The sequence below is a fragment of the Diaphorina citri genome, unplaced genomic scaffold, assembly GCF_000475195.1.
Source record: "Diaphorina citri unplaced genomic scaffold, Diaci psyllid genome assembly version 1.1 scaffold4, whole genome shotgun sequence".
NCBI lineage: Eukaryota > Metazoa > Arthropoda > Insecta > Hemiptera > Psyllidae > Diaphorina > Diaphorina citri.
The window spans coordinates 728,757-780,235 of NW_007377443.1; the positions used below are offsets into that span (position 1 = coordinate 728,757).

The 51,479-nt window shown below is 35.7% G+C and overlaps 2 protein-coding genes across 2 annotated transcripts; both read right to left on the bottom strand.

Annotated features, from left to right (window-relative positions):
- Positions 1-11,776: 11,776 nt before the first annotated feature.
- On the bottom strand, positions 11,777-25,753 carry LOC103522717 (probable nuclear hormone receptor HR38). Its single transcript, XM_026830066.1, has 6 exons — positions 25,330-25,753; positions 19,734-19,906; positions 18,292-18,540; positions 18,059-18,111; positions 13,155-13,357; positions 11,777-11,993 (listed from the first exon to the last, which is right to left on the bottom strand). The coding sequence occupies exons 1-6, from the start codon at positions 25,746-25,748 to the stop codon at positions 11,777-11,779; spliced, it is 1,314 nt and encodes a 437-aa protein (XP_026685867.1). The 5' UTR covers positions 25,749-25,753.
- Positions 25,754-47,170: 21,417 nt separating this feature from the next.
- LOC103522810 lies at positions 47,171-50,102 on the bottom strand. Its single transcript, XM_008487930.2, has 5 exons — positions 49,893-50,102; positions 49,135-49,285; positions 48,501-48,826; positions 47,547-47,831; positions 47,171-47,460 (listed from the first exon to the last, which is right to left on the bottom strand). Exons 1-5 carry the CDS (start codon positions 50,038-50,040, stop codon positions 47,171-47,173), a joined length of 1,200 nt encoding a protein of 399 aa, XP_008486152.1. The 5' UTR covers positions 50,041-50,102.
- Positions 50,103-51,479: the final 1,377 nt, after the last annotated feature.

Below are 51,479 nucleotides of genomic sequence, written 5' to 3' on the forward strand. Positions count from 1 at the left end.
AAAAAAAAAAAAAAAAAAAAAAAAACATGAAGGCGCTGACTGCGAGTGTGACAAATTGCAGAATCATGACCATCTCCTGATCTGCAACTTGAGTCTTTTTTTTTATATAACCTAAGTAGTGTCATTTTAAGGGTGCGATTATCACATACCTGACGATGCTGTAGTAATACCCCGACCATTCCGTGTCGAGGGCGCAGATCGGCTGAACAGATTTGGTCTCCGCTCCGAGAACCGCAGCACGGCGGGTCGAAATCTCGCCAACTGGGAAATCGTATAGCGCGCGGGTCCCCTCTCCCTGCCTAGCTGGGAAAGCGTGTAGCGCGGGGGTAACCGCTCTCGCTCCCTTGCTAGCTGGGAGAGTTGCGATATCTGGTAGCGAGGGGGCACTCTCTCCCTATCCCTCGCTACTTGAGATAGTTGTGATATTTGGTAGCGAGGGGGGAGGGGGTGGTTGGATCGGAAGCGACGGATACTACGTCCCCCCACCCCTCCTACGCTTGGGGTGGAGGGGGAGGCTCTACGCCTACTGGATGAGGAAGGGGAGGGGTCTATGTCACCGAGAGCCCCGGAGGTGCTGCCTTCTGCCTGTTGATATAGAGAAAAAAAATACATTATGAGGCGTCAAACGCTAACGCAAAAACGGCCTCCTGCAAAAACAATGCAGGCATAAGACCGAAAAGTCCCTTTACTCCCAAAGTCTAAACAAGGTCTTATGTATTAGGTACAGAAAAGAATCCTGTAGAACTCACCATAGCCGGGACATTGTTCCCAGACCTGGCACGTATGAGTAGTCGGTATCTATGCACCAGTTGTTCATACTGCTGCACCATGAAGCGGTAACACACAATGATGCGCCGCTCATAGTCATTCTGGAAGGGTTCATCAGGCGGTGGGGGTGGGGGCGTGGGAGCAGGAGGGGCCGGGGTTCGATTCCATTGGGACTCGATGCGGTGGGGAGCGTTGGCGACACCCGTCAGCAGCTTGTGACCGAGTGGGTCGAAACCAACAAACCTGAGAAAGAAGAAAAAAAAATGTTACTGAGTCTTTGTGAATCATTTGTATTGAAGTTTAGAGAAGCCTGGCCAATTACAATTCGTTGATGACTAGTGTAAAAAAAAGGCACTTAGCAAGCTGTAATCTGTGATACTCACATCCTGTATTCCTTCAAAAATATCTTGTCAGTTACAGTTCCCTCTATCAAACCTCAGTAGATAATTATTTAGAAGCCACGACAATGAAAAAGAAAGCTTTTGTGTTCAACCTAACCCTGTAATAACACTGCTCAAATTGTGAAAGCTCCTTTTTGTGTTTAACCTAACCCTATAGTAACACTGGTCACTGCTCATTTGTATATGAGAGATATGCTGGACACGGAAAGTAAGTAAGTAGAATAGAATATACCCTGTTTATGCTGTCAGAATGAGACTGAAAGGTCCTTTTACTCCCGCAGTCTAAACAAGGTCTTACATAGATAAAGTGTACGAATATGCAAGTATAACCTTGTAAAGAAAAAAACTTAAAATAATAATAATAACAGTATGTTCTCACCTGACTTTCTCCTTCTCATTGATGGTGGTTGACTTGGCAAAGGGGGCAGGACAACTCCAGTCCCAGAATAGCACCTCATTATACGAGGCAATCACTAGTAGACGATCTGTAGGATGGAATGCCAGGGACGCTATGACAGTTTGACTCTCTGTCATCCAGATCTCACTGCCACCTACACCAGCTGAGTCTGGCTGGGGGACTAAACAGGGTAACCAGCCTGAAATTTCCCTTGCTAAAGAAATAGCAAAGGTTGAGTGCGAAGGATATCGGCTGAGTCTGGCTGGGGGACTAAACAGGGTAACCAGCCTGAAATTTCCCTTGCTAAAGAAATAGCAAAGGTTGAGTGCGAAGGATATCTATAGGGCTTTAGGAGGACTAAGTGTCTAGACCCGAAACAACAACCTTAAGGGGCATGGCGCAGCAGTGAAGGCACTCGCTTAGTAAACAGGTGGGCACGGCTTCCATCATTTATTTAAGACTTTAACCACATAATTCTCACAACTCTCTAAGTCCAAGGGTTAGAGTGTTAGACGGTAGAGAATGCCTCCAGGGTGGCGTAGGCCACGCCTAGTGGTTACCTTCCCCACAAGAGTTGTATTATGGTTATGGTTTTAAAAGATGAGTGTTCCACCGCCGTTTTTATTTCGTAGCAATGAAACAACTCCTACATTAGGCGCATCAGACGCATGTGGTCTGTGTCGTAGCATGCCCATCCCGTAGTATGCCTCTCATCAGATGAGCGAGAAGACACAATACTTGGACGATGGATGGAATGCAATACACCAGGGTGTCCTAGGGTGTCCACTCAGTGTGCGAACATTACGTTTGCTGGTCAGTTCTGTGACATAAACATTGTGGTTGCCATGAGTGGAGGCCACCTTGGTTCTGAAAGAAATAGATGTATTTTATTTTTCATGAGTACACACAAAAATAGATAAAAGGGAGGTAGAAAGAAACAATTAAGTAAATAAATCATGTATTTAACAAACTGCTCACACTCTCCCTCCTTTGATCAGGGACGTAACTTTAATGGGGACTCATCCAGTGCAATATTTTTAATTTTTTCCCCTCCTTGTTCTTTCTTCCTACTTAGTACTTGCTCTTTGAATAATGCCAACATGTACTTACCCATCTGGACTAAAGACCATGAGAAATGTGGACCTAGGTACATCAGGTAATTTACAGGGCTGCAAACAGATTAAAAATAATATGATTAGAAAAGCAACCATCTTTCCTCTCTCAAGGCTCAATTGGTACAACAGAACATAGTGTCTTCTAAACTGTCTAGGTACAAACCATAAGTAGGTACATATTAAATACACACCACTTATTTTGGTAATTATTATCTCCCAAATAAGTTATTGATTCAGCATTTTTACTTTTGAAAAGATTTTCTCACAACTTTGATTTCACAAGTTTATAATCCCTTCTGATGTCAATGAATACCTTAATAGAAAAACAAAAAGCTTACAAATTCCTTATGAGTCTTCATGATTAGGGCTTCTTCAGCCATGTATTGCAATTCTTTAGGGACATTCTTATAGTGGCCTGCACTTCTGTTGAACAAAGCCTGAGGAATGTTGCAACCAACTTTGAGGTCTGGTGGTTTTGTAAAATCTTGATTTAGTAATTTGTCCATCTGAAAAATAAATAAACCAATATTAGATAATGAAATAGTACACATGCCTGCAAAGGTGAAAAACTTTCCTGCCTTGTATTCAAGTTCACTACAATAGAAAAAAAAAATAATAAAAAAAAAATAAACCAATATTAGATAATGAAATAGTACACATGCCTGCAAAGGTGAAAAACTTTCCTGCCTTGTATTCAAGTTCACTACAATAGCTTCACACAATAAGTAGGTAGGTACCTACCTAGTGCAGCAGAATACCCTTACTAAATAAAGTCAAAGGTATGGGACACAAGTGCCCTTCACAGAGACAGGAGAAACAAAGAGCCTAGAATCACCTAAGTACCTAAAGTAAATGGAGTAATTGTAAAAAGAACTTTGGTTTTTTGGATACCTTCACCCTCCGTAAATCAGTGATTTTATTCTATCAGATATTTCCATTATAAACAATGTATGATATTGCCTTTGATAAACAAATAATATCTATTAGTATTAAAATAATATAAAAATAAAAGTAGGTAGGTACCTAGGTAATTTGTTCATTTGAATTCATCATTGCTTTAATTTATTTAATACAACTAGTGACAAAATCTTTTGACTATTGCACATTGCATATCTTGCAGAGTTTTTAGGCAACTATACAAAAGAGGGTGTTTTTCATTTTGTTTTGGCTTGAACTGATTTTTATTTTCCTACGACCTGCAGAATGCAGTTTTATTGAAATTTTTAAAGTTCCTAGATACCTCAAAGAGAATAATCTTGCAGAGTTTTTAGGCAACTATACAAAAGAGGGTGTTTTTCATTTTGTATTGGCTTGAACTGATTTTTATTTTCCTACGACCTGCAGAATGCAGTTTTATTGAAATTTTTAAAGTTCCTAGATACCTCAAAGAGAATATGAGTGTGATAGACAGATAGATGAACAGGGCTCTGTTACATCGTTCAGTAAACATTAATGGAAGTAGCCCATTTGGGAAAAATATCTAGAAACAATTTGAATTTCCTAAAACTAGGTACACATTTCACAAACATAGAAAAATAAATGTAGATACATCATACAAATTTATGCTAATCAAAACTTCATTGCTTACATGCTCTGCAGACCCCAAATGAGATGTAGGACCAATAGGTAAGTGTCTTAAGTTTATAGGTAGGACCTACATAGGTACGAGTATCTGTTGAAAGATAGATCTTTTGTTTTTGAAATACAAAGTTTCAGCCATTGGTCCGTGTGTCTGTCCTTCTGTCTATCTGTACACAAAATATCTCGAGAACGGTAAGAGCTAGAAAAACACGTTTTGAGGTCCCTAGAACCGAAATACAAAGTTTCAGCCATTGGTCCGTGTGTCTGTCCTTCTGTCTATCTGTACACAAAATATCTCGAGAACGGTAAGAGCTAGAGAAATACAAAGTTTCAGCCATTGGTCCCTGTGTCTGTCCTTCTGTCTATCTGTACACAAAATATCTCGAGAACGGTAAGAGCTAGAGACTTGAAATTTGGCATGCATATCACACACCGTGAGGACAATAATTAAGTCTCTGCTTTATTAGAGGTAAGTACCTACCTAATTTTTCTAACTAATCCTAATACCTACCTACTTACTTTGAAATGTTTATCCTCTAAAGGTGTGTCCACACATAGTCGATCGACGTCGAACTTTCTATTACCCTTACGTATAGGGAACCTATACAAGGTAATGAGAAAGTATTTTTCTAACTAATCCTAATACCTACCTACTTACTTTGAAATGTTTATCCTCTAAAGGTGTGTCCACACATAGTCGATCGACGTCGACTGAAACCATACACTGCCTCGACAACATAGATTCACCTCATCGATCAACGGCGTCGACTATGTGTGGACACAGCTCAAGAATTACCTACCTTATGTAGACACATCTACCTCAGGAAAATGAATTTAACATGTTTGTGATCTTTTTTTTTTTCAATAATAAATTTATTTTTAAAATAAAACACATTTATTTATATTTATACCACACATGAAACAATAATATAATTTATAGACCTAGAATTAATAAAATGATATATCTAATAATAAGTACATACCTATTTTCTAAATGTATACTTAGGTAGGAGCTATTGTGAAAGTAGGTACCTGCCTACTTCGGTACCTCACCTACTTAGTTACCTACACATCATTCTCTCCAAGTGGATTTTAATGAAATTTTAAGCATGAATCTGAGGTAGGTACTTAGCTAAAGTACCAATGAAGTCTTGAAAATACGACTTTTTCTTTTATTTTAATTATGCAAACCTGGTGATTTTATTTTTGTACCTAGTCGGTCTTTTTGTCCTACAAGTAGGTAGAAGGATTAGAAGGGAAACAAAGGTAGGTAGGTAGGTGGGTACACTAGAATAAAAACAATGTGAGACATAGCTATTGCCCAGTGTGTAAAACCAATGGCTCTAAAATTAAAGCATATCTACCAAAAACAAAATAGGTAGGTACCTGAGTACATGTCAATTTCAAGTGTGTACTTATTTTATTCGTGATTTGGAGAAAAAAAAATGAAGTAAGGATAGGAATAACTTTAGGTAGCAAATAAAAAAATAGATGTCAAACAGTAAAAAATAAACTTCTTGTATAGAAAGGGGGTATAAAAAACTGAAATTTCTAGGTAGCTAACGAAGCTAGTGTAAAAACTTATACTTACTAAGTATGTGGTCAATTGGTCAACTTTGATTTGCATCCTAACAAGGACACAAACTACCTATCTACATACTATAGAACTACATAGGTACTACTATACTTGTTTAAGTATTTATATTTACCTATACAGAATTCAAAAATAATATTTAAAACATTAGGTATATAGGTAGGTATATCTAATCATAATAATTTAAAAAAATATTGATAAAGGTACAAAAATAAATAATACAAAAATTAACTAGATAAAAAATACTGCAATAAAAAAGACAAGAATAATTGAAGGAGAAATTATAATAACCTAAAAAAGTGATGAAAATTGAGAGAGGAGGAAAAAAGAAAAACAAACAATAATGGTAACTTGTTTAAAAAATTATAATAAAGACAGTAAAAAAGTCAAAAACAAAATAAATAAAATGCTAACCAAATACGACAGACAAAAACTTTTAAAAATGTACAGAAATAGTTTACAAAAAGTATTTAAAATTTATATTGTTGTATATCTACAAATTCTACAAAAACATCGTTTCTTCTTAATAACATGTAGGTACCTACCACATGCAGAGAGGGTAATAGGCACCTAAGTACGGTATTTAAAGATATTATCTACAAATTCTACAAAAACATCGTTTCTTCTTAATAACATGTAGGTACCTACCACATGCAGAGAGGGTAATAGGCACCTAAGTACTTTCAAAAATATCTTGTCAGTTAAAATTCCCTCTATCAAACCTCAGTAGATAATTATTTAGAAGCCACGGCAATGAAAAAGAAAGCTCCTTTTGTGTTCAACCTAACCCTGTGATAACACTGCTCAAATTGTGAAAGCTCCTTTTTGTGTTTAACCTAACCCTATAGTAACACTGGTCACTGCTCATTTGTGACAGCAATTTTCCATGGATGTGACTTCTGAACAAGTACCCTATTAAGTATGTCTTCTCACCTGACTTTCTCCTTCTCATTGATAGTGGTTGACTTGGCAAAGGGGGCAGGACAACTCCAGTCCCAGAATAGCACCTCATTGTAGGAGGCAATCACTAGTAGACGATCTGTAGGATGGAATGCCAGGGACGCTATGACAGTTTGACTCTCTGTCATCCAGATCTCACTGCCACCCTTTATTGAAAAAAATGCAGTTTGATAATGAAGAGTTAAAAAAGGAATTAGTGAAAACTTTTTATTGCAGAAACCATTATTACCATGCTTCTTAGTTTTTGATTCAATTTTTTTTTTTATGTAAAAACTCAATTTTTCTTGAGAGGGGAAAAGGGCTTCAGAACAGGGGAAATAATGAAGAATGCAAAATTAGCTTCTCAATCAGCCCTGTGGGGCGATTGCTTTGAGCTGACATTTAGTTTTGGCTGCAAAAAATTTACAAGTGTTAAATTTTTTTTAATGTAAAAACTCAATTTTTCTTGAGAGGGGAAAAGGGCTTCAGAACAGGGGAAATAATGACGAATGCAAAATTAGCTTCTCAATCAGCCCTGTGGGGCGATTGCTTTGAGCTGACATTTAGTTTTGGCTGCAAAAAATTTACAAGTGATGACCTTTGCACTCAACCTTTGCTATTTTAACAAGTTAAATTTCAGGCTAGTATACTCTCTGTTCAAAGTCTCCCAGTCAGACTAGGCTGATCTCCTCCCTACTAATAGTCCCCAGCCAGAATCTTTTTAATTAGTCCTATATATATACAGTAATTATTCTCAGTGATAAGAGAACTCACATGCAAATCCCACACTCTGACTTGACCTCCAAGACATCCAGAAGCTAGAATCTGATTGGACGATGGACTATATATACAGTAATTACTAATTATACTCAGTGATAAGAGAACTCACATGCAAATCCCACACTCTGACTTGACCTCCAAGACATCCAGAAGCTAGAATCTGATTGGACGATGGATGGAATGCAATACACCAGGGTGTCCTAGGGTGTCCACTCAGTGTGCGAACATTACGTTTGCTGGTCAGTTCTGTGACATAAACATTGTGGTTGCCATGAGTGGAGGCCACCTTGGTTCTGAAAGAAATAGATGTATTTTATTTTTCATGAGTACACACAAAAATAGATAAAAGGGAGGTAGAAAGAAACAATTAAGTAAATAAATCATGTATTTAACAAACTGCTCACACTCTCCCTCCTTTGATCAGGGACGTAACTTTAATGGGGACTCATCCAGTGCAATATTTTTAATTTTTTCCCCTCCTTGTTCTTTCTTCCTACTTAGTACTTGCTCTTTGAATAATGCCAACATGTACTTACCCATCTGGACTAAAGACCATGAGAAATGTGGACCTAGGTACATCAGGTAATTTACAGGGCTGCAAACAGATTAAAAATAATATGATTAGAAAAGCAACCATCTTTCCTCTCTCAAGGCTCAATTGGTACAACAGAACATAGTGTCTTCTAAACTGTCTAGGTACAAACCATAAGTAGGTACATATTAAATACACACCACTTATTTTGGTAATTATTATCTCCCAAATAAGTTATTGATTCAGCATTTTTACTTTTGAAAAGATTTTCTCACAACTTTGATTTCACAAGTTTATAATCCCTTCTGATGTCAATGAATACCTTAATAGAAAAACAAAAAGCTTACAAATTCCTTATGAGTCTTCATGATTAGGGCTTCTTCAGCCATGTATTGCAATTCTTTAGGGACATTCTTATAGTGGCCTGCACTTCTGTTGAACAAAGCCTGAGGAATGTTGCAACCAACTTTGAGGTCTGGTGGTTTTGTAAAATCTTGATTTAGTAATTTGTCCATCTGAAAAATAAATAAACCAATATTAGATAATGAAATAGTACACATGCCTGCAAAGGTGAAAAACTTTCCTGCCTTGTATTCAAGTTCACTACAATAGCTTCACACAATAAGTAGGTAGGTACCTACCTAGTGCAGCAGAATACCCTTACTAAATAAAGTCAAAGGTATGGGACACAAGTGCCCTTCACAGAGACAGGAGAAACAAAGAGCCTAGAATAGAGAGGGGGAGACTTGGAAGAAAGGAAGCTGACCAAGGGCTATGAGAAAGAACTCTATGCCACTGTTCTAGAAGTCAACATGGAAACTAATATCATCAGATTAGTCCACAGTAGGTAACAACCGAAATTAGGCACTCTAATGTGAAGCTCATAGAGCACTTTTAGGTGTTAGCATACTTACAAGCAGCCTAAAACATGAGACAAAAGTGTCAATCAAATTTGAAGAATCTTCTTACCTTGACCAAATTCAAACTAGAAAGCAATGAGTTCTGCATGCATTAGATAGGTCTAAGCTGCCACAGGTGTTGTTTGACGAGAAATATAGGTACCCACATGCAAATTTATTGCAATTTATGAAATATGAAACTTAAATCTGGAGTAGGTAGCTATTTCACTTCGTAATCACTTTGACATTTTTCTCATTACCCAGAACCCCTTGATGCAGAAGCTTCAGTTCTACACAAATGAAAGCCTAACATTTCATAGATTGAGTTTTGCTCAATCCTACACATATTATGTTAGATTCAAAATTAAAAATCAAAGTGAGCTACAAATTACACCTTAAAACCTCAAAATTGTCCTTTCTTAACAAGAAATCTAGTTTCAACTTTAAAAAATTCGTATCAATTTCAAAAAATTGCACTGCACTTTGCACTTCCCCTACTTGCAGTTTTGCATTTTTTTTTGCACTTTAGATAGCGTAGTTTTAGAAATGCTCACTAGATGAGATGAGCGCTGCTGTCGATTTAGGGATGGGTAAATATTCTCTGAGTCGATTCAAAGAGTCGAATATTTCAAAAGAATCGTGAATCGCGATTCTTAAATTCAAAGAGCTGTCGATTCTGCTCCATGACCAATGAAAAGACAGTAAAATGTAAACAAATAATGTCATTGGTCCATCAATTTTGTTCTTTGATCACATCTCTGGATCAAATGATCACACGAAAAAAATCATCTTTGGTGTGAAGCTAGCAACTTTTCCACACATTGCATACACGAAAAATAGAAGGGGCGCAGTATTTTGAAATTTCCATATCCCCTCTCTTCTTCCCTTATCATAAGATTACCGTTACTTTTTTGCTAGTTTTTACTTTCCTTATCCTATAGGAAGGAAAGTAATGTAATCGGGTCAAGGAGAGGGGGAGACTCAGACTTGGAAGAAAGGAAGCTGACCAAGGGCTATGAGAAAGAACTCTATGCCACTGTTCTAGAAGTCAACATGGAAACTAATATCATCGGACGGTATAGTTAGAGAAAATGTATCCGAAAACCACGAAGAGATTTTCATATCATTTGCCAACTGATCGCCAAATTAAATATACTTTTAGTTAACAAAATAAATCTTTTAGGGCGAAGAAAACAAATAATTCTATGAAAACGTAATAAATACTTACCTAAGGATTAGAATAATGTATTATGCAGAGATATGACTAATAATATGATTCCTTTCAGAATTATTATAGAAAAACATCTACTTTTGGATCTTGTAAAGACTAGAGAGATAAAAGTAATTGGTTTTAAAATTATTCCAATAGGTATTAGCAAAACAATACCTATACTCGACGCACATACATGAATATTTATACGTATATCTAGACACCCATTCTTATAGTGTATAGTTATATCTTCAAAAACAGATCTAATACCAACAGAAATAAGAGTATAAAAATAACTTGTGTGTAAATAAATATCAGAAGCTTTTTCTCAAAAACATTCTATTCTACGTATATCTACAACTTCGAATAGCCTGAGTTTGTGTTATCTTAACACACACTCAACTTCAATAAAATTACACCTAAACAATAAATAAATTGATTTACCTTGGACCACAACAAAACAATTCACATTTTCAACGTATAGCAAATTTCAAACATCGTTCAGATTTAAACCGAAACACTCTGTGTTAACTTGAGAATAAGTACCTAAAGGAGGACCAGAAAAAAAAAAAAAAAAAAAAAATTTTCTAGATACCTCAAAGAGAATATGAGTGTGATAGACAGATAGATGAACAGGGCTCTGTTACATCGTTCAGTAAACATTAATGGAAGTAGCCCATTTGGGAAAAATATCTAGAAACAATTTGAATTTCCTAAAACTAGGTACACATTTCACAAACATAGAAAAATAAATGTAGATACATCATACAAATTTATGCTAATCAAAACTTCATTGCTTACATGCTCTGCAGACCCCAAATGAGATGTAGGACCAATAGGTAAGTGTCTTAAGTTTATAGGTAGGACCTACATAGGTACGAGTATCTGTTGAAAGATAGATCTTTTGTTTTTTCAACTTTAATTTAAGTACCTAGCTAGCTTCCTCTAAAAATATCAAGGTAGTAATAATTAAGTACTTATGTAGGTACTTTACTTAAAATGAAATTAAAGGGTAGAATACTCGTATTTCAAAAAATAAATGCTACCACGCTAATTAACACGTTTAGGTATAACTCTCCCACCATTCCCTCTCTCTCTCTTTCTTTCTTTCTTTTTCTTTCTCTTTCTCTCTATCTCTCTCTCTCAATTCCAACTAGGAACCGGGGATATAACGTGTTAAAATATTACAATAATAAGTGTGTTAAAATATAATTATGTAAATTAAATGCGGTAGACACTAGACAGGACATTAGGTATTAGGTATAGGTACGCATATTGTACCTATAATGGGGGTGAGGGATTCTAGAAGCTTCAAGATCTACCTACTTACTCTAATTAAATTTCAATTAAATTTCCATCGTCGTATAAAAATGAAGTAAGGATAGGAATAACTTAAGGTAGCAAATAAAAAAATAGATGTCAAACAGTAAAAAATAAACTTCTTGTATAGAAAGGGGGTATAAAAAACTGAAATTTCTAGGTACAAGATATGAGAGTTAGTTAATGAAATGTTTGACATTTGAGTCTGTAAATTAGATTCGTAGAAGCTTAACCCATCCTTTAGGGACTCTGTAAATTAACTAATGACCACTTACCTGTGATCAAGGTGAGAGCACAGAGACAGGCAAATGCCGAGATGTCGATTTCCATGAGGTGCAACGACTGGCAGAATTCCAAGATGGCGTTCAACCAATCATCACCGAAACTTCTCTGACATTGCTGCTTCTCGAGGACGACCCCATTGCAAAAGATTAACTTGGTATCTTCGGCTCTCGTTCTGAAAAATTAAAATAGTCTGATTAGATCTATTATACGGATAAAGCTTAACTTACCCAGACTCATTTTCTTAAGTAGGTACCTACTGAGATAAAGAAAATTGGAAATACATATCTACCTATGCCTAAAAAGAAGATTATAAAATCATGTTTACTTAATAATGAATCAAATTTCCAATATAAAAGAGACTTTATTGGTCCTCAGTTTAAAGCTTAACTTACTCAGACTCATTTTCTTAAGTAGGTACCTACTGAGATAAAGAAAATTGGAAATACATATCTACCTACCTATGCCTAAAAAGAAGATTATAAAATCATGTTTACTTAATAATGAATCAAATTTCCAATATAAAAGAGACTTTATTGGTCCTCCTGACAAAAAGAGATGCTTTAATCCCATGCGGGCAGCGGGCAATCTCAATAAAGGATTTGAAATGAAGTTCTAGTTCCAGAGTACCAATGATCTCACCTGTACGCCAGTCGTAGGACAAACAGTTCAAGAGACGCGGATTGGAACAGAAGCTCTTGGTCCTCTTTGCACAGGTCGGAAAAGCCGGGGATTTTGTCGGCGAAATGTCGAATGACGTCCACGGAGGTTGTCAGCAAGCTGTAGAACTGCTGAATCTTCTCCGGCTCGGCGATAGGCGGCTCGAGGGGGTTTGGTTCTCGATACTGAAACGAAATGATTTTTCTTATGAACGCCTGAAAATCTGGTCAAGTATGCAATGTGCGATATATGGTGTCTGCCTACAGTAGGTACGTGAAAATCGCGAAATGCATCAATTTCTAGCAAATAACTGAAGACAAGTGCTGCTGTGCTTTCGGAGTGCATATTTCAGTGAATGTGCACTCCAAAGCAGCTAGAATCACAGTTGAATTCTCTTTCTTATGAACGCCTGAAAATCTGGTCAAGTCTGCAATGTGCGATATATGGTGTCTGCCTACAGTACGTGAAAATCGGGAAATGCATCAATTTCTAGCAAATACCTAACTGAAGACAAGTGCTGCTGTGCTTTCGGAGTGCATATTTCAGTGAATGTGCACTCCAAAGCAGCTAGAATCACAGTTGAATTCTCGCTGACAAAAAGAGATGCTTTAATCCCATGCGGGCAGCGGGCTACAATAAAGGATTTGAAATGAAGTTCTAGTTCCAATGATCTCACCTGTACGCCAGTCGTAGGACAAACAGTTCGAGAGACGCGGATTGGAACAGAAGCTCTTGGTCCTCTTTGCACAGGTCGGAAAAGCCGGGGATTTTGTCGGCGAAATGTCGAATGACGTCCACGGAGGTTGTCAGCAAGCTGTAGAACTGCTGAATCTTCTCCGGCTCGGCGATAGGCGGCTCGAGGGGGTTTGGTTCTCGATACTGAAACGAAATGTTTCTTATGAACGCCTGAAAATCTGGTCAAGTCTGCAATGTGCGATATATGGTGTCTGCCTACAGTACGTGAAAATCGGGAAATGCATCAATTTCTAGCAAATACCTAACTGAAGACAAGTGCTGCTGTGCTTTCGGAGTGCATATTTCAGTGAATGTGCACTCCAAAGCAGCTAGAATCACAGTTGAATTCTCACATATCTATGTATAATCGTTTTCCATTCTTTCCTTGACTGAAGTGAACACTTTAAACAAGTGTTTGAAAAATTAAATAGCATACTTTATTCGTATGTGCTTATACCTGGGTATGTACATAATATTTTATAACATCTACCTACCTTATGATCGTTAAAAAAAAAAACAAAAAAAAAAACAAACAAACAAACTGAATATGCCAGGTGTTAGAGACCTATGCACCTCTCCTGTTGGAGTTAGTAGTTACTACCTATGAGTAAACAGGGTCATTTAGATCTATAAGCTATAAAGTTTACCTGCTGATATTTCTATACCGCAGTGAAAAATCAATCTCACTATGAGTAAACAGGGTCATTTAGATCTATAAGCTATAAAGTTTACCTGCTGATATTTCTATACCGCAGTGAAAAATCAATCTCAGTAAACACTCTATTAAAATAATAAGGAAACCATAAAATATCTACACAGACCACAACAGTACGGTTCTGTTAAGTACGTCAATGAAGAACTTCACTCGATTGCAAATGGTTAAATGGATTTGTAATATTTGTTTGTATTTGGTTATCGTACAACACCCAAAATACACATTGTTACGTTTGATTTATACCCCCATATCTATCTGATGAGTGAATTCAGGATGACACAAATGATATAATGTGAGTTCCTATTGATAAGCTATGTAGAGTAAGCTCAGTAAAACTAAAAATCCCATCAACCTTAAAACTGCATTTTTTAGGTACCGCGTATCGGACCATTCTAAAGTTGAAGTACATACCAATGCTAGAGGTACTTTCATATCGAGCAAAGTTTTGATGACTGTAGTGGGTCATTGTGTCATTCGAATGACTCACATCATCTTAATCATCTTTACTCTAATGTAAAAATCCTCAAGGTGTGGTGTTCTTATGTAAAACGAAGATACATTGGGTTATGCGTACGTATTGCTATGTAATTTACACGTCTCACAATACGTACATACCTAGTTATTATTAGATTAAAAAACATCCATTCTCAAAAAACAGTCATAAATCTAGGCCAAGCTTTTGGTAACATGTGACTCAGATTGAGTGAGTTCACCGTTTACTCTGATACTGGATCAAACAATATAGGTATCTTTCTCTGTTGTATTTATTGTCTTTTGTTCGCATATTCTGAAGTAACGAACATAAAACTAACAGAGAAAAAGGAAAATCTGTGACGTTCTTTAAGGATAGTTTATTTTCCCATATTTTATAAAAGAAAGGTATTTTCATACTCAACCAAGCCGTGACTGTCAATTTAAATCAGGTAACTAAAAAGTCGAGTCTTACTAGAATATGTATGTAATTATATTCATGCAAGAACTTACGGAGGTAAAGTTCAGTTCACGAGTACATAACGTCTCACAATACGTACATACCTAGTTATTATTAGATTAAAAAACATCCATTCTCAAAAAACAGTCATAAATCTAGGCCAAGCTTTTGGTAACATGTGACTCAGATTGAGTGAGTTCACCGTTTACTCTGATACTGGATCAAACAATATAGGTATCTTTCTCTGTTGTATTTATTGTTCGTATAAAATAATCTATATGATCATAAAAAATTAAAAATATCTTTTCAATCTACCAAGTACAAATGTTGAGTCCCATGAATTCTCATTAACCTAGTCAGGAGGGAAAAAGATTTAAAGCTTGCGATTTTTTACTTGACACTTTCAAGTTAAATTTTAAATCTGCCTCTGTTAGTTTCAAGTTACAAAATCGCAAGCTTTAAAGAAATACCTACAGAAAGAATGTTACTTTACAAACACACACATCGAAAAAATCAATACAATAAGATATGATATGTCAAAACTTTTTACATTTAGAAGTCTCGATAATTTTACAAGTCATAACTTGAGCTTTGTTGTCCAAAAAAGTGGTAGATTTAAAATCTTAAACGCAGGGATAATCTTAAACGATCTTTTATCTCGAATGGATATAAAACAGACTAGAAGTAGGGGCAGTTGCAAAAAAAAAAAAAAAAAAAAAAAAATCGTAGGTACAACACCCAAAATACACATTGTTACGTTTGATTTATACCCCCATATCTATCTGATGAGTGAATTCAGGATGACACAAATGATATAATGTGAGTTCCTATTGATAAGCTATGTAGAGTAAGCTCAGTAAAACTAAAAATCCCATCAACCTTAAAACTGCATTTTTTAGGTACCGCGTATCGGACCATTCTAAAGTTGAAGTACATACCAATGCTAGAGGTACTTTCATATCGAGCAAAGTTTTGATGACTGTAGTGGGTCATTGTGTCATTCGAATGACTCACATCATCTTAATCATCTTTACTCTAATGTAAAAATCCTCAAGGTGTGGTGTTCTTATGTAAAACGAAGATACATTGGGTTATGCGTACGTATTGCTATGTAATTTACATGTCTCACAATACGTACATAGTTATTATTAGATTAAAAAACATCCATTCTCAAAAAATAGTCATAGATCTAGGCCAAGCTTTTATAACATGTGACTCAGATTGAGTGAGTTCACCGTTTACTCTGATACTGGATCAAACAATATAGGTATCTTTCTCTGTTGTATTTATTGTCTTTTGTTCGCATATTCTGAAGTAGGTAACGAAAATAAAACTAACAGAGAAAAAGGAAAATCTGTGACGTTCTTTAAGGATAGTTTATTTTCCCATATTTTATAAAACAAAGGTATTTTCATACTCAACCAAGCCGTGACTGTCAATTTAAATCAGGTAACTAAAAAGTCGAGTCTTACTAGAATATGTATGTAATTATATTCATGCAAGAACTTACGGAGGTAAAGTTCAGTTCACGAGTACATAAAGTTCTAATTTTACAAATTTTGTCTAATTAATCAATTGTATAGTCATTTGTAAATTGTATAGTCACGTCATTTATGTGCAAGGCTCTTTAAGAGAACCGAATAAGTAGATTGTGATGCAATCTAATTAAATCTCAATTATACGTATGTCCTACGAAGCAAACGAACTCATCTTCTCATTCAACAAAGTACTAATTTGTTATTAATTCTTTCTGCCCTGGTTTGGTAGTAGCAATAGTTCAATCAGACGGGGATATATTAGAGGTTATTTAATTCAAAAGAGACTAGAAGTCCTAATCAATAATCACATGCATTTAATGCAGAGGAACGTCATTCTCATAACAGAAGATATTATATCTGATAATGGTCGGGATATAAACAAAGAAAGTTCTTCGTCTTGTCAGACATTGAGGGTTATAAATTTATCACTGGTAGTAAGTACTCCCCCTCATTACAATTTACAATTTCAAATGTCAAGTTGGTAAACTTCATATTATTTTCAGGTGTTGTAACATACGTGTACATGTACAACCTTCGCCACTGTTGTGTAAGTACTTAATTATTGGTACCATCTGCAATTATGTCGGAGTAGAAACCGGTGCAATCCCAATAATTAAACAATTAAACTGTTGCCAAATCTAATGAAGAGTCTGAAATGTCGATGATTTCACCTTGTACTGATACTGCTGGAGCATTAAGCATATGTGTTTATAGCTTTATCAAGATGTATGCTTTAAAGAATCTACTTTAAACTGAAGCTAAGGCAATAGCCTATACTGTTTGATAATAGGTATTGCCTATCCAATGTTAAGTACCTACTAGAACCTTTTTAAGTCGACGTAAAGATTGTGCTGTATCAAAGCTTCAATCAAATGATAACATCAATAGATTGGCATGTATGTTGTATGTTTCTAGTAAATAACTGATTTTGTGCTGCTGGAGCATTAAGCATATGTGTTTATAGCTTTATCAAGATGTATGCTTTACAGAATCTACTTTAAACTGAAGCTAAGGCAATAGCCTATACTGTTTGATAATAGGTATTGCCTATCCAATGTTAAGTACTAGAACCTTTTTAAGTCGACGTAAGGATTGTGCTGTATCAAAGCTTCAATCAAATGATAACATCAATAGATTGGCATGTATGTTGTATGTTTCTAGTAAATAACTGATTTTGTATGGGTGTTACGTTATGTACATACGAGTATAGGTTCGAATCTGTGTAGAACCTTCACTGTAGGTATAGGGTACAATTATTTTGTGCTTTTCACCTAATTTAGGTAAATAAGTAGATAGAAACACGGAAATTATGTGTTTTTACTTTTTTTCAACATAGATTGTAGATTATTTTCTTAGGTAATTGTCTGATGACTCCCACAAATAGGGTCCAAGTCTCAACTCACATGTGTGAAAAGTCGAATACATATAGTTTAACAATATTATTAGTAATGAGATCTTACCTGTGAATAGTCGAGTGACGCAATGTCAGGTGTGGTGTCCACATGAGCTCTGAGTGTGTTTTTACTTTTTTCAACATAGATTGTAGATTATTTTCTTAGGTAATTGTCTGATGACTCCCACAAAGAGGGTCCAAGTCTCAACTCAAATGTGTGAAAAGTCGAATACATAGTTTAACAATATTATTAGTAATGAGATCTTACCTGTGAATAGTCGAGTGACGCAATGTCAGGTGTGGTGTCCACATGAGCTCTGATGACGGTATAGTTAGAGAAAATGTATCCGAAAACCATGAAGAGATTTTCATATCATTTGCCAACTGATCGCCAAATTATATGTACTTTTAGTTAACAAAATAAATCTTTTAGGGCGAAGAAAACAAATAATTCTATGAAAACGTAATAAATACTTACCTAAGGATTAGAATGAGCTCTGACCAAGGCTGTTATAAGTGAAACAGGCGGACTGGGCGGTGACTCTTGCGGTGATTTTGGTTTCGATGGCAATCGACCCCGGCGACCTTTCAGCGAGTCTGTTCTGACCACTTCCTTCACCATACCGACTTGGAGACACTTTTGAAAGCGACAGAATTGACATCGATTCCGTCTCCGCTTGTCTACTGGACACGCCTTGTCTGCTAGACACACATACTTTGATCCCTTCTGTACCGTCCGCTTGAAGAATCCTGGAGCCACGAGAAATTCAAAATCGGTTTAGTACACGATCGTTTTAGGACATTTATTGCCTACGATATCATTAATTACACAAAACAGTGTGTTTATTCTGTTTATTAATAAACATTGCATGATAGCGCCTCTAGTGAAGTGATCGATTTTACAGGACTTTCTATTATTTAGCAATAATTCTGTCAAAAAATTGATTATTTCCCCAGATAAAAATAGTCCACGGTAATTACAACCTGTACCATATGGAACGATAAATCAATTTAACGCTACAGGGTGCTAGCTGCTAGGCTTAAAACTCAAGGTCTATAGACTCTAGAATCTATGGAACCTCATCTGAAAACCGCGAGATTATTTTCGCAGTAAATCCCATAAAAACTCGCCTCTGTTGAACGTGTTAATTAATAGTCAGGTAGGAGGTTAATTAATTTCATTAGTCACTCAAGCGCGGATAATTTATTTGTATTTTTGACTACTGACCACACGGAAGCAACGTGTAAAATATATCTTCTATCTGATAGGTAACTTTATCTTGTACATGACGGAATAATACCCTGTGGTGAGGAGACATATGAGCTACAAGGGAATTTTTGACCACTGACCACACGGAAGCAACGTATAAAATATATCTTCTATCTGATAGGTAACTTTATCTTGTACATGACGGAATAATACCCTGTGGTGAGGAGACATATGAGCTACAAGGGAATCTTCATATTCCTCTTTGATATAACACCTTAAAGTCCTGAAGCATCCCTAGGCTGACCATACGTCCCGCTTTCGGCGGGACAGTCCCGCTTTGGAGCCTCTGGTCCCGCTGTCCCGAGAAAAGACATATGAGCTACAAGGGTCTGGCGATACTCTTCAGTTGCCATAAGGATAATATTCGAGGTAGATACTTTTCACTCGGTGAGATTTTCAAAACCCGACTTGATTAAAAATAATGGCAGTATTCCTAAGTTTGCAAATTCAGTTTGGTCAGTTGGTCACAATTTGCTCAGTTGTTTCCGAACCTCAGAGGGCAAAAGTAATGTTCCTAGTAGAACTTTTGCGGTAACAGCATCGAGCGTTGCCCTGATGGAGAGGCTGACGATACTGACGAAAAACGCCGACCCCGACTGTACAGGGGAAAAGGGCGAAGAAGAAGAAGAAGAAGGAGGAGGAGAAGAAGAAGACCATCGAGCGTCGCGCTTACCTTTGCATCCCTCACAGGTCCGCACGCCATAGTGTTGGCATGCAGCGATGTCCCCACACACGGCACACAGTTGTGACGGGGAAGGAGGGGTAGGACGTGACGTGTCACAGCCAGGGGAGGAGGAGGCTGAGGAGAGGGGGGCACTGTGCCTCAACTTGGGCGACTCGCTACTGCTGCTGAAACAAAGCCGAGATCCGGATTAGAATGTTCCAATGGGCGTCTTTTAGCCTCCTTTTTTCCAAGCCCAATTTAGCAAATGAAACAAGATTGATTATTTTGGCGATAAAATACTATGAGAGTTCATACATCTCCACTAATTTTAGCAAATGTAGGTAATTGGTTCTTTTATAGTGAAGAAATATGGGAGTTCTATCTCCACTAATTTTAACAAAATAAACGTGATAAGATTGGTTCTTTGAGTGAAGAAATACTGTGAGAGTTCCGACATCTCCACTAATTTTGGCAAATGTAATTGGTTCTTTTAGAGTGGCATCTCCACTTGAACATGATTGAAATATAAAATTGAAAATTATAAATTTACTGGTCCTAAAAATTCATAGTTAAGGTAATAATGTACATGTCCAAATAAATATGAGCACAAAAAAATTTGTCTAAAAAATATTTGATCAGTAGAATTTCCTGAAGTGTTTCACTGCATTAGGAACATAAATGACAGTGTGTTTTACCTTATTATACTTTTACTTTATTAATATTGCTGAAGATAGAACTCAGGTAGGTATGCCAATTAGAATTGATGACACTGTCCAAAGTTTCATTTTAACTTGTCTAATTAGTTAAAAGAAATAAAGAGATATAGGTTTCCAATTCCTACATTCCAGCTGCTATTTGACAAGGTAAACATACATAATTTGAATGGCCAAATCACATAATATATGCAATTCAAATAAATGGTCGAAGAAAACATTATCATTTTTTGTTCGTTAATGTGAAGAAATAAAGAGATATAGGTTTCCAATACCTACATTCCAGCTGCTATTTGACAAGGTAAATACATAATTTGAATGGCCAAATCACATAATATATGCAATTCAAATAAATGGTCGAAGAAAACATTATCATTTTTTGTTCGTTAATGTCTAAAAAATGTAGCTCATTATATTTTCATATACAGTTGATAGGTATCTATTAGTACGAGTAACAGGCATGGAATAGTGACGGCTACTAAATGATGGTGTTCCATCAAGGATTCGAGTATAAAATTAGTTGTTTTTTTTAGAATCAAAATCATGTTTTTCTAATTGAGATGTGGAAAACCCTCAAAACTTCCGGCTGTAGGTAACTTGCGTACTATTTCAATTTTAACCTTCTACCTAGTTGCGTACTAAAATGAAAAAAAAAAAAAAAAAAAAAAAAAAGATGTCATTGGGTCTTTTTTTTTTTTTTTTCAAAAGTTTTGGGGTTTTTTTTAAAAGATGTCCGACTTGCGTACTGGGTCTTTTTTATTTATTTTTCAAAAGTTTGAGGGATTTTTTTCATTACATGGGACAAAAACATTCCCCTGTTTTCCTAATTTTGTTCAAATGAAGTCCTTTTTATAATTATGTTTCCTAACCCTATACTAAAACCAATAACACCAAAAAAGTTGATCATTTGTGAAAGATCTTGTTGTGTACTACCTAACACTATTATTCCCAGAAAGTTGATCATTTGTGAAGTTCTTTTCGTGTGCTACCTAACCCTATCATTCCCAGGAAGTTGATCATTAAATTTGTGAAGTTCTTTTTACGAGCTACCTAACCCATGTCAAAGGCTTTATGCCACCTAACCTTCTTCGATTGTTCTCAAAATTTTGATGGCACTGTGAAAGCTACTGTAAAAGTACGAGGTTTTATCCTTTAAATATTCTAGCTATTAGTGGAAACCAAACGTTTGATTTTAACTTATTACACCAAACATCATAAAAAATTACTCCACGGATTACGTCCCATTCGGCTTTCTAACTATCCCATTATTTGTCAGATTTATAATATAAACTATGTTTTATTGAAAATCCAAACAAAATCTAGTGAGCTAATAAACGAAGCTAATGTTGCAAGAGTTTCATCTCCTTAATGATGATCAATGTATCAATGTTGCTGCATTTTTAAGCTCAAAGAAACCTAATCTGTATTTAATATCTCTAATACCATTCCGAAATCGAATAATAATACCAAATCTGAATCCTTGTATTGTGAGAATAATATCGATATTTATGATTAGCCACGATCAGGGTCGACAAATTAAAGACTTTTTTTAATACTGGAACACAGAATTCGTTCAGTGATAGTCATGAATTCGAAAATGAACATCATGAACATGAATAAAACAAAAGTGGGAAACTTATCTTTAAGATATCGAAGCCGTGTTGTTATACACACAAGTTACACGGAGCTACCAAATCACAACCAAAAAATTGCGATTGAACTATTCTACCCCGCCAGGAAGCGAACCTGGACCTTTATCATCCCAAGTCATGTCAAAGGCTTTATGCCACCTAACCTTCTTCGATTGTTCTCAAAATTTTGATGGCACTGTGAAAGCTACTGTAAAAGTACGAGGTTTTATCCTTTAAATATTCTAGCTATTAGTGGAAACCAAACGTTTGATTACACCAAACATCATAAAAAATTACTCTACGGATTACGTCCCAGTAGGCTTTCTAACTATCCCATTATTTGTCAGATTTATAATAAGTATAAACTATGTTTTATTGAAAATCCAAACAAAATCTAGTGAGCTAATAAACGAAGCTAATATTGCAAGAGTTTCATCTCCTTAATGATGATCAATGTATCAATGTTGCTGCATTTTTAAGCTCAAAGAAACCTAATCTGTATATTTAATATCTCTAATACCATTCCGAAATCGAATAATAATAATACCAAATCTGAATCCTTGTATTGTGAGAATAATATCGATATTTCATGATTAGCCACGATCAGGGTCGACAAATTAAAGACTTTTTTTAATACTGGAACACACAATTCGTTCAGTGATAGTCATGAATTTGAAAATGAACATCATGAACATGAATAAAACAAAAGTGGGAAACTTATCTTTAAGATATCGAAGCCGTGTTGTTACACACGAGTTACACGGAGCTACCAAATCACAACCAAAAAATTGCGATTGAACTATTCTACCCCGCCAGGAAGCGAACCTGGACCTTTTGTATGGTAGTACTGCTACTAGATCAGTGTGCCGCTCACTATGTTATTGCTATGGATGTTGAGACATTTCGAAAGAACGAGGGAGTCTGAAGAATCTCATAGCAAAGAACATGGTCAAATGAGATATAGTGAAGAAGATAGAGAGAATGTAAAGACATTGATGTGTCCATAAGCCCTGTGTATTGGCCTTACATCATTTAAATCATTTGTTTTCACTTCTACTACAGTACTACCTGATGATACTTGATAGCGGTCCTAAATATGGCTAATCAATGTACATAATATATGCGGCTAATCAATATCTATATAAGGATGGTCATTATTTTTGAAGAGCCTCAGGACGAAGTCGATTTGGAAATTTGAATCCTAATGGATCTGATACGTCTAATCGTAAAACATAATGAGATATAGTGAAGAAGATAGAGAGAATGTAAAGACATTGATGTGTCCATAAGCCCTGTGTATTGGCCTTACATTTAAATCATTTGTTTTCGCTTCTACTACCTGATGATACTTGATAGCGGTCCTAAATATGGCTAATCAATGTACATAATAAATATATGCGGCTAATCAATATCTATATGAGGATGGTCATTATTTTTGAAGAGCCTCAGGACGAAGTCGATTTGGAAATTTGAATCCTAATGGATCTGATACGTCTAATCGTAAAACACTAAACAGCAAGATATCATTTGACGAATTTGACCCGCTGCTGCCCAAGAGCAACTTTGTTTTAGTTTCTTGCTCATTTTTTAAACTGATTTTTTTTTTTTTTTTTTAATCCATTTACTTCTTATATGACCTATCTCTTTAACATGAATATGTATAAAATTGTGTTTTATTCACTTTTAATTGTTTTTATTCAAAGTCTATTTTTCTTTCGTTATCACCGCATTTCTCATCGCTCTCTTATTTATCCCTTCTTTGATTGTTTTCACTATTTTTAACAAACAAATTAGATAACATAATTTTTCCTAAATTGATTACAATGTAGATTCCAGATGATAGGTTAAGATAATGTCCACGTTTGGGACAAGAAAATTTATTAATCAGTAATAACAATTCATCATAGGTTGTAGTAAATGTATGTATATAACTGTATTACTTGGATGATTCAGTGACTAGAATGACTAGTGACTGTGTGGTCTATCCAGTTTCCTACCAACAACTAAGGTAGTCTTCAGTTAATAATAAAATATTGGAAACGGAAATGTTTGTGAAGCTTGTTATAAATAAATTTAAAAATAACTTGTGATAATAATCGTACAGGTGATAATCTTTTGATTTCATCTAATGATGATATGAAAATTACCTACATGTTTTATCACTTGTCTTATGCCAGGATTATGTAGAATTGAAAAAAGTTTTGTAAAACGCGAATAACAGAAAACGAGTATGATACCTATAGGTACATTGAAAATGTTAGAATCGGAAATAACCTGGGACGACAAACGAAAAAAAGGCGAAAAACATAAAATACCTTGATGTTATAACTAAAATTATCTAACCACATGTTACAAATGAATGCTTCAGTCTCGGAGAGAGGAAGCAACGGATGTGTGAGGTAAAAACCCAAAGAAAATCACTGGCAGGGAAAACTAACATCCTTCACGGTGATATCATTAACATGAAAACTACTCCAGACACACTAATACAAATTGATGATTGGATGAAAGAGAGAACATGCGCTATTGAATGCACCTTGCGCCACGCCTCCTTATAACCCAAGTGTATTGTACTTGATGTTACTCAGCCTGAATATAAATTAAGGGGATAAACGCGGCGGCTCTTGACAAGAAGCACACAACACACTATTCATTTCCTGAATTCCTAAATAGAGAAAACCTGTATACTATGTAGAATTGAATGAAGCTTAATCGAAGCCGCACAGGATTAATTTTTAATCTAAGTGATAATTTAAAATGCAAATCTGATCTGGCTTGGAGAATCTAGTATCTAATTCAGAAACTGGAATAGGAGGAGGTATTTCTAGTATTCTAGAATGGGCATACCTACATTGAGATACACGTTTTCCCATAAAACATTCATTCAGCAATATCTATGCAAAACTTAAAAAATTGCACTAAGTCACTAACAAAGTTTCGTATCCTTTTTATTACAGAAGATGCTGATCGTAGTTTCCTCAGAAGACCATGGTCAAGAATTCTTTGATTTATGAAGGAGCAAAGTGAGGATTCTAGTGGGGTAAGTAACAATAAGTACTTCTTTTGGTATTCTCTAAACTCTAAGGAATTAGAAATATTAGGATCCTACAAAGGATTTGACATATGCACTTGAATGTAAAAATCACATGAAGATTTCCACTCACCTTGTCGACTCTGACCTGGAATTAGGAATATTAGGATCCTACAAAGGATTTGACATATGCACTTGAATGTAAAAATCACATGAAGATTTCCACTCACCTTGTCGACTCTGACCTTTGGAGAGGTAACGAGGCTCGCCTCGGCTTCACAGTGGGCAAGGTAGTATTGATATGTAGCTCGGACGTGGGCGAGGGAAAGTGAGGGAGGGAGTATGAATCCTGTTGACTGGGTGGGAGGGGGGCGCTCGGCTCCAGCTGGGGATGATATGGGTTGTACGTGCTCTGGGGGAAATGAGGCGGATGGTGGGTGGGAGGGAACTCATAGTGGCTGTGTGGAGGGGAATGGTATTGCCTATGGTGATGCGGATGGTGGTGGTGGTGTGCGTTGTTATTGTTATTGTTGTAGGGGAGCTCCGTGTAGCTGATGTCTTCTTCTAGTTTGAACCCGAGACTGGCGGCGTATGCGTCTTGTTTGCGTAGATTTTCTATAAAGCTCGGATGGTGACAGTCTTCTTCCATTTTGACGCCGGATATAGCTCCGTGTAGCTGATGTCTTCTTCTAGTTTGAAGCCGAGACTGGCGGCGTATGCGTCTTGTTTGCGTAGATTTTCTATAAAGCTCGGATGGTGACAGTCTTCTTCCATTTTGACGCCGGATATGTTGGAGGTGGTGGTGGTTGGGGGTGCAGGGCCTGGAATTAAACAATAGCATATTAAACTAATGAAATTACTCATGACACGATTTTTTAAAGACGTCACGTAATTGTAAACGTATGTAGTTTAGAAATAGGTAACTCCCTTAGAACATTAGGTTTCCAATGCCTTAGGTCAGCCACTCACTATCAGGTAGACCTGACAGGTACACCTGATCAGGTCCGCCTGCATGCTGCATGGTCTACCTGATACCTGATGAGCACACCCACTATCAGGTAGACCTGATCAGGTGTACCTGTGGTCAGGTTTACCTGATAGTGAGTGGCTAGCCTTAGACGTTTCTAATAATGAGCTTTCTAATTATTTATCTTACCTGGAAGTTTATGATTCATGAATATTGCGTGATGTGTTCTGATGAGGAGCTTTGGTGTTATAGAGTCTTCAACGTGTTAAAGATTTCGAAATTTTAAACATTGTCGGTTCAGATGAGTAGCAATTAAGTTAGTATTATTAGCACCTGTTAAACAAGTAGTAAGTGGAAGAGATATTGGATTGATGATCATATTGCTACAGGTATTGCTAATTGGATAATACTTTTATGAATTTTTTTATATTTGCCCAATGTGTTGGCTAATCGAGTTTTGCTGATGTACCTAAATAAAATACCTTCCTTAATATGTTGTTTTTATCGTTCTTGTGTCATAATCATAATTCCACTACATTTTTGAGGTAAGAATTGGGAATATGTCATCCATCTACTGTCTACTCATCTCACAAATTCTACAAGATTTGTGTACGGATTTGAGAGTGTCATCTATCACAGAATTCTACATTTGCGATCGCTGCAGGATTGAGTTCAACAAGAAGCTGGAAAGTAGATCTAGCATGCGTGAAATCTTATTAGGCCGCTGCGCCGTGAGCTCTGCGGTATAATCCACTACCGATAAGTCTGCTGGGATGATGAGCAGAGAATTTAAAACCATAACTGGAATGCGGGGATAGAGATGCGGTAGTGACGATGACTAGTGACAGTAGGTATAGTAAAGTGACAGCTAGCATTGCGGTAGTCTTGTGGAGACTAGGCGGCATGAACAATTAATTAACTGCCAGTCCCGTGGCTAGGTATATGATTCTGAGGGATGACCAATCCTATTCAATCATAGTTCAAATTTACTCTCAGTAAAGGCTGCTGAGTCACTTTGTGTTTGTGCTACGGAATTATTTGGGGAAGAGCAAAACACTGCAAAATTTAGTGGAGGCGCCATGAGCCCTAATATTATAGGAGACCTAAAAAGATATGTAATGTAGATATGGCCTACAAAGAGAGGTATCTTCTTTAAGTAGATTCTAAATTTTACTAGGATCAACAATGAACTTTGAATTTCACTCAATGCCGAGAGATTTTGTAATAGCATTGCGTATTTTACCTACTGTAACAAAGTACTACCTACCTTTCTGACTTTTTCTCACAACCAAACAAATGATTCTTTATTCTTTCACCTAATTAAAACTTTTTAGCAACCATCCCATTTCCCCTAAGCGTTCACAACAAACTCAGCACACATAAACATAGATCTTAAAGCTTTTGTCCTTCACCCACTTTCGACTTAAGAAGATTCGATTTTTATTTAAACTTGCAACTTGCAAACTTTTTTTTCAGAAGAAGTCAGTTAGTCATATTCCATGATAATAATAATAAATATTGACTTCAGGCCAAACATTAATTATTTTTAATGCTTGAAAAAAACTCTTGGTGCTAACCCGATCTCAAGTCTATTTATCGTGAAGCAGCCTCCATGTAGATATAGATTTTGGTGTTAGTTCTCGGCCTCGCCTCGTGAGGACAAATGACGAGTATCCCCTTTTAGGTGACTCCGAGTAGTGACCAGTAGGTAATCAAAACAAGTCTACTTCGCACAAGCCGATTGTAACTGTATTTTCCTTTTAAATTTACATAGAGGTATGTGATAGTGTAATAATTTGTTAAAGGAGGACAAGAAAAACTAAAGGAAAAAGTACGTTGGATTAGGTGGTTTTAACCTGTGTAAAATTATTGGTGATAATATAATTGCTTACAAAATGGATTGAAACAAAAATCAAAGTTTTACGAGTTGTTTTATTAGAGAACTTAAATTTTACGAGTCCCAAATAAAATAACAAATCGTTCATTTTATTTTGCACAAATTATAATAAAATTGAAATGACCAACTTCTGTTAGATGGAACAACTCACTGTTTGGTTTTTATTGATTTCAATGGAAGCTTACGAGCATAAATCAAATAAAATGTATCTATCAGCCGTCAATCACTTAATGTGGTATAATGGTTTTACACATCAACCTAGTGGTTTTTATGTAGACATAGGTAGGTACGTATGTGTAAGAGTATGAGTGCGATTCTTTGAAACTCGTATGCAAATCCTCGCACCTCCAAAAACATGCTTGGGAAATTAGAAACTAGAAAAGTGTTACTCCGAGTAAGATTTACAAAGAATAATTCTGCAAAAGTCCATTTAAGGTAGTACTCAGAGAGTGCACAAGACGCGTTGACAAATTGTCAGCTTATAAAACGAAATTGTAAGTAATTCAGATGCATCACAAAGTATCTCTTGATGCAATTTTGATGATGCTGAGCGACCACAAGAGCCATCTGATGAGTAGCCCCTAGCATCAAGGCCTAGCCGCGTCGGTACATAACTCAACAAACATAATTAGCCTCTCTTTATCTTACCAGCACTTTATTGGAAACAGGCACAGAACTGTGGGAGGAAGATTTACTTGATAATAACTTGATACGGACTCTTTAGGAAAAGGAAACAAAGAAAACAATCCTCCAGAAAGGAAAAATAAACCACCTTCAGAGATTGCTGAAATCCTTCCTTTTCGATCATTTGGACCTGACTCATTTTTGGACCAAATTAAGTGCCCACTAACCTGCTCAGAATGTGGCTTTTCGATTCAGCCTGGGTCCTGGCTATACCTTTTTCAAGTTATGGTTTTTGTCTAAATGATAATGGAAAAAATTTGAGAATAAAAGGGAAAATAATATTTACTTAGAATTTATCGAGGAAACAGACGGACAACATTATTTTTTTATGTAAACATAGATAGAGAATATGTACCTACAGAATATTCGTTACTCACGTGTTGAAAGCTTATAAGGATTTTTAACACACAATTTTTTTATTCATAATAAGTATGATAAATACTTAATTATAAAAAATAAAATAATCTAAATAAGAATTTGAAAAAAAAAAAAAAAATGGCGGAAAAATGCAAGAGATGCAGAAATTTCATATTTGTAAATAACTCACTACATCCAATACTTTTTTTAATCCTTTTTTTTTCCTCATCCGTCTTGATACTTACATAAGTTTCCCAAGCACAGTGGACTTACTCCTATTGAAGAATACTTAGTTATACCTTACTTGCACGTAATACACTAGACTTCTCATCACAACACAAACAAGCAATTAAGTGAGAAGTTGAGAAGGTATGACAGAATTGAGATCGGATTTTTTTTAATAATTCAATGTTTTAGCATAAACTTCACTTAGTAAGAAAGTAACCCCCGTTCACTTTTGATACCCCTATCAAATAATTGCACCTTCACAAGCAATTAAGTGAGAAGTTGAGAAGGTATGACAGAATTGAGATCGGATTTTTTTTAAATAATTCAATGTTTTAGCATAAACTTCACTTAGTAAGAAAGTAACCCCCGTTCACTTTTGATACCCCTATCAAATAATTGCACCTTCCCAGGAACCCAGACCAAAATCCAAGTATGGAAATATGTATATTTATGTAGATATATCAACGTGTTAGTGAAGATGCAAAGCAATATTAGTGGAGATGACAAATTGCCATTCAGCAAGTTAGCTCTATTGGTGGAGATGACTCAATCACAAAACACAGGAGATAAGAGGATTAGTGGAGATGATAAAATTCTATTCAGAGAAAATCCAGAATTTGCAACTGAATCTTATCGTTCAAATACACTATTAAAACAATTTAGAAGAAAAAAGAAAAAAATAGTACTTTTAGCCTGTTCGAAAGAATCAAAAGGAAAACAATTTTATATTTACCTACACATGACTTTGAAATTCCCAGATCAGTTTCACTACTATTCAGAGAAAATCCAGAAATTGCAACTGAATCTTATCGTTCAAATACACTATTAAAACAATTTAGAAGAAAAAAGAAAAAAAAATGTACTTTTAGCCTGTTCGAAAGAATCAAAAGGAAAACAATTTTATATTTACCTACACATGACTTTGAAATTCCCAGATCAGTTTCACTCTATGCCATGAAGAAATTTTCAAATCACTTTGTAGACTGAATATTAATTTATACACCGAGAAAACAGTACATCCTGTTACAACACTGATCCAAAATCAAGTGTGCTAAAAATATTTGGGCTGAATAAAAAGGGCGAAACATATTCCAGCTGTAGGGCGGGGAGAATTCCTGTAGGATTTTGTATCCATTCAATATTTATCTCCTTATCTAAAGATCTGGAATTGCTTGAGGACCCTCCTAATCCTCAATCATCGCAGCCCGATTTTCGTATATGCGGCACAAATTTGTTTTTTCAAAGAAAATAAGTAAAAAATGAAAATTGAAACAATCACTTTTAAAGAGGAGTGTAAAATATTCTGCGAAATGAACTCAGCCTTCAGCACTTGAAATACCTGGTGATTATTTCGCGGACGAGTAGAGAGTGATAAGTGATGACACAATTATTGATGTTAATGCTAATGAAAATGTTACCAATAACATTGACATTGAAACCATTCTGAAGAGATTACAGGAAATTCTTGCATGAAACTCTCTTTCATGTAGTGTTTAGTAGCATACGATTTGTACAAAAAAAAAGAAAAAAAAAAAAAAAATACCTTCAATATTTTATTTTTTAACATTGAATACTAATTTGCAAGAGCATAGGAAATCAATTAACATAAATTAAATTTATGCAACTTGCATCACACCCAAAGCATTTTCAATATTCAACTTATTTGTTTCATCATGGATTACCGATACCGATACCGAGAGTAGTTATTTGTTCACCGTATCCTTGTACATTGTAAATATTACAATTATGTTTGGAAATGTGAAGTTATATTTTCTACATTCTACAATAATTATAAATTGTTTTTTTTTTTTTTTTTTTTTTTTTTTTTTTTAAGAGGTTTTTTCCTGTGGCCATGCAGTTGCAATGACGTCTGTTTTAACCATTTTTCAATTTCTTAGTTTTCTCATTTCGACTTGATTTCTTGGTATTTCCTGTGGCCATGCAGTTGCAATGACGTCTGTTTTAACCATTTTTCAATTTCTTAGTTTTCTCATTTCGACTTGATTTCTTAAGCTTGCTGATTAGACGGAAGAATTGCACAAGTACTGATTAGGTCTGGTAGGTATACCTTGAGGCTTGAGGGTGAAGTGTTTAAAAACATGTTTCTCCTCATGTGGTCACAATTCATTCATTTATCTTTGAGATCTTTGAAGATGCATCAGATTGTGTGTCTCCTCCAATATTTTAACCATGGTCATCAAGATTATAGATAAAATATGAGGATCTCCCAAAATATATTTTGCAAGTTTTATGTCCCTGTTTCTAGTTTGCTGCATTCTACGTGGTCGACATTCATTTTATGGACTCTTTATGTGATTTTTTTTTTTTTTACTTTTATCAAATCTTGTCTGAATTGTCCAATCGTTATTAATTCAGAGGGAGATAAAATCTATCGACTTATTTAACTTTTGCACTTTCCTAATTGATGCGTTTGAACAGAAAATTTTGCCAGGGCGCTTACATAGTCTATTTTTTCAGCTTTATAGCAATTTTGCAATGAAATTACATTTCTTTCGAAAATCACTAGATTTTGACCTCAAATCACTAAGTCACTAGATTTGCCAACAATTCACTAAATTTAGTGAAAAATCACTTGTCAGTACAGGCGCTTACAATATTCTCAGTTTGCCAGCCTAGTTAGCTTAGTTGGTAGCGCGTCTGCCTTGTAAGCGCTAGGCCGCGGGTTCGATTCCCGCCCGGGGCAGATTTTGCAGTGAACTCTAATGGTAGAGTTCACTGGTGGTCAGTAGAAGAATTTTAGCCTAAGGTTATGTAATTGGTCTTATTGGGCCCAGTTTCATTGACTTCCTGGACTTGTGGCTGGTAATAAAACACTTCTCTGTCTACTTATTATTTCTTGTTGATCATTTCATCAAGTTGCTTTTAATTTCATTTCTTTTATTTTCAAGAGATCCCAAATGACCATGTCATTATACGAAACAACGCTTTCAAGAACAGCCATGCTTTCACGCCATCTTCAGTCATCAATGTTTGTTGTACGATTATGTACTTTGCTGGTGCAATGAGACTACCCAGTTCTACTATGTATAATAAATAATAAAACACATCTAATTCCAAACTAAGTTTTCGAAAGACTTTCAATTTAATCAGTTTTACATGTGATGGTGTAGCATTTTGATTAATTTTCTTCAAACTTCCTTAGTCCTTAACATAAGTATTTAAACACATTTGAACTGGATCGAGTTTTTATCCAAAACCCTTGTGGCACAGTGTACAGCATGATGTTGGAAATGGAAAGTGCTGAACCGGTAGAGAATGACTATTGTGTTAGTTATGACTCAATCACTTCGTCACTTCTAACAACATAGCTTGCAATTACAAGCTCACGAGATGGCACACGTACATATATGGTACAAATATGTCGTTAATACGATGGGTATAAGTGTTGAGCATTATACATATTACATGATAGGAACCTGATGTATTGGCAAGAGACGTATATGATGGTACAAATATGTCGTTAATACGATGGGTATAAGTGTTGAGCATTATACATATTACATGATAGGAACCTGATGTATTGGCAAGAGAGGATATGAACTAGGACTGCGTCGTATTGAATACTGAAGTGTTGGTCATCATGGGGGGAATACTGTCTCTAGTTCTGGAACCTGGGACAGTGGGATGTTGTTAAAACGAGAAATTGACAACGTTGCAAGCATGAAGCTTAAGACCTATCAAATTATTGACGCAGAAAAGATCCAAGGAGAAGGATTTATTCAAATAGGAATGTCAAAATGGACGTGTGAAATGCTAATACGCACGAGTATAGGTAATATACTTTAATAATGTGAGGCATCTAAAACCCAAATGAATTTTTGACAGAAAAAATTCATGTACATTTTTGACAGAAAAAATTCATGTAGGAGCAGTTATACATAATGGTCTCACTTGGCTGTTAAGTGCCTCAAATTTATATAAATCAGACTTCTTTTCCATGGAAGAAAAATCCAGACGAATAGTTTTCATACAAACAAAAGATCTGAGCAGGAGATAGGTAAGTAAGCATACAATCCATGGTAAATGATTGGATACCTATCAATAACACACAAACGGAGAGAAAAACAGTAATTTTATAGGCAAGCCGTTTTTATGGCACTACAATAATAATTAACACTTTAATAATGTGAGGCATCTAAAACCCAAATGAATTTTTGACAGAAAAAATTCATGTACGAGCAGTTATACATAATGGTCTCACTTGACTGCTAAGTGCCTCAAATTTATATAAATCAGACTTCTTTTCCATGGAAGAAAAATCCAGACGAATAGTTTTCATTTTTCATACAAACAAAAGATCTGAGCAGGAGATAGGTAAGTAAGCATACAATCCATGGTAAATGATTGGATATGGATACCTATCAATAACACACAAACGGAGAGAAAAACAGTAATTTTATAGGCAAGCCGTTTTTATGGCACTACAATAATAATTAAAAAATCGATGTTTTTTTCCATTTTCATTATTATTGTTGATAGTGAATAAATCCATCTCACAAGTTAAGAGTGTTAAGACACAATCATAATTTATGAAGTAGAAGTAAAATGATTTAATATTAATCATTTTAAAACATAAATAGCAACAATCCATCTCATGGAACATTGCTCTGTATACACGAGACCCTTATTGAGAACTTCAACATCAGTAATGCATTTCCATTTTCATTATTATTGTTGATAGTGAATAAATCCATCTCACAAGTTAAGAGTGTTAAGACACGGTCATAATTTATGAAGTTAGAAGTAAAATGATTTAATATTAATCATTTCAAAACATAAATAGCAACAATCCATCTCATGGAACATTGCTCTGTATACACGAGACCCTTATTGAGAACTTCAACATCAGTAATGCATTAGAAGTATTAGAACAAAAATGGAAATGGGCAAATGGGAAATAAAACATAGATCCAATATGAGGATTAGCACACAAAGGGTGTTTTAATGACGAATAATTTAATTTCCCATGTGTTGCATAACATACCTAATTGCTCATAAAGGAAAACATCGGAGGAAAGGAACACACATAAATGTATTGTATGTAGGAGTATGAAATGCACAGAAACTAACATAGCTAAAGAGTTCATCATAGCAGGATAAATAAAACATAGATCCAATATGAGGATTAGCAGATTAGCACACAAAGGGTGTTTTAATGACGAATAATTTAATTTCCCATGTGTTGCATAACATAATTGCTCTTAAAGGAAAACATCTGAGGAAAGGAACACACATAAATGTATTGTATGTAGGAGTATGAAATGCACAGAAACTAACATAGCTAAAGAGTTCATCATAGCAGGATTAATTGAAAATGTTCTAAAATTAAAATCTCATTTGGAAGAAAAAACATCAAAAAGTTCATCTTGCAAAAGAGTAGGGTATGACAGAATAATTATTTTGAAGAAACTCAGGGTCGTACGTGATGACAGCATACATTACACTTTACACATCCTTCAATAAACGTTTCTCAAATCCAAAAACCCTCTAACCCTCATGATCGATCAAAACACTTTCCATGCCAATTTAAAATCCGAGTAGAACGAATATATTTTTGACACCATCAAGGATGAAGCCCCAACACCAAACCGATTGAATGAGAGAAGCCCGGAAGCTAGGCAATATGTATGAGAAGAGGGCACACCAAAAAGTTCATCTTGCAAAAGAGTAGGGTATGACAGAACAATTATTTTGAAGAAACTCAGGGTCGTACGTGATGACAGCATACATTACACTTTACACATCCTTCAATAAACGTTTCTCAAATCTAAAAAACCCTCTAACCCTCATGATCGATCAAAACACTTTCCATGCCAATTTAAAATCCGAGTAGAACGAATATATTTTGACACCATCAAGGATGAAGCCCCAACACCAAACCGATTGAATGAGAGAAGCCCGGAAGCTAGGCAATATGTATGAGAAGAGGGCGTTGAAGATGAAGATGCTATTAGACCTGACGAGATGCACTCACCTCGAGTACAAGTTATACTAGACAGGTACATTAGTACGTACAGGGTGAACCATTTGACACCCGTCTGGTGAATCTCACTTTGCAGTCCTTGTTCTATATTTGGATTTGGGAGTTTAAAAGTTGAACAAACAACAGGAATTACAGTCACTGGAAACACACAGCTTTTGGAGTAACAAGAGGACACGAAAAGTACGTAGATTAAGTAGATTGATTTACATTTTAAATTGATTTATTTTGCGGGTACTTAATCTTTCTACTATTGATGTTTCGTTTAAACCCTGAAACTCGAACAGACGCAAAGGCGCTGAAAAGTGAAAATGTAGCAATATTAACCGTTATGTACTTATACGTTCTACCTACAATAAACAATATGATCCTGCTATTACCATCGTATAAATATCGACATGTATTCTTTTATTTTCACTGTTTAATGAGGTTATCACGGATCACGCAAAACCATTTATTGCTACCAAAAAAGCAAGGTAGTTGAGATTTATTTATGTAGGTACGTATCACTAAAAACGAACTTCTTAATTTACCTTTTTTTCTAATGTTATATGTATTGAGTTTGATCATGAGATGAGCGATTTCTTATCAACAAGGTTATGATCTTATGAGAAACTCTGGGAACTTGTATGTAGCAAGATGTGAGTTTGATCATGAGATGAGCGATTTCTTATCAACAAGGTTATGATCTTATGAGAAACTCTGGGAACTTGTATGTAGCAAGATGTTTGGTACCTAAGAAGACAGTTTATGTATACATATTGTAACATGGGATGGAAACCATGTTGAACTATTACAGGTATATTCAATCTTGAATATTGACCATTCCATTTTACTTTGCCGTCAGCAATATGTATGCCTTCCTACTGCTAAAAGAAATTCAAAGTTACAAAGACCAAGTAGTCATAATGTGATCATCGGATCATCTTAACATGTAATATGTAGATAAATTAGCTGGTTTCTTAATTCCAGTTGACATTTCATATCGACAAACTTGATTTGTTATCTGCATTAGTGCATTTTCTTTTATCTTTATTGGTAAATTCCATTTTCTTATTCCATATTTTGAAATAAAAGTACTTTTCATGAGTGATTAATTTGACTGGAAGATGGTAATATTTCCTTCAGAGCAAGGTTTTGTAAATGTGTGTAGATTAGTAATTTGTATGGTATCCTGTATGGCATGTTCTGATGACTAAGCTACCAAAGCACCCAGTAGTCGGTTATAATAGAATCACAGCTCTTAAAGTTATGTAATGATGGTAATATTTCCTTCAGAGCAAGGTTTTGTAAATGTGTGTAGATTAGTAATTTGTATTGTATCCTGTATGGCATGTTCTGATGACTAAGCTACCAAAGCACCCAGTAGTCGGTTATAATAGAATCACAGCTCTTAAAGTTATGTAAGAAAAACACTGACCAGCTCAGATCAGATGCTAATGTTACACTGATCTAGTGAACTGATCTCATCGCCGCGTTACATACTTGCGCATTCATCCAATCGATCTGGATCAATCCACCTCATGTTACCAGCGAGCTAATCTTTTTCACCTGATTTTTAATATCATTCTTCTTCTTTTTCTTCTTCAACTCATCTCCGATTCATTGATTCATTCTGGTTGTTGAACTGCGGAGTGCGGACAGGAGTAAGGTATTGTGGTGATTCAAGTTATCAAGGATAATGGCACAGATGTGGTTTATTCAATTTTGATTTAATCGGGATAGGGTTAACATCTCTGACTTCTGTTTTTCATATTTCAACAGTTTTATCGTTCGTGATGGGTGCAATCGGGTATGCAGATGGTTACCAATTCTATGGATACCTACTATCAGACTGTTCAATACTACATTATTGCTCAAATATTGTTTGTTTCAAAGCTCCACTGGAAATCAGAGTAATGATATATTTTCCACCCAGACTGAGGTCTAGGTCAAATCTGAGTAGTATACTTTTGACTATTCTGCAAGTTCAACAAGCAGCAACACTGGAGCAAGTTTACCAGGAATGTTGTTCTTGGACATTTAAACATCCTAGACTCAACATGGGTACAGACCTGGGTGCTGCCATATTAATGTAATGACATATTATAATATGGGATTATATTATTTTCATGTTTGCTAGAATTCAATGTAGATAATATTGCCGATGTATTTATTATATTCAAACATGATACAACTAGTAAACTGTAATGTATTTATTAATAGTCATATAGTGAACACTAAACTTATCTGAAATCACTAGGAGATAACTGGAAGAATAAAATATTGCATTTTTTCAATTATATCTTTGGTGGAGGCGACATTCCGAGCACCATGTCTACTCTCTCTCTCTCTCACTCACTCTCTCTCTCTCTCTCTCTCTCTCTCTCTCTCTTGCGGAACATTCAAATTGTAGGAGTCAAACTAATAGTCAAGTCAGAGGAAATGAAATTACAAGGGAACAAAGTCTTTAGAGATCTCAAATAACACAAGTCTAACTGTACAATGTACAAGAGTAGAGAACTCATCTAGTCGCCAGAAAGGCAATTAAAAAAGATAAATTAATACAAATTGTAACTGATAGAGCTTTGATCGCGATCCTTTAAAAATGCTTTTGCTTCTAGTTGTCCGTCAGAAAATTCTAAAGAGAAATATTTCATCCAGGGGGATTAAGATAATCTAGGATGGTCAGTTGGTCACTGTAGAGTAGAGAACTCATCTAGTCGCCAGAAAGGCAATTAAAAAGATAAATTAATACAAATTGTAACTGATAAAGCTTTGATCGCGATCCTTTAAAAATGCTTTCGCTTCTAGTTGTCCGTCAGAAAATTCTAAAGAGAAATATTTCATCCAGGGGGATTAAGATAATCTAGGATGGTCAGTTGGTCACTTTTAAGCAGATTAATAGTATTTCATGTTATGTTCCAAACTATTTGAAGTTATCTATCTCACTCCGTAGCAAGCAGTTTAGTGAAATTATCCTAAGATTTTAAAAGTGGATCGCACTGATTTAATTATTATATTATTTATTGGCGTATTTATTAAATTACATATTAAATGGTATATTAATCCTTTTTTTGAAAGGCTGCGACTGAAATAAAAAAACATAACTCATACCGAATTCTGGAAACTTCGACCTCTGGTCCATTACCATTACGTAGGTGAGAAGGTGACATAATTCTTCTCTCCTTCTATAGTTCTGAATTGAATAAAAATAAATAAATTGTAGGTACGGTTTTTCTTGATTTATTTGATTATTTAAGCGCGCGGTGAACTACAGAAAGTATTTTTTTATTTATGAGAGATAAAATGATTCAGTTTGTGAGATATTTATTACAAGTGTGAAGTGTGGCGTTATTTATACTCTCATGGTGGAGTAATGCGAACCTCCTTGAGGGGGACATTCTGCTTCTGCTCTAGATGGTTCATAAAATAGTTTTTATTATTCTTATTAAATTACCTGATGGTAAAAAGTATAACAAATAATGGTTAGGAAATTCCAACACCTCCAAAGAAATGATGGTGCTAAAATTTTATCTCACCTCAAGTAGTAGGTACTTGTTGAAGAAACAGTTTATCCCCTGAGCCTGAGTATTTATAAGTTACTCTAGAATGTAGCAGTCACATTAACATTGATTGATATTGGCATGATATCTCATTGAACTCGAGATCAAGGAGATCTTTATAACGGAAATTTGAATTTGGCGCGAGTATAACATGAGTAAGGTCAGTTTTTTGTGTCAGAAAATGAAAAAGAGTAAAATCAACAAGTTTACAAGTTGCTCATGATTCTTCGTAAAACGACCTGGGTACCTAACTACCAATATTATTGAGAGATACTCCTGAGAAGTGAGCCAATATTAAGAGATAGGCAAACGTGGGAAGAAATCGATTAAGAGATAGCTGATAGTCAATGAGTAAGTAAAACATGGCAGAGTATAGCAAGTACAACTTACGGTATGAAGACGCTTTCAAAATCAAAAGTGTTAAATGAATGTGTTTCATTCATTCAACGGAGTTTGTGAATTAATAACGCAACCCATCAACACTTACCTGGAACAGAAGAAACAAGGAAAAGGTTAATTTATAAGAATGAAAACAAACGGAGTTTGTTTTCATTCTTCATTCATTCAACGGAGTTTGTGAATTAATAACGCAACCCATCAACACTTACCTGGAACAGAAGAAACAAGGAAAAGGTTAATTTATTGGGCAACATGACATTGTACTTACATATACTCGTAAACTGACTTAAATATACACGTATGTGATTCAAAGTTTCAGGTGAAAACTTGACAGTGAAAACTCTAAATAACACTGTCATCCACCAGTTAAAAATGGAACATTCGTATTGAAAGTGATTCAAAGTTTCAGGTGAAAACTTGACAGTGAAAACTCTAAATAACACTGTCATCCACCAGTTAAAAATGGAACATTCGTATTGAAGAAAAATAAACTGCTCCCATTGATAAACACATAAATAACGTGATGAGAATTTCACACAAACTTATTGTAATTTTAATCAAGATTCATCACACAATTCATACACGAGAGGCTAAAAGCTGATCGAATATTGTGACCATCTGTGTTTTGAGTACTTATAGCTGGCTTTTTTTTTATCACTACTCGAAAGTTCATGCAAAAAATCGACACAGCAACATACATACAAATATGTACTACATTATGCTACTGAGTGCCGAGACAGTAAAGGTATTGTCAACAACCAGGAGTAGATAAAAACACGATTTCATTTATTGTTTCATGTTTTATTAATAAACTAGCTGCTAGAGTGATGTTCTTCACATTGTCTTTAGTAGGTTCCTTATCCTTAGGATAAAAATCAACTTGAGGTACTTTCCATTACAACAACAATAACAACAACAACAACAACAACAACAACAACAACAACAACAACAACAACAACAACAACAACAACAACATCAACTTGAAGTACTTTCCATTACAACAACAACTTTTTTATTAGGGCGCGCAACAACTTATGTTCTGATTTGAGAGAGGTATTTGATTAAATTGACCTAACAACAAGGATATAGTAAACTGTAATGTATTTATTAATAGTCATATAGTGAACACTAAACTTATCTTTTACTGAACACATCTGTATCAAATAACGTGTGTCCACAAAGTTATGGTACGTCTAAGAAAAACATCAAACACATGAAATATGGAAATACCTAGCTACATATTAGGTACCTGTATGATCCTATACGTTACAAGCGGTATTTTATAAGTAATGTAAATTGTAAAATTATCCCACCTAAAATAGATACTTTTAATACCTAGTTCTATAGGCAGGTAACTACTCTTTCCAATTTGGACATTGAATACCTATGTCCTATGTAAGTAGCACAGGGGAAAAAATATAACTACCTACATATGTATTCCAAATATTGCTAATGCTTGATGACGTAGCTGTGCAACGGAACTAGTGTTACTCGTATGTTGCAGAGCTTTTGAAGCATCAGAGAACATTAAGTGCATACTGCATATACATATAGCATTATAGCTGTACGAAGCCATTTATTTAAATCGCGTTGTACTATGATAAATTATTTTATTTTACACTTGAACTGCCATACATTTTATTTTAGAGAGAGTGAGAGAGAGAGAAAGGGATAGAGAGAGTACTTGACAAAATTTATTACCAGTTCAATTACTATTAGATTCAAAATACTTACTAGCATCTGGACAAGAGTATGTAGGTAGGCACTAAAGTATACTTAATACGAGTACTTTATAAGTATATATGCCCTATTGTACTCGTATAGTATACACTTAATACAGGTAGGTAGGTATACATACACTGAGCAAATAATAAACATAGGTACAGAGTAAATAACTATGTTCAGCTATTTACCTTCCTATATGGGTGCAATTGGTGCCTAACATCTTGTACACACTGTACAAGTTGGTTTTTGGAAAAAAAACACCCTGCAATAGGGTTTAAGTTGGGAAACACAAAATGATTGATACATATTTTAACCCAGAACAAAAAGTCTATGCTCTCATTTAAGAAATAAGGAAATTCGCTATTTATTTATTTTTTGTGTGTGCCCTGAGCAAAAAAAAAAAAAAAAACTGCTCAGCTAGAATTCAATGTAGATAATATTGCCGATGTATTTATTATATTCAAACATGATACAACTAATAGTAAACTGTAATGTATTTATTAATAGTCATATAGTGAACACTAAACTTATCTTTTACTGAACACATCTGTATCAAATAACTTGTGTCCACAAAGTTATGGTACGTCTAAGAAAAACATCAAACACATGAAATATGGAAATACCTAGCTACATATTAGGTACCTGTATGATCCTATACGTTACAAGCGGTATTTTATAAGTAATGTAAATTGTAAAATTATCCCACCTAAAATAGATACTTTTAATACCTAGTTCTATAGGCAGGTAACTACTCTTTCCAATTTGGACATTGAATACCTATGTCCTATGACTCCTATGTATAAGTAGCACAGGGGAAAAAATATAACTACCTACAACCTACATATGTATTCCAAATATTGCTAATGCTTGATGGCGTAGCTGTGCAACGGAACTAGTATTACTCGTATGTTGCAGAGCTTTTGAAGCATCAGAGAACATTAAGTGCATACTGCATACCTACATATAGCTGTACGAAGCCATTTATTTAAATCGCGTTGTACTATGATAAATTATTTTATTTTACACTTGAACTGCCATACATTTTATTTTATTGAATGAAGAAAATGAAGAATTAATTTTACTATAATTTATTAGAATTTTATTAGGGGAAAAGTAAAAGTACCTATGCGGCGATGAAAGAAATCTTATTTATGATTTATGACTAATATGAATCTTATAAAAATCTCTAGGCTAGCTTTCAAATTGTGATATTGAAAATGCTGCTCGGTTTTATCATTTGATTCAGGGAGCTATTTATGATTAATATGAATCTTATAAAAATCTCTAGGCTAGCTTTCAAATTGTGATATTGAAAATGCTGCTCGGTTTTATCATTTGATTCAGGGAGCATATTGAACGACACTGATGCATATTAAAAATCTATATAATAACAACATAGGTAATTATAGGTGTCTAATACCTGATATTCTAATACCTAATTACCTACCTACTTTACTGACAATTATTTTGGATAGTATAAAATCCATCACTTGATTCGTCTGTGGCAGCGCGATAAAACACAGCCAACTCAATTACTTATTTATGCTGATTCCGTCACGCCTTGTTTCATTTATGATGAAATTTTCTTAGGTCTGACGATTGGTCTGCTCAGTTTATTGCATACAAAACTGCTGCTATCCGCTATTTGATTGGCTGATTCAGATCTGGGACTCTATTAGTTTTCTTTGCTAGAATGGAGCAAGGTGGAAACAGGAAGAAGGAGGGCCCGAAAACACATCCTTGTTGTTAGGTCAATTTAATCAAATACCTCTCTCAAATCAGAACATAAGTTGTTGCGCGCCCTAATAAAAAAGTTGTTGTTGTTGTTGTTGTTGTTGTTGTTGTTGTTGTTGTTGTTGTTGTTGTTGTTGTTGTTGTTGTTGTTAACGGACCCTTGACTTTATCTCAATTGGTTCTTCATATTATGTTATGTTCTCATACGTCTTGTAGCTTGGAGTTCTCATTTCCTCTCAAATGCTAGCTACCTCTATTTCTGCAATGCAAAGTCAACTTCTGACTCATGGGCGCTTTTTTCTCATTTCACATATGCACCTCATAATAACACATCTATAACATAATGGACTAAGAGCTAGAGCAACAGAATCAAATGAACACAATAATTATTTCGCATCGTACGGTGAGCATCCGTAATGTATTCTCATTTGATTAGATAAACACAATATAAATTGGTACTGGTATAGTCTGAGAACATTGATGAATTAACTTTTATCCATATAGTCGTACGAGCATTGTATAATGCACAATAGATCTGCTCTAGTGCAGGCAATATTAATGCATCGAGATTATCAGTAAAGATATAGAAGCAATGCAAAAGCATATACCTACTAACAAACAGGTTGTTTGAATTCAATTGATACTCAAGCTTAACGTTACATTTTATTGTGCTTCGTCCAGAGATTAACACATACCTGATACCTCTGATACTCAATCCTTTTCAATGCTGTACTGTTTAAGTATTTATATCCACCTGCATTTGTGTGAAAAGGGACTTGAATCTAGATGAAATAAATTGTTGTGTCATTGAAATTTCATGATTATCTCAGCAAAAGACGAATTTCATATGGATATTTTTTTATTTTTTTTCTTTACGACTTATTTTAACTTTGCACATTCACGTTACTTTGACGATCTGATTTTCTGGACAAACCTTTCTTGTTGATATCTGACTTTCCCGACACGAAATTTCGCAATTAAATGATATTTTTGCAGTGTTTGAAGAAAAAAAAAACAACCTTCGGAATACTTTGGACTACATGAAAATTTTATCTATTGATATTGCCTGACAAGTTACTATCAATAATATCGAGCAGATAAATGTCTTTAAACTAAACGTTCTTGGATATCTAACAAATTAAAATTCTGAATTTCTAGCACACAAACTGCTTTTCGAATTTACATGTTGTGGTCTAATCATGGATCTGACCAAATTAGAGCACAATAGACTAACAAATAATTATTCCCATGCAGACCGAATGCCTAAAATCAAATTTATATTTGCAAAAAGTTGGACAAAAATAATTTCACGTTCCATGACAACCGGTCATGTGATGGTAAAACACGCGGGCATGAAAAATTCTTCCAAGCAAGTCCATAAAGAATCAGGTTACAAGATACGACCATATGCAACAAAATTAAAAATGATAATGTTATTATTTTAAAAAAACCAATAAACAATATGGAATTCATTTGAGAGAAGGAACAATAGAATATCCTGAGCGAAGCAAATAAACAAGTTGTGTCAAAACAAGAGGACAATCCAATAAATCAAACTTGTAACAATGAGTGTTGGGATGATGAGATGATAGGAGGGGGTTAACCTCTTAACCCTTTTTAGCCGTATTAAACCCCACCACTTTACCTTGTCACTATCTCCATCTTTTACACTAACACAGCGCTAGTTTGTCTACAAATTGACTTGGTTTTGAAAATACACTTTAGTTCATTTACCTTGTCACTATCTCCATCTTTTACACTAACACAGCGCTAGTTTGTCTACAAATTGACTTGGTTTTGAAAATACACTTTAGTTCAATCAAGTTGAACACACATTTTTTTAATAATAAAATAAATGTTATAATAAAATTGGTTAATAATGTAAATTGGTTTTACAATGTCAGAATAAGGATACGATTGAAAATAAGAGAAGGGTTAACTGCATCATTATAATAAAATTGGTTAATAATGTAAATTGGTTTTACAATGTCAGAATAAGGATACGATTGAAAATAAGAGAAGGGTTAACTGCATCAGCTCATTACCGCTCATCAGCCTCACGCCACCAACACAACAAAATATTAAAATCCTGCTATAACGACGTAACCTGATACCTTTTCAAACTCAAAGGCGCAAGAATATTGAATGGATACAAAATCCTACAGGAATTCTCCCCGCCCTACAGCTGGAATATGTTTCGCCCTTTTTATTCAGCCCAAATATTTAGCACACTTGATTTTGGATCAGTGTTGTAACAGGATGTACTGTTTTCTCGGTGTATAAATTAATATTCAGTCTACAAAGTGATTTAAAAATTTCTTCATGGCATAGAGTGAAACTGATCTGGGAATTTCAAAGTCATGTGTAGGTAAATATAAAATTGTTTTCCTTTTGATTCTGAATCACACTCGAAATCCAGTTTTCACAAAATCGGAATCAAGTTTCTAGACGATAAGGAGAGTTGCTGGGTTCGTTATCGGGACCGCACCTCGAAATTAAGCTGATTTGAGTCTTCTGCTTTTTTTACCATGCTCATCTTCAGCATAAGCAGGATACCTAGTGATATAGTGACCACATTAGAATAGAAAACCGGTTCCAAACTATACATGTTATATGGAGCTTTGAACATTGGTGAAAAAAAAGTACATGACTTGATCAATCTGTGAACTTATAATACAAAATACTTGTGTCTCTCGTTTTTTACCCATAAACATGATGGGGGTTTCCTAATGATGGTTGAAAACTTCACAATGCTTTGAATGTTCTTGTTTATAGGTTAGTATTGAGAGCTTAAAAGTTAGTGAGTTTCCGGTGTCCGGTCTGAGATAATATCATAAAAAAAATGCTTTCGCACCTTTCCCTTTCTCAGTAGTTGTCAGACTTCGCACTCCATGTTTAGCACCAACTTATTTTTTCAAGCAATTGTTTTTCTTTTCTAACGTGTTGCATTGGATGTTTCTAATCTGTTTCAGCGGAGAGAGACGAACGTCTGAGATAATATCATAAAAAAATGCTTTCGCATCTTTCCCTTTCTCAGTAGTTGTCAGACTTCGCACTCCATGTTTAATGTGTTGCACCAACTTATTTTTTCAAGCAATTGTTTTTCTTTTCTAACGTGTTGCATTGGATGTTTCTAATCTGTTTCAGCGGAGAGAGACGAAGCACTCAGTAGCAGGTCTCCTCTGAGCTCAACGTCCCCCTTCTCTGCGCCCTCAAGTATGCTTCTCCTGCACACACAGGTAGGTCCTATATTTGGTTCATTACCTTATGTATATTATAGCCATAGGTCCTATCTTTGGTTCATTACCCCAACTGCATTTAGATAAGCCAGAAATAATGGAACACGATAGTTTCTACATGAGCGTAAATTGTGCCGCATATACGAAAATCGGGCTGCGATGATTGAGGATTAGGAGGGTCCTCAAGCAATTCCAGATCTTTAGATAAGGAGATATAAGTATCCAATCAAAATGAGGGCTGAGAAGACACAATACCGAATTACCGACTACTATCACATTTGACATTGCCTACCCTGACGGATGAAGATGCGAAGCTGGGATAGACGAGGAAAAAAAACATTTCTCTCTTTTTACTTTCCTTATCCTATAGGATGGAAAGTAATGTAATCGGGTCAAATTTTCGATGGTCAGATTTTAGTGCCAAAACACGTTTTGAAAGATGCGAAGCTGGGATAGACGAGGAAAAAAAACATTTCTCTCTTTTTTTATGTCAATTGATGAAATTGGACATTGATTTTGATTTTGGATTTAATTAGAAATGTAAATTTTAATTAACGAAATTAACATTAACTTTGGCGTAGTAAGTTAAAAAAACATGAGAATCAATGTGATGCCTTGTACGAAGCACACTCTTGCACCTCAAACCCGTCTATTAACACTTATAGCATTACAGCCAATCTGTCTGTCTGTAAACAAAATATCTCGAGAACGGTAAGAGCTAGAGACTTGAAATTTTGTATGTAGCTGTCAAATGTTCTTGCACCTCAAACCCGTCTATTAACACTTATAGCATTACAGCCAACATTTCAGTTTGATGATGATTACTAGCTTGCATCACATGTCATATGCATACACATGAAGTAATGATTGGCAAAATATACTCCCAGACTCCCACCGTAGATTTGGCTATATAGATACTTTGTACTTAATTACACGTACAGGGTAGCTAAGATGAAAGTTCAATTGTTAAAATGTCAGACAAAACTTTTGATCATACAATTTTAACTAATTAGTTGTCACAGATATCCAGTTATCTCCGACTGTCACTGATTGATGGAATAGCAAATACAATCGCTGCTCCGCTTCTTCATAAAACTCACTGTTGGTAAGTCTTTTCTCTCTCCATAAAAAAAATTGTCGGTACCTTTTGGTGTATTAGTGCCTACTTGTGTAAATTACGTACTGTGCGAAAGGGAGAGTAGTAACCTAACTTTTGAAACCCTTTACTTTTAAACAAAATAACACGAAGTCTCTTCTGTATCCAAATTTCACAATTTTAAATACTAATAAACCCATCATTTGAGTTTCATTTCCTCAGGAGGTTTGTTCGTGTTTGTGTCTCCACAAGGACTGGGTGTTAGTTTGGTTTTGGAGATGGTCATGTTTTTGAATTTCTTCCATAACCCCGGGGTCGGTGCGGTATGCTTGGGTTTCTTCTCTGGTTTTTCATTGGTAGAGCGGCCGATAGCTCTCAGTCGTAGAGCCTCATGATAAATAGCTTGCAGGTCATTGACCCGATGGTCCATGTAGTCACTTGTCCGATGTGAGCGTTGTGCTATCCAGAACAGAGGACGTGGTGTACTTCCTCCCATCGAATGGGAGAGGTTGAGCTGTGAAATATTCCCTGCAATCTGTTGCTTAGGGAGGGGAAGCTGAAACTCCTCATCTCACTTCCTCCCATCGAATGGGAGAGGTTGAGCTGTGAAATATTCCCTGCAATCTGTTGCTTAGGGAGGGGAAGCTGAAACTCCTCATCTACCCTATCCAGGGCAAGCAATGACTTGTGTTTCCTTACAAACAGGAGATGTTTCTCTTGGCGCTTGACGTGCACGCCCCACCCGTACGAAAAGTGAGCGTGAGGCAAACATTTCCTGGTACGTGGCGTGTGTTTTCTACCGCGCGAGTTTGATGCGTTCTCCCAAACAGATACAGCGTCTTCCACTAGTCTGTAGAATTCTGAAAAGAAATATACCTACCTAGTGTTAGTTATTCAAGTCCTTTCTAATCCTACAGATGCCGTTTAAACTATCATCGTGTTGAAAGATTGCCAAACACCTTCATTATGTGGTTAAATTCTTAAAGAAAAGTAGGAAAATATTTCATGCCTTGACTCAGATTGGACCCCCCATCCTCCTGTTTACCAGGCGAGCTAATCCTACCGATGCCGTTTAAACTATCATCGTGTTGAAAGATTGCCAAACACCTTCTATGTGGTTAAATTCTTAAAGAAAAGTAGGAAAATATTTCATGCCTTGACTCAGATTGGACCCCCCATCCTCCTGTTTACCAGGCGAGTTCCTTGACCACTACGTCACCAAGGCAGGCAATGGTGTCTATTCCGTAATTTCAACTTACTAACCAGAGTTGTTATAATATCTCTCCACACTATTCAAATAATGTACATGTCCCGAGTATAATCCTACCGATGCCGTTTAAACTATCATCGTGTTGAAAGATTGCCAAACACCTTTATTATGTGGTTAAATTCTTAAAGAAAAGGAGGAAAATATTTCATGCCTTGACTCAGATTGGACCCCCCATCCTCCTGTTTACCAGGCGAGTTCCTTGACCACTACGTCACCAAGGCAGGTAATGGTGTCTATTCCGTAATTTCAACTTACTAACCAGAGTTGTTATAATATCTCTCCACACTATTCAGATAATGTACATGTCCCGAGTCACACAACACTTCCTGACTACAGGATGCACCCAAAGTTCTACCCGCTCGCCTCGTTGACATAATATACAGGGGGGTCGTACTTTTGGTGACGCTGGTACCCACACTGGTCTCAGAGCGGCAGGATAGGGCGCTATCTAGTGACGTCATGGATTTGATACGCTCCTGCCATAGCGTCCAATGTACTGCCCGGTAACCATGGAAACCACAGCCCCCTAGTTCAAAATAGCGCGCCCTGTCGGAACTCAGATGAAGCTTGAGGGTGTTGCGGGTTCTGGAGAGAGGAGGGTGTGATGATATTGGTGATGTAAGGTAAGATCTTTGATTTAGGATTAAGATTCATTCGAGAATGAGCAATGAGCTATTCCTTAGAATCCTTAGCTACTCGACCGAAAAAAAAAAAAAACGATTTTGCTGTGTAAGTAGGTAATTGGAGAAAAGCTAAATTTGTTTCCCCAGCTGGCCAGCTGTTAAAATACGTTTAGATATATGCCTATCTAACGACGTATGTATTCTCTAAAAAGTCTCTGGAAATCGCTCTTGTGCTTCCTCAAATAAGACTGGATGAGCTCTTGATCTTACCTTTCTTTATAAACAGTCAACCGCACACAATCCAGTGGAAACATAGATACAAGTCTCAAGCTTTCAATAGCAGGATCCATAGAGTCACTTGTGTAGTACTTGTTAATGCCGCTAGGGGTGCCTGCACATGCTCTCCCCACGTCATCAGTAGCTATGAAAGGGTTAAATTGATTTGTATTAGCACTCCCAATAATCTCATGTAAATTGTAACCTTATGGGTTAACTCTTCTTGTATAACAGTGCATTGTGGATATTGCACATTGCGCTTGAAACTAGGAGTATGAGCTTTCCAAAAACAAACAAAATCAACGATACAATACACTAGAATAGAATATCTATAACCTGTTTAGAATATACCCCTGAATGAGACTGAAAAGTCCCTTTACTCCCGCAGTGTAAACAAGGTCTTATGTATTTGGTACAAAATAGGTGAAAATTTTATAAAATAAAAACCTTGCTTAAATGAAAAAAGGGGGAAAAAATAGTCGGTCAACTGTAGAATTTACGCAGAAAAAGAGAGGCCAAAAAAATTTAATGAACAAAAATATCCTTTGAGTGTTAAATTTCCTCCAAATCGGACAAACCGTTCGAGAATTATGGTAAAAAAAAACAAACTGAAAAAATCGGACAAACCGTTCGAGAATTATGGTAAAAAAAAAAGAAAAAAAAAAAGACAAACTAAAAAATCAGTAGGTAGTCAAAACTTGAAACTCACTTTCTTCGTTCAATAACTTGAAATCACTTTTACACCAACTTACCTATAAACAGGTTATGTGAGGACAGCGCCAAATACACTTGCTGAACACCAAGTCCACACTTGTTCGTCTCTGCAAACGCACTCTCCAGAAGTATTATATCCTTGATACTTTTGTAATCCAAATAGAGTAGTCGCTGAATTCGATGCATTCTCCATTTAACAACGAGAAAGATTTAAAATGGGATCTTAAAATGGCCACTGTCATATTGACTTGATTTCATGACCCTACCAGCCTAGTTAGCTTAGTTGGTAGTGCGTCTGCCTTGTAAGCGCTAGGCCGCGGGTTCGATTCCCGCCCGGGGCGGATTTTATTAACAACGAGAAAGATTTAAAATGGGATCTTAAAATGGCCACTGTCCTATTGACTTGATTTCATGACCCTGCCAGCCTAGTTAGCTTAGTTGGTAGTGCGTCTGCCTTGTAAGCGCTAGGCCGCGGGTTCGATTCAATCGACAAAAAGTTTCTGTTAAAACCACGAGCAAGAGCACAAAATTTTGATGTCCGGTTTCCAAAGTTCAGGACGTTACGAAACACGCGGTTTTTGTCCGAAGAAATTTTAACTTGCGCTTTATTCAAGGATCAGAATGGGACCTTATTTGCCTTTTTCACTCACGTCCTTCCCAGCGAAATAACCACTTAACTACCTGAAAAACATTTACGAGACTAGAAAACTAGGTCCTGCCAGCCTAGTTAGCTTAGTTGGTAGTGCGTCTGCCTTGTAAGCGCTAGGCCGCGGGTTCGATTCCCGCCCGGGGCGGATTTTATCCTGATGGGATAATGTTCGTTCTCGGAACGGCTGGCTTTCTCCTATCCTGTCTTCCTTCTCTCCTCGATTTCGGGACGATAAGACCATAGCAGTTAAAGTTCCCTCTGTCAAACCTCTTAAAAAAAAAAAAAAAAAAAAAAAAAAAAAAAAAAAAAAAAAAAAACAAAAAAAAAAAAAAAAACTAGGTACTGACCGTGTGTGGGTGTCGTTGGGTATCTTGAATGCTACGAATAACTTCTTTAACGTTAAGCCAGCCACAGATTGAATGGGGCTCAACCAAATGACAATTTTTTTCGAGATAGAGTCCTATTCTGATGTAAAAGTACCCAAAAAGTGCATTGGCACACTCAAGAGAAGAAAGGAAGAGTTGGTAGTAGGTAGTAGGTACCTACTTTAGTTTTGGTACTAGTAAAGAGTTTGTAGAGCTTGAGGAACTAGGCCTATTGTTTAAACCAGGCGAGAAGGGTGATGAACTAAGGCAGTTCGTACACCAGTCCTAATTGTTTGTTTGTTTGTTTTTTTTTTTTTAAGAGGTTTGACAGAGGGAACTGTAACTGCTATGGTCCCATCGTCCCGAAATCGAAGAGAGAAGGAAGACAGGATAGGAGCCTATATATTTTTTTTGTAGCTAAAAATAGGTACATATTATACGCTATTTCCTTCTCTCTTCGATTTCGGGACGATAAGACCATAGCAGTTACAGTTCCCTCTGTCAAACCTCTTAAAAAAAAAAAAGTACATATACTAATATAGCTGAATTCCGTCGCTTCGCTCCGGAATCCCGCTAGTTCATCCCGAGGCATGGCCAAACTTGTGGAAAAG

Coding starts and splice junctions, on each gene's coding strand:
- LOC103522717 (XM_026830066.1), bottom strand. CDS start 25,748: ATGGAAGAAGACTGTCACCATCCGAGCTTTATAGAAAATCTACGCAAA. Junction 18,541..19,733: donor GACCTGTGAGGGATGCAAAG/GTAAGCGCGACG, acceptor TCGTGGCTCCAG/GATTCTTCAAGCGGACGGTA. Junction 18,112..18,291: donor TTCACTTATAACAGCCTTGG/TCAGAGCTCATT, acceptor ACTATACCGTCA/TCAGAGCTCATGTGGACACC.
- LOC103522810 (XM_008487930.2), bottom strand. CDS start 50,040: ATGCATCGAATTCAGCGACTACTCTATTTGGATTACAAAAGTATCAAG. Junction 49,286..49,892: donor CTCACATAACCTGTTTATAG/GTAAGTTGGTGT, acceptor ACCCTTTCATAG/CTACTGATGACGTGGGGAGA. Junction 48,827..49,134: donor TTGACTGTTTATAAAGAAAG/GTAAGATCAAGA, acceptor TCCTCTCTCCAG/AACCCGCAACACCCTCAAGC.